A 65,449-nucleotide genomic window follows, 5' to 3' on the forward strand; every position below is an offset into this window, starting at 1 on the left:
TTTTTGCACTTCTATTAGTTTTTTGCGAAACTAACCCATTTTATGGGTAGATGGTGAATAGGTTGAGGCAACTTGTAATGGCACGATGACGTGATGAGACCCTTTCCCTGATGTTTCGCTCCTGAGGATATTTTGGTAAATATGATAGAGAGTTCTTTGAAAGCCGATCTTTTGATTAAACTCTAAATTATTAAAACTGTATTACCAAAACTTTATTTTTTAATTTTTTTAAATAAATATATTTGAGTTGCAAATATGTTTGTAAAGAGAAGTTTGCGCTGTAATGAGCTCAAGGTCCAGAGACTTGCTATTTCAAACATGATTTTTCGCTGAACTTCGTTTTTAAACTCTGATAAATGATCGATTTCAAAGCTTTCAACATTTTCATAAAAGGTTTCAAGTCAAGGATTTTTGGGGCGTTACATTTATCATGTCTAATACATCATAAGATCATATTTTTTTAAACAGTGAAAAACGACAACTCACAATTCATGAAAATTAAGGTGGCCTAAAAATGGTATAAAACATCACATTTGAGTCATCTGTTACATGAAAATGCTAAATAGAACACGTTAGACATTATCCAACAGTTAGATTTATGTAAATCAAATGTATACCACCATAGAGGTGTCATATATATAGTTTGCATGGCTTGACTAGCCTATTGATTTGGAACTCTTGCAGATTGATGAAGGCACAAACTCTCGAGGATACATCTAGCCTGGAGTTTATGCGTAGTAGGAGAGTTTTCGAGATAAATCCTGAACATCCGATCATCAAAGATCTGAATGTAAGCTGAGGAAACTCTGTTTTAAGTTCCTGTTTGTGATATAGCTTATTAGCTTGATGTGTTAAGCATTTTCTTTTTTCGGGACTGGTGATGTAGGTTGCTTGTAGGAGCTCTCCTGATATTCCCGAGGCGCTGAAAGCAATTGATCTTTTGTATGATACTGCTTTGATTTCTAGTGGATTCACGGTGAGTCGTTCTGTTGCGAGTTGTATATGTGGAAAGAGATGCGATTGATTCATAATTTTTTATCAGCAGGTAATAGACATAATTTTTGCGATTTTTGACTCGTGGTTTTTGCTTTTTGTTTGAATTTGCAGAGTTAGGCTCAAAGATATATGGCATGATGGGTATGGCACTTGCTAGAAGTGGACCGTCTCAACTGCCGAGGTTCAGCAGCCACTGGATCGGTCTCAAAGAATAGAAAGCTCGGAGACTGTTGAGGCTGAGGTCGTGGAGCCAACGAGGTTTGTTGGCGAGAGAGAGAGAGAGGAATGAATAAGGTTGTCTCAGTTTTGAAAGATATGAACAAGGGATAGTGCATAGATACGGGAGATTGCGAGTTGGTAAACATTTATGGTGGAGTGGAGTTTGGTGCTCAAAGCTCTGCATTATTTGGGTAAGTGCTACTGTGTCCCATGAATCTAAACTTTCGAGTCTCCGTGGAGTGTACAAAGGTAGTGTTTCTGGAAATTAATAAAAAAGATGTAGGCCGTACACATGTCCTCTTGATTTTAAAATACATGTCTAAGAACCTCTGTGAGATGTAAACTTGGAACTCTGTCTCGGATGAGCTATATATATATATATATATATATATATATATATATATATATATATATATATATATATAAGAGAGAGAGAGAGAGAGAGGGGAATGAAAACGTACCCACTAAAAAGCATTTTCAACCTACCCACTACTTTTTATTGGAATTTTGTTTTTTTTTTTCAAAATTTCTACTGTACATATGTGATCTATATGCTTGTTTTTATGAGAATCAGTTCTTAAGGCATTTGATTCCAATGTAATGATAGGTTTTTATAAGTTTCAAAAATCAACGGTGTACGATTTTTATAAATTTTTTAGCCTCCAAATACCATTTTTTTATCCAAAATTAATGAATTAAGTGTTGATTTTTACTAAATCAATCATGCTGTCTGTACAGTCAGAATTTTGAAAAAAAACACCAAAAAGGTTTGGCATGTTTTTTAGTCGGTTGGTTTTAATAGGTACATGCTAAATGAGTTTTTCAGGGTTTTTTTTGTTTTATTTTTAAACTCAATTCTGACCATAGAGATGTGATGTATGTACTTGATTTTATAGGGTTCAGCTTTTGAAGTGTTCGATTCCGACACATGGGTGGGTTTTTATGACGTTCGAAAAATCAACAATCTAAAATCTTTGTAAAATTTTTAGGCTCTAAATATCATTTTTTTCATCAAAAATACATGATCCAGGTGTGAATTCCTCGTAAATCGACCATACCCAACATATTTATAGGGTCGGAACTGCAGAGCAGAAAAACCCATTTAGCATGTTTCATTTAGCACGTACCCATTTTTTATCTATATATATAAGTTAAATCATTAAGTAATTACTTCAAAAGAATAAAGAAAAAGAAACGTTTAGACGAAGTGTTTTACAATAAATATTTGCTGAAATCTTTTCAATCGGATCAGATTTTCTTGGTTGATAGTATTTTTAGTTCTGAACTCGGCTGAGTCTTGATCCTTGATTTGGTTGACTCAGCGAACTCGATTAAGTCACGAGTTGACTTGTCAATTTTGCCAACTATGGCCTTTGGATACCAGAAAACTTGTAGTGGACCGTGTGTGTTTTTTAAACGTCGCTCGGACCGAGAGGTGCCATGTTGGTTATGGTCGAGACTGGAGTCAATGTGTGCACTTTATGAGTACTCCCCCCCCCCTTGGTGTCTAAGGATGTGCACTCCAGGTATCAAACTCTCCATTGCCTTCAACTTGAAAGCCTTAAGTACCCACCTAGCCAGATGTGAGGAGCCTTTGTGGGCATATGGTGGTGGTGGTGGAAGGATAAACTCCTGATTGGACCTAGATCTTTAAACAACTAGGGGGGCTTTAATCTGCAACTGATTATCAAAAAATAGAAAAATGACAGTTTTGGTTTGGCAATGGCCATATAGAATCACCAACCGGGCTCCCCTTGTCTGGCAGGAGCAGTTAGTGCACGTCACCTTGTGTTGGGATGTTGCAAGTTCAAACCCCAAATGGTATGGTTGTATAACTGGTAGGGGTCTGCCTAACCCCAGCTTTCTCTGTCTAAAAAAAATGGCCTTCTAGAATGTTATTTTGAAAGATATTGACAACCCACATGATGATTAGGGTCGTTATCAACAAAGTTGGTTGTGGCATTTGAAGATTTGATAAATATGGAGCCATCATCATTTGTCAAGGGAGAGATTCTTATTCCATCAACAAAGAAAATACTCAGCTGTAATTAGTTTCATGCTTCAGGGCTCTCAAAGTCTCAAAATCTTGATAAGGTCCAATTAGATTATCAGATAACACAGACTTATTTTAGACTCACTTATGATTCTATAAACTTAGGGCCTGTTTGGATGATAGAGGGAGATCCTCTGTTTCGGGGTAAAACATATCTTAAAGTTATAGATTTGAGATTTGGTGTTTGATACTCGGATTTATAATATGACATGATTACCTTAGGGTGCATTTGTTTCACGCTGTAGAATCGGCAATAACCTGAAACCAAAGCCACACCAAACAAACACGCCGCTTGCCAAGGTGGGGAGGTGTGATGCAAGTTTCCCTTGGAAACAGTTGGTTTGAGCATGGTTTTAAAACTAGTTGACTCGTCACTCGGCTAGTCCTTGAGTGGCCCGTGATTCGGCTGGGTCAACTCGGTGACTTGGCCAGGTAATGTTAACTTTATATTTAATATAAAATATATAAATATATGTATATACTAGTATTTTATCAATATATTATATATAGTGAACTACAAATTTCTCATAGATTTTTTGTTCTTTTCTCTTGAATCTAACCGTACGGATGTCATCTACATGCTTGTTTTTATAAGAACTCACTCTTGAATCATCTGATTTTGATGCATAAACTATATTTTTTTAAGACTTTAAAATCAATCTCATAATCTTCATAAATAATTGAGCATTAAAAAGTAACCTTTTTTTTTATCAAAAATACATGATTCAATGGTTGATTCATGGCAAATTCACCATGCCAAGCACATCCACGTGGTTGAATTTGCAAAAAAAAATATTGGAAATGCCCATATTTCTAGTTCTCATATTCTAGTGACTCTCGGTATATAAAGATATATATACATATAGAGAGAGAGGTTTTTAATAAAATGCACACACGGACACGGCAAAGTTAACTATCAAATAAGTTTTTATATCTTCAACGGGAAAATCTGACATATAACATGATCAAAAGGCAAACTTTGATAGAATATGAATAAATAAGAACGCGAGTCAAACATGTGCACGTTCCTGGTCATTTTTATTTACTGATGGTGGATGTTAAAAAATAGCCACTTATCTGGAAAAAAAGTGGGATAAACAGGCACACTGCGATGTGCTCTCCACACGTAATTCCAAGATAAACACTACAAGAAATTCGACGCCAGTAAAGGTTTTACTGGTGCAATTTACATTCGTCAGTAAATTAAACTTTCACTGCGCCAGTGAAATGCTTTTTACTGGTTCTATTATTTAGTGCTCCAGTAAATATAAAGCGTCTTTACTGGCGTTAAATTAGCGACAATAAAAGTGGAAAATAGAAAACAAATAAATTTCCGCTCTGCCATTCAGTATCACAAATTACAATCAAATAGAATCTAAAAAAGACTACAAAATATGCAGCTAATGGTTTCTGGCCAAGGAATTGAGAAGTTGTAATTATTATATTATGAAGTATTAATACTTGTTATATCCTTGTATGTCAAGTGACCCCTTAAGCTTTGAAGCGGCCAAAAGTATCTGATGTAGACTAAGAAACATGCGCTTTTCACAGAAGCAGGTTCTGCAAGAGAGGTTACAATCTGTTTTCAAACTACACCAAGTCTGTTGGACAGATCATATACACATGATCCAAAAATTCTGGGTCAAGAAGCGTGCCCAATCTCTAGAACTTTCAAGCATAAATTAGCAAAACACAAGAAGCGTGTGTGTGCAAGATAGACTGAATTTACTGAAATATGCAGCAATGCCTATAAGAAGCTAGAGCCCAACCTAAACGCAGAAGACTTGAATATGAATTTGGGTTTCCTATAAGTTTTAAACCACACCATTTTTAGAATCAATCTCACCATCTTGGGTGAAAGGGAATCTTTTGCTGTAATTTCCTGCTGGTCATCTGTTTTCTCTGCAAAATTCTCCACTTCTTTGCTGCATACTTGTTCAGACCTCTCACAAAACCCTGGCATAAGAAACATCCAAAAAAGAATAAACATTCACAAAGTTTTCATCAAAATCCCTTGAAAGAAAAGAATTTTTTTTCTTTTGAACTGATTTAACTAAACTCTTGCCTTGAGAATTGTAACAACCACAGTTCTAGATAAATGTATGAATCTCTCTGCCATCTTCATCTGCTACTTTGTTTGAAGGCCTAGAGACAACAACATGGACCACCTCCTCACCTTCCAGTCCAACAGTTTCATCCCAACCTCTCTCATACTAGTCCCAATTGTTTCACCATTGCCACTAAACCTCTGAACAAGAGACTATAGCTGCTCTATACTCAAATAGGAACAGCAACCAGGTGTACCAAATGATGCACTGCAACACCCCATTTTGAATCATCAATGTGCAAGCATTCATATTTTTCCTAATTGGCAGTTGATCAATATACTCTGATGCACATCAAACAAGTTTTACGTTTTTTGGACTATTTTGAAAACATGAATTTTAGATTCTCTCTCTCTCTATATATATATATATATATATCTATATCTATATATATAATGATTTCAAAATTGAAACATTATAAAAAAATTCACAAAATCATAATGGAAATATTTGTCATGATCTTTTTGAAAATATCATAATTTTTCAAAATAGTGAGACATTCTTACAAAACTATAGTGATAGTTGTGTTAAAATATTTTACCTTTAAATAAAATGCTTCCTACTAAGATATATTATTTTTATTATGTAAAAAAACACAGCAATACACTTAGTTCTGTTTTTGTGCTTTTCTCAAAATCACCAAGTGCTCTCCAAGAATTTCCAGAAAAAATGCATTTTTTCTAGATTTTTCAAAGATATTACCAATACAAATGCTGGTAACCATACAAATGTGAATGTGTGGCACATGCAGAACAAAAGATGTGGAATATGGCCAAAGTGATATCAGTTACTTTTCCAACGTCATTCCTTCCCAAATCAACCAGCATAATGTGCTCAGCACATTGCTTTTCATCATTCAGTAGTTAATGTTCTAACATTTCATCTTCCTTTGTCTTGCCACTTATAGTAACTTAGTTTGATTACAGTTCTACATTTAATCAAGAAAAAAATGAAAGATTTAAAGGAAAATATATATATTAGAAGAACTACCAACATTATGTGACCTGTATGTATATTAAGAAACATGTATGTATATATTCAGAAGCAAAAAATTAATTGATGAGAGGAAAACTTGCAGAGACATTCATCTCCACTTCCACTCTTAAGCATAATCAATCACAAATTAATAAGCACCCAAAAAAAAGGATAAAAAGGAGAGGAAGGGAGAAACAATGTGGGGGGTCAGGCATCGTTGCATGCGTTTGGAGCTGAGATTTCAAGAGATTTTTGGGGGAAATAAAAAAATGGGAGGAAGAAACATTGTTTTCCCCTCCCGCAAATGCAATCTGCGCCAAAGATTGTAGTTTTTTATGGCGCAAGTTGAATTAGCGCCAGTGAAAATAACGGGTTTTTCTCCGAACACCAATTTTCTTCACTGGCAATCGGTTTTTCAGCGCCAGTGCAAGCCTTTTCTTTGACGCAATCCCTTTTTGCGCCAGTAATCTACTACCATCTTAGCAATTGTTGAGAGTTTCAGAGCATCTAAAAACTCAGATTGTTTGCTGGTAGTACGTTGAGTGGTCTTAAACTGGACTGCTCATTCTTGGATGTCGTGTTAATATATCGTGAATTAAAGGAAGTTTATCATCAAATATGTCAGGATAATCATAAATGAGATATTCATCTTCATATGACGTAGCACTGTTGCAAGTAACGGGATTAATAGGATCCATTCACATGTACTCATTTAATTTGTTTGTTACTGTTTACGTTTCCTTCCCATCAAACTCAGAAAAAGACATCAATGCCCTTGAAGTCCGAAACTTTACAAGAACTGGGTAAACCCAGTTCGATCCCGTCACAACTTGCTCAGTCTTTAGTGTTGTTTTTACTCAACTGAATGGATCATGTGCCTTACATGGTTTGTGTTCTCGTGCGACTTACATTATAAAGTTGTGCTTAGAGTCTGTTTTGCTTTTGTTGAGCCTGATGTAAGTTGCCCGGTTCAGGTGAATCAATACCTAGAAGGGGCAGCCCGTATGCTTGAACTGTAATAGCCTTAAGGCAAAAATTGTGAATGAATTAAATGTGTTGAGCTTTCTTTTGTTCACCCTCGTTGTGATTGCTTATTGTGATTGCAATTCTTCTTCATCTATTCTCTCTTACTCTCTTGCACTCTGATTACAAGCTTCCATGAATGACAAGCGAATTGACAAGTAGGCTTGCGGTGGTAAGGAAGGACCATCGCACCGCACTGGCCCATTGAAGGAAATAGGCTCGTGACAAGTGATACCAGAGCCTGTTCTCGTGCTGGGGAAGGGACTTCGGAGTCGGTGTCAACAGACACGCTGACAGGCTGCGATTTGTGAGCAAGACACCGTGGCACCTTATCAAAATCTGCGCAACACCAAAGGCAAGGCAGTTGTCGTAGCTGAGGAGATAGGTTCACCTTGGGGCTAAGAAAAGATGACTGCAACTGTCAACAAGTTGGTGAAAGATGTGACTTCCCAAAAGGAAGTGATTTCACGCGCAGTTGAATCATTCGGTGAACTGAATGATATGGTGGCGAGCCTGCAAGAGTAGGTGAACTTACAGATGGGGCATATCACTTTGTTGAAGACAACAGTGGCTTACTTGCAGTCTGAAGTAGGAGAGCTTCAGTTGAAAAATCGTACATTGCAGCGGTCAGTAACCCTAAATGACGGAAATGGTGAGAGGACATCAATGATTGATGTCTCAAGACCCGCAAAGTTCAATGGTTCTCGAGACAACAAGGCCATTGAGAACTTTTTGTTTCAAGTAGAAGACTACTTGGATATTCAAAATGTGACGCTTTAAGATCTTCGGATTATGACTGTAGCAACGTTATTGGATGAAGATGCTATCGCTTGGTGGAGGTGGAAGCGCAGCAACTCGAGAGGGGTCAATGCGTGATAGACACTTTTGGCGACTTCAAAATAGAGCTGCACAACTACTTTATGCCGATAAATGCGCAGAGGCAAGCGTACCGGATGGTTAGTGAGCTTAAACATACTGGTTTGTTACAAGACTATGTCAGAACATTCCAGAAGCTTATGCTGGAGTTGCCTAACATGCCAGGAGAGGATAAGCTCAACTGGTTTATTGTGGGACTTCAGTCATGAGCACAGTATGAAGTGGAAATGAGCAACCCCCGTATTTTAAAAGATGCATATGTGGTGGTTGAGCGCTTAGTTGACACTCAACGCAAGCCTTTCACCCCATCAACCAAAGTCGAGAAAAAGCCTGACCACGAAGGAAAAAAGGATGGGCGGTGCGAAAACAAAGGTGAGGCATCAACACACTATCAATCTGAAAAGAAACAGAACTACACAAAACACAACAACAACAAGGGTACAATTGTGATATGTTTGTTCTGTGGTGATAGGCATATCGCCAGACAGTGCCCTAAGCGCCTCGTAAAAGACGACGGGCAAGCAAATGCAATATAGAAAGAATGCAGTGATACTGAGACCATGCAACCGCAGATAAGAGTCATGCAGTCAATCAACGCAGTTAGAAGTTGCGCAGTTGAGAACAAACATGTTAGCAAAGAACGGATGTATCTCAAAGTCATTACGAATGAAAACTCTACTTCAGTAATGGTAGACACCGGAGCCACACACAACTTTGTCTCGCGAGAAGAGACAGAGCGGTTGGGCTTGAAGCCCAGGCCAAAACAGAGGACCATCAAAACAGTAAACTTTGAGGCCAACCCATCCTTGGTGAAGCAAGAGATGTGGCTATCCAAGTGGGGAGTTGGGCCAGCAAAGACAACTTCTCTGTAGTGCCCCTAGATGATTTCAAGATGATTCTGGGTATGGAGTTTCTGTGAAGCCAAAATGTTATGATGCTGCCAAAGTTTAGCATGTTGATGATTATGGGGCCAAACCTGTCTCACACAATGCAATGCCTTACGCAAAAAGATAAGTCTTCAGTGTTATCAGCGATGTATCTGAAAAAGGGTGTCAAGCATGAGGAGCAAACATTCTTAGTTGTTGTGCGTACAGAAGAAGGGAATGTAGAAGCAACAGTGTCGCCGACCCTAGCCCCACTGTTGGAGAAGTTTCGGGAGATGATGCCTCAAGAATTGCCAAAGCGTCTTCCACCAAGACGTGAGGTCGACCATAAGATTGAGTTTACCCCGGGAGCGAAGCTTCCCGCAATGGTTTCATACCGTACGGGGTCAACTGAGTTGAAGGAGCTGCGTAGACAGTTAGACGAGATGTTGCACGCAAGCATCGTTTATCCATCGAAAGCCCCATTTGGTGCCCCAACTCTTTTTCAGAAGAAACATGACGGCTCCAAACGGTTATGTGTGGATTACCGTGCTTTGAACAAGGTCACAATGAAGAACAAGTACCCATTGCCACTGATAGCAGACTTGTTCGATCAACTAGGCAGTGCTCGTATCTTTTCCAAGTTAGATATGCGATCAAGTTATTGGCAGATGAGGATTGTTGAATGTGATAAGCCGAAGACAACTTGTGTCACTCGCTATGGTGCTTACGAATTCTTAGTAATGTCATTCGGGTTGACAAATACTCCACCACGTTTACAACTTTAATAAACAAGATCTTCTACCCTTAGACAAGTTTGTGGTACTCTACCTAGATGATATCGTGATCTACAACAACAACATGGAGGAATATGTCAGGCACTTGTGAACAGTGCTTCAGGTGCTGAAGGAGAATGACCTCTCTGTCAAACGAGAGAAGTGCCTCTTTGGGCATGAGGAGATAAGCTTCCTTGGCCACGTTGTGGGGCGTGGTGTGCTGCATACGGATGAGCAGAAGATAAGGAGCATCTAGAAATGGGTTCCACCAAGCAAAGTATCAGAATTGCGGTCATTTCTTGGTTTGACAAATTATTATCGGCGTTTCATCGAAGGTTATTCCCTCATTGCTGCGCCCCTCACAAATTTGTTAAAAAAAAATCGGGTATGGCTCTGGACAAAAGCGTGCCAAAACGCCTTTGATGGCTTGAAGAAAGCCTTAGTGAGAGAACTAGTATTGTGACTGTCTGATCACTCAAAACCCTTTGAGGTCCACACAGACGCCTCTGACTTTGTCATTAGTGGAGTTTTTATGCAAGAGGGTCATCCAATTGCATATGAGAGTCAAAAGCTGAAGGATGCAGAAAGGTGTTACACAATGCATGAACGTGAGATGACCGCCATCGTGTATTATCTCAGGACCTGACAGTACTACCTTCTGGGTGCCGAGTTCGTCGTCAAGACAAACAATGTAGCCACGAGCTACTTTCAGACACAAAAGAAGCTGACGCCTAAACAAACTCAGTGGCAAATATTTTTGGTTGAGTTTGACTTTGCCTTGGAGTACAAGGTTGGAAAGACTAATGTTGTTGCGGATGCTCTGAGCCGCAAGGTTGAATTGGCAGCTTTGCACGCAGAGCCTTTTGAAGTGCATTTGAAGGGCACATTATTGAGTTGCATACGCAAAGGGATGCAGCAGGATCTGACATCACAACACCCTGTTTCTCTGACGCAGGTAGAGAAGACTCAACGATTTTGGCTACAGGATGGCCTCCTTATGACAAAAGGAGGACGCATCTTCGTGCCGCGATGGGAAAACCTCCATCGAGAACTGCTTAAGGAGTGCCATGATACGCTATGGGCTGGCCACCCTGATCAGGAGCAGACCTTAGCACTCCTTGAGCGAGGCTACTATTGACCGCAGATGAGGGACGACGTTGAGGGGTATGTGGAGACATGCCTCATCTACCAGCAAGATAATAGGACAAACCAAAAGGTTGCCGGTCTCCTTGACTCTCTGCCAATTCCACAACGTCCTTGGGATAACATCTCCATGGACTTCATTGTTAGTCTGCCAAAGGTAGAGGGCCTCAGTTCTATTTTGGTTGTGGTGGATCATTTCTCAAAGTATGTCACATTCATCCCAGCTTCTAAGGAGTGCCCTGCAAAAAAGACTGCAGAGTTGTTCGTAAAGCATGTGGTGAAGCACTGGGGTATACCAAAGAGCATTGTGAGTGATCGCGATGCTCGCTTCACAGGCAAGTTCTGGCGTGAAGTATTTCGGCTACTTGGCTTTGATTTATTGTTTTTAACAAACTTTCATCCACAGACAGATGAGCAGACAGAGCGCATCAATGGGATACTTGAGCAGTACCTTAAGCACTTTGTTAATGTCAATCAAAAAAATTAGGTGAAGCTCCTTGACGTGACACAATTTTGTTATAATCTGTAGAAGAGCGAGTCTTCAGACCATAACCCATTTAAGATAGCTACGGGGCAACAACCACTAACCCCGCACACTCTTGCCGCACAAGAAAAGGGAAGACCATCCTTTGCCTATCAATTTGTTCGCGACTGGCATGAGTGAATGAGTTGGCAAAGGCATTCTTACACAAGGCAGCAAAGAAAATGAAGAAGTGGGCAGACAAGCATCGTCGGCCCGCTGAGTTTCAAGTTGGGGACCAAGTGTTGGCGAAGTTATATTCTGGGCGCATAAACATCTTCCGCGGACGACATCGCTGACTACTCAGAAAGTATGAATGACCTTCACCATCACAAAGAAGGTGGGTAAGCTGACGTATAAGCTGGAGTTGCCCTCAGACTTCAAGGTGCACCTAGTGTTCCACGTATGCAACCTCAAGCAGTTTCATTCAGACGATGGAGATCCAGGATGCGGCGTGCCACAATGCGCTCCCATCATGCAGAGGGCCCCGACAACACAATAGGCCGAGAAACGCCTCAGTAAGATTCTTCGTCACAAGGTCAACTATTTGGGCGAAGCAAAGTAATATCTAGTGCAGTGGGAGGAAACAACAAAACCAACGTGGGAGCCTGCATTTCGAATGAACAACCGCTACCCAGCTGAAGTCAGAGCTTACCATGAAACAGATAACGCCGAGGATGACACATGATTTGAAGGGGGGAGCATGTTCTCTTGCGACTTACATTGCAAAGTTGTGCTTAAAGTCTGTTTTGCTTTTGTTGAGTTTGATATAAGTTGCCCAGTTCAGGTGAATCAATACCTCGAAGGGGCAACCCGTATGCTTGAACTGTAATAGCCCTTAGGCAAAAAATTGTGAATGAATTAAATGCATTGAGCTTTCTTTTGTTTACCCTCGTTGTGATTGCTTCTTGTGATTGTAATTCTTCTCACTCTATTCTCTCTTGCTCTCTTGCACTCTGATTACAAGCTTTCGCGACTGACAAGCGAGCTGACAAGTAGGCTTGCGACGGTAAGAAAAAATTGTTGCACCACACTAGCCCATTAAAGGAAATATGCCCATGACAGTTTGAGTCATGTGTTTAAACGTTAGTAGAACCTGCAGTCAATGCCTTAGACTTGATGGGTCAAACCTTGCTAGGTCAATCTAGCCATCTTTTACAAACTCTTTGGCCTTTGACCCGATTCTGGGGATGTTTGAAAGTGAGAAAGATCTAGGAAAAGTGAAGGTAGGAAGAGAAAACATATGGCTTTTTTCAACATTTTCAAACAAGAGAAAATGTTTTACAGAAAAATATTTTCTAAAAAGTACCATTTTTTATAGGAAAGATTTTTCCATAGGAGGGTTGGAGGAATCTTTTCTATCAAAATCTTTCTGGACTTGGGGCAAAGCCCCTCTTTCGCCCCTTCTCTTTCGTTTCCTACAACCAAGGAGAGATTATCCCCTCCACTTTGCTTACATACAACCCAACACCCTTCTTCCTCCTCTATCGCTAGCCAAACAATATTACTTAGTCAAGACATTTCCTTTTCATGGCTCTTAAACCCAGAAAAACCCCAGCTTTATGCAAAACCCATATCCTCCTGCCACAACTATCCTCTCCTAAAACCTTCTAAATTTGGCCTTCGTTGGCTTCCCCACCCTCCTTAACCCAAGAAAACCCCAAACCTCATTTGGATGCTGACCCACTTCTTCCCTCAAGCCTTCAACCCTGCCCGTCACAGCACAGAAACAATGAAAGAAGAAGAAGATGACAACAGTGATGTACATAATCAAGTAAATGTGTTGAAACCAAATACCATTATATCATCCAAAAACTCTTCACAATATCAACTACAAAACAAAGATGCCAAAGACCATATTTTTCACTCACCTTGTTGTATCTTTTAAGACACATTCAACCTTGTGTTTTTTAGCATGTGTAAGCTTTAGTGTTCCTCCAAGGGATACTCAATATGGCAGTTGTTCTGGGCTTGAAAGGAAACAAATAAGACTAAATAGGGAAACAAATCGCATGCAAGGTAACATTGATTGGCTAGGTTTGCAGACTCATGTTATAATATCAATCTCAAGCACAAGCCATCCTGCGAAAACTAAGGTTAGTATTTATGAACTATGAGTAGTTCAATTGGATAAGGTATATAAATAGTGATAAGTTTCAATAGGTTGTTGAATTTAAGGGTACATTTGCTTGTGTTTTTGAAAAGTGAAAATATTTTTCAAAAGAAATTTTAAAATTTCATGAGACTTCATAAGAATATAAATCTCACACAAATGAGAATCACTTTCTAAATCTAAGACTTTTAGGGTTTTGTGTCAAACTCATTTTTTGAGTCCTGTGCCAAAAAAATGTTATATTTGGTTGTTTTTGGGTTCTGTTCAAATGAGATTTACTTTTTAAATCTCATGTGATTACAAATCACATAAGATGCAACCAAACTTACTCTAAAAATTATTAGAGTAAAAATTTATTGCAATAAAACATTGGCTACTATTGTAAGCTATGAATTTCTAAACTACCCTTATCGATTAATAAGAGTAGGCCACTTTTTGTTTTATGCTTCAAATTATTGTTAATATTTCATATTACTTATTTTAACTTTTAAAGCTTTTCAGTCCCTCTCCTATATTCTATTTATTGTCATTTAATGCCAAATATTTTTTATTATATTTTCATGTCTCTTTCTAACTATACGTTGATATTTAGTGAGAAAAAATAAACCCTAATTTTTTTTTGTATTTTTCTTCACGTGCCAAATTTGGATTCAACATAATACTGCTCATTTTTTCATGTTCTTCAGCCTATATATGTTTCTAAGTTGGGTTTACAGGGAATCCGGCTTGTGGATTTGAACGTTGCACCAAACCTACTATGCTCTGCGCTCACTCATAACACTACCTACCAAAGGCCGAAGTTTCATTATTGCATGCAGTTATCAAAATTTTATTAGTGTATATTTTGTTTTGTTATCATATTTTAAGAGAAGAACTACCATTTGTTAACACTTGATATAAAATAAAAATTTTCATGTACAAACAAACAAAATTATTTTTCTCATGCTACACAAATAAGAGATTTTTTTTTTTAAAGTTATCGTATCAAAACGTCTCATAAGCGAAATTTTATTTTTTTTAAGAATGATAGTAGGCGGTGGTTGTGAGATGTAGTGAATGGGTAGTGGAGAGTGTAAATCATCATTTTCTTTTGGTAAGAAACATTCCTTCATCTTTTTTTTGAAGGAATGTTTTTCATCAAAAAATATATTTCTTAGAAAACTGTTTGGGAGAAAAAATCCTGATCTTAAAAACCCTTAAGATTTTTCCACCTTTTATCACTTTTTCCTCATCTTTCTCACTTCCAAACATGGCCCAAGTATTGGGACGATCGTACGATTAGAATAAATGCACGTGTCATTAACGAAAAGCCATAAGGGTAGATTGGTCAAATAGCCCTGAATAAGGAAAAGTGAAAAGTTTTCTCAAGAAAGAGAGAGTCAGAGAGAGAGAGAGAGAGAGAGAGAGAGAGAGAGAGAGAGAGAGGAACAGCAAATTCTGGGAGTCTTCTGTTATCGGATGGCGACGCTGTCGTCTTGATCCCTCCAATGGGCGCCAAGTCAAACCCCGATCCTTCCGAAAATAGGACTGGCGCTGACCGCGCCTTCCCCTCGGCCTCTCCCCCCTTCATCCCGCCCGGTGCCAGCGGTGGCGGGACAGCCGAACCAGCTCCGACGGACGACGGATCGGAGGTGACAGGAGGGCCGGCGGAGTGTGGAGGAGCAGCGGCCGCTGGATCCACCACAGCGAGGTACAAGACAATGTCTCCGGCGAGCCTGCCGATCTCGCGCTCGCCTTGCCTCACGATCCCGCCCGGCCTGAGCCCGACAACGTTGCTCGAGTCGCCCGTCCTCCTCTCCAACGTTCCGGTAAGGTTCGCGCCTCCACTCCGGCCATCTCTCTCTCTCTCTCTCGTGAAAGTTTGATGAAGTTACCTGAGGATGAAAGCCCTAGAAGGAACGCATCCTGGAGGATTTTTCTCTTTAGTTGAGAAAGATCCATCTCTTTTTCCATAAGGAACTAGTCCTTAGACTTTCATTTCTTGTACGGATTTCTCTTAATCGATCGAAGATGGAAGGTGTAAAGTGGGTTAGTATGAAATAAAATGCAAGATGAGTTCTTCGTTTAGTTTAATCGTTTCTTCTTCTTTTGCGATTTTATTTTTTTGTTTTTGGTAAGAGTTACAATAGGGATCGGAGTAGGATAGATAGAAATTGGAAAGGAAAATGAATTCTTTTCTATGAATTTGTTAATAAATGGGTGCGTTCTCTGCTTCTCAGGAAGAATGATTGAAATCGGAGCCTTTTGTATTTGCGAACTAGCTTAAATATTAGTGGAGCAAAAATGTTCATATTCATGGTCCTTCTCCGATTTTTGGCAGAATTAGTCTATTTTTCCAGGAAAAATCTGGTTTCCCCCCGTTTCATCTGTTGGATACTGTTTGTTATTTAAGTTTTTTTTTATTAGCTATTATTTCTATTTTCAGATAAATGAAGTTCAGACAAAAAAAAGGAAAGTGTGTTTAAGTGAGGTGAATGATGGATGACCTGTGTGGGAATAAAAACGGTTGCTGTGTTCAATGATTATGGTCATGTTTGATTTTGATTTTCTGGTTGCTTAGATTCTGTTGATAGCTTTATGCTATTCGGTTTTGATATTCTTTATGCTGGCATTCTTTTTGGCGTATCAGTTTTGCATTACTAGCCTTTTTTCCCAACTTTATGTTGAGGGAATCTATCTGTCATAGATATACTTTCACAAAATGAGGATCTGAAATTTCCCTTTCCTTTCTGATGTTTTGTGCTTCCCATGGATCAATTATGTCATCTTCTTCTGATCCTCTTTTCTCTTTATTTTCCTTACCAAGGATAGGAATTCTGTTAAATTCTGAAACAGATAAAAAAAGGCCAAAGAAGTAAGCAGACCATGAAACTGTGAGGCCACCTTTTTTAGAGACTTTTATATGTGGTTGATTAATTTTAGAGCTCTTGCAGAATTGGGTGCAAAAATTTCCTTTTGTTTTGGATTGGCACCAAGAAGCATATTACGAGTTTGTAGAGATTTAGGCTGCAAGAAGCTGTTAGCAATGCATAAAAAGTTTTCGGAAGGGAATTAGAGAATGAATATATGACAAATGGATTTGGTTACTGAACGCAAATTGTTCACTTTGGATTTTTCTGATTGTCATGGAGCAACACTTAAGATGGGGCAGTTGTTGGCTTCCTAAAATTGCCTCCTTCTTTGATGACCTTTCATCATGAGCAGTTCAAAGGCATACTGTGTTATTTCACTACTATACTTGTAATCATGGCTTCTGGATATCTACCAACTTTTTATTGATAACCATATTCCGTGGATAACCATACATATGAAGAATTTGACCTTTCTAAGTCATATCTCGTGATCCAGATCTTCTTGGTTTGATAAGATGCAGTTGTTTGGGCATTATTAATTTGGGTTGGCAGATGTTAGGCTAATCACTTAATGTCTTGGAAGTGGGCAGTTAATTTTTTATTAGAGGAAGGATGAATGGTGTCTATTGACACCTGTTTTATATTTTTGTACTGCCAGTCTGAGGTGCTAGCTTTATCAGACCCAGTCCTTTTTACTTTTCCCATAGAATTCAACAAATCAAAAAAGTGATGGACCTTTATGGCTATGGGCGTGTTGTTGATAAAAATTTACGTGGTGCTTATAAATATTTGTTATTATTTTGTGCTGATTCCATCCTTTGTCCTAAATTAGCATCTGGTGCCAGGTGCAGCTGTCATGTTTATTTGTTTATTTGTAGAATCTGTGACACTTCCCATGCTCATTTTATAGTGAATATCCAGTATTCTTATACTATTGCATATCATGAGATATTTCATTATCTGTCACATCTAAGTGGGTTGATGCTGATTGTTTGATGTAGGATTAGTACACCATTGTTTTGTTTCTGCTGCAAATTTCCACTTATTTTGGATAAAGCTTATTCTTTACGATGTTAATTGGGAAAAACATGCTGAGAACACCATATCCTTTTTTGTTATGTAGCTTGCAGAGCCCTCTCGAACTACTGGAACCTTTTTATTTCGGCCATACATGAATGGTGGTGTCAATTATGGTATCATATTTGATGCATGTTCTTCATCAAGGAATATTCCTGAGAAGCTATCATGTGATGATGGCAGCCCGAGAAATTTTGTGTTTAAACCGCACACGGAATCACGTTCCAGTTCGGGCTTTCTGGTAGGTTTCTATTTACTTGTTTGCTGACAACCATTTTCTCGAAGATGACTACTTGGTTGCCTCTTTCCTATTTGTTGGAAACTTCATCTTGTTGTGAACATAACATGCATCATGATCAGATGCCCTGTTGATTAATTGTTGAGATGGTATTGGAAATTTTGAGTTTTCCAAGTGTTTGTTGGGTACTATATAAAATAGTATCCATTATAATAAAAAACCTCTATGAGTTCTCAGTTTGATGCACCAGCTTGTTCTTGTGTGTTATCTGTATGCCGTGTAACTATTGGACAGAAGATTGAAACAAACCAAAATTTTAACTGTTGTGGAAATTCTTGTATTATCCTTTATTATAGCAATGTTTTGCAATAGCAATATTTCTTTGATGTTATGTGTAGACTTAACCTCAGTTCCACTTAATAGATGAGATTGCAATTCCTTTGCAACACATTGACATTTCTTTTCCTGTTGTCTAATTGAGACATTTTAACCCTGATTCATTGTGGACTTGGGAGTGCTGTATGAACTTTATGATGCTTATAACTGAGACATCATAAACTCCTGATTCATTCCTGATTTGGGAGTGTTGCATGAACTTTATGTTGCTTTTTGTACTTTCAATGCCTTTCAATATGGCCAGGAGAAAAAGATTCATCATGCAGGATATTGCAATTTTGAGATTTGTTGACTGTATCTGCTCATTGTTAGGTGCCTTCTAATTCTATTTGTGCTATATTTAAGATAAGTCTGCTTCTGCTACAATTTGTTTGTTTTCACTTTAACATCACATTGCTATATCATGCAATTGTGGCATGACTATGATTTAAGCAATGTGTAGTATCCATTATAACCAATCTTACAATGGACACCCATTCCCATTGTCTTCTTATCTTGATAGGCATCATTTCAGCCTTCACATTGTAACAAATTTGAGCACTGCAAGCATACTTATTGTTTGAACCGAGGGTTTCATTTTTTTCTAGCACTCTAGTTTGTAATGTTGGTGTTTGTAATTTCTTCAAAAAAGTGTAAAGAAAGTAGCAGTGATCATAATCATCCCTTTAAAGTTCAAGTTTTGATTTTGGGAACATAATTGTCATTTGTACAGTTTGATTAAGGTCTGAGTACCAAACAACTAGATATAGATTGAATAGGGTATCTGGGAGTGTACACAAGGGGAGCATTGTGAGCTTTGAAATTGGTAATTTTTCAAATGGGAAATGCCTATACAATATGGAGAGATTGTGCATTGTTTAGGCATCTGTCGACTCGCGATGTAAGTTAAACCTATTGAGAACTCTTGTATGATCAAGTTATTTTCAAGAAAAAACTATGAGTCACTTCGATGAATTTAGTAATGGGTTCTGTGAACAATTCCAACCAAACATGAAGTTCACCAGAAATTTGACTGTTTATTCAGAGTCAAGAAATTTGTTCAAGGCTCTGCGTTTTTATAGTAGTATGCAATTTTGTTTATCTCATCAGTTATGTGCTGTGCCTTTTGACATTAATTTGCTCAACTTGGATGTTTGAACTTTCAGCTTTCACCATGGTGTTGAATCGAAGCTGTTGAACTTTAAATTTTTAGGACCATGTTACACTGATTGTTCAAGAGCTGTGTCAAGTTCAATATCTTTGAGGCTTTGAGCCCTTTTCTATTTTTTGGATTTCCCTGTTCATGTCTGATTTGATTGTTCAAGAGGTGTGTCAAGTTCAATATCTTTGAGCCCTTTTCTCTTTTTATTGGATTTCCTGTTCGTGTCTGAGTTATTTGTCATCATCTTCGTCATTAGATTTTCAATTTTGTTGTTGGCAACAACAACAATGATGACGATGACGATGTCAACATATTATTAATGTTGTTATTTATCATTATTATTATTGTATTGCTGTTGTTGGTTTGATTGTCTTCATCAAGTCTTGCTTTTCGGATTGTGTGAAACATGAGCTACAGCTTGTACAAGATGTCACATAGGTACAAGCTACTGGTAAGCGGTATGACATGGTTGCTTTTCGAAAGAAGGGTCTGAAGGTGCAGCTGGGTTGTTTATGTTCCACATGCATGTAATGAAGGTATAAATTTTGCTGCAAACAGAGAAATCTGCTAAAAGATATACTTGAGAAATGCTCAGTGCATGTGTGTGTTATATAATGTCTACATATAGCAACATCCACAAGCACCCAGTACCAAAATTGTCACACTATATGGGGTATATTGATGTACCCATCCTAAATATTGTATGAGTTAGTGCATACTTTTTCATGATGGCAAGCCCTTGTGCTATGGCATGAGGAATTACTTGTGTGCTTTCCCTTCTCATATATTTATTTGTACATTACATTCTTATCAGGGGTATTCTTGTCCATGAAATATTACCCTAAAGTCAATAGTTTTTGTCTTGTAGTGTAAGAGAAGGGGGCGCCCCCCTATATGGATGTATCTTGCTTTCATTTGAAGCTAATGGAATTCTTCTAGAGTTCTCTACCATTTGCTTCTTCTTCTTCTTCTCTTATTGCATTCATCTAGATTCAATATCATCATTATCGCAAGCTTTCATAAAGTTAGAGATGTGCGAACATGGTGGGTAATTTAGAGTGCAAGTTGGGAGAAAATAGTGATGCATAATACCATTTACACAAAATTATATGTGAGAGGTGAGACGGAAACTCTTTTTGTTTAAGAAAAGTACTTTGTTATGTGAAGCATGTTTCTTGAGCCTTTTTTTACATTCTGTGACAAACTAAAATTCCAAATCCTCTCTCTCTCCGTGTGTATATATATATATATATATATGTGTGTGTGTGTGTGTGTGTGTGTGTGTGTGTTTTAATATGTCTATCCACAGACAATAGTTTCATATGCCACTTGTCACCATTGCTTCAGTAACACAACCGACATAAAATTTTACTGTCATCTCTCTCTCTCTCTCGTGCATGTCCTGAATTTGACAAAAATTTTTTCTGGAGAACTCTGCAACGTTACCAGCTGCTTTTCTTCAATGATTGGTATAACCTTTACCACTGAGTAATCAATATTCCAATTTGACCTTAGACGAGAACAAACTGATAAGTTTCTGACAGACTTGTTAATGTGTTTTCCAGTTTTGTTGGTAGGTAGTTATATTTTAGGCACTTTACCGAGTTTGTAGTGTTGCATGGCTAGATGATCCTTATTCGTTGGTTCTGTGTTTGACTTTATGAACCTGGCTGAGCTTCGTTTATGAAATAAGCGGGTGTCCTGAGAGTTTCCAGACAATTGTTTTCATCTTCAGTATTTTGTTGCCTGGTTTATTCCTTAATATTTTGTCACGAAGGCAGTGGATTTTTTATTTTACTTTGAGAAAGGAAGAATAAAAACTCTCTAGTTTGGAAAAAGTGTATTATCCTTCAATCACTTGAATTACTGTACGGATGTAGCAAGGGCTTGTGGATGCGCTAGCACCGAATGGCATGGCCATGTTTGTCGTTTTAATAATATGCATTGATGCAAGATATTTCTCCTTTCCATGTCATGGCTTGCATAAAAAACAACTGTATTTTTCCTGAGACATCTCAGTTACATAGACTGCGTAATTAGAGGCTTAAGTGTACTTTCTGAAAAGGACTCAGCAGCATCCTTTCATTTCCTCTTTTTCTTCTTTAATTTCAGCCAAGTTGGTTATTAGTCACCATTTTTTCCCCTACATCCACCCTTTGCTTTACACTTTTAACCTTTTGTTCATATTCTTTACAGGGTAACTCACATTTAAAAAAGTTCCAGAATGTTTTTCACACTCAAGGTCAGGGTCAGGCGGAGCCTTGGACATCTGTGAAGATTGAGAACATGTCTGTCCCCTGTCAGGATCTTAAACTTTCTGTTACAGATTGTGATGCACCTGTTCCTGTGGTTACTTCAAATGCGAGTACACCTGATGATCTTTCTTCAGATGGATCTCATGTTAGAAAGGGGTCTGATGTTGAGGCCCAACCGTTGTCATTAGATAAAAAAGGTGCTCCTTTGACTGTTGTTGAGAGACCATCTGAAGATGGATACAATTGGCGAAAGTATGGTCAGAAGCTAGTTAAGGGATGCGAGTTCCCACGGAGTTACTATAAATGTACTCATCCAAACTGCAATATGAAGAAGAAGTTGGAGCGCTCTCAAGATGGCTTGGTTACTTCCATTATCTATGAAGGCGTACATGACCATCCTAAACCTCAGCCAAGCCGTCGACTGGCTGTTGGTGCTTCTAATATTGCACAAGGAGACAACAGACCAGAAGCATTGCAAGAATCCAACAATGTAGAAGGTAAATAAATGGATCTGATGGATAATCTGTACTGTTTTAATACTTCTCCTCAGATGTGTATAGTTACATGCCTTCATTGTCTATTGTAGAAAAGTCACTGAATGCCCTAGGCCAGGCATTTATTCAGTTAGAGCCAAATGGAACTCCTGAACTGTCTTCTGTATCAGCAAGTGATGATGATGAAGGTGAAGGAGCTGGTGCTCACAGAGATAAATTAGGAGATGAAGCTGATGAAGATGACCCCGAATCAAAACGCAGGTTTCTAGATGACATTAGATATGGTAATCTTATGAGTTTTTTATCCAACTAATCCAGTGGTCAAGTTTAATTTGTGAGCAGGAAAATGGAAGCTGTTTCTCTGGATAACACTACAACTACCAGAACAACTCGTGAACCACGGGTTGTAGTACAGACACTGAGTGAAGTTGATATCCTTGATGATGGATATAGGTGGCGCAAATATGGGCAGAAAGTGGTGAAAGGAAACCCTAACCCAAGGTTTGTCTTGGTTTTTTTGATGCATGTCTTATTAGCTGGGAAAATTTTCAGGAAGATTGTTGCTGAGTACTATCGTGGATCTCTGCAAAAAGAAAAAGAATGTAAATACTTAAAAACAATAACTTTCATGTTCTAGGAAACGCCATTAAGATATGGATCACATATCATTTCTTGGTACATATTCATTTTAGCAGGGAAAATTTTCAGCAAGAGAATATTGCTGAATATTATCTTGGAATCTCTGAAACATATAAATACATAAAAATCATACTTTTCATGTTCAGAAAATGCCCTTAAAATATAGATTGCATATCATAGTGCAATCAATTTAGCTAATCACTTAAATGTCACAAATTTTAAGTCTGGACTTCATTGTTTTAATGTCTCTTGATATACCTTTTCTGTGAGATGCTTCTTAGAAGCCCTTTTCTGAATGATCTGTGTATGCTTTGTGAATTGATATAGTCTTTAGATTTTAAAATGCTAGTCTTAAGTTCGTCAGCACACTTGAGACATAATTACATATGTTTGCAAACTTTTGCTTGTTGGCTGTAAATTTTAGTATGTCCCAATTTTTTAGTTAATCGCTTAAAACTATTACAATTTCTAATTTTGGACCTTCATTTTTTAATGTCTTTTGCAGTCTTTTTTTTTTTGAGATGCTTGTTAGAAGCTGTGCTTTGAGTAATCTGTGTATGCTTTGTAAATTGATGTGGCCTTGAGCTTTCAAAATGTTAGTCACAAGTTTAATCAGTGCATGCTTGGTGCAGAATTACATATCTTTTGCAAAGTTATATTTGTTGGCTGTAAATTTTAAAATAATATATGTCCCTATTCTTGAGTAAGATTAGATGCGGTTGATTGAGCCCAATTTAAGCTTGAGCATGGTGTATTTTGTTAATATATATATATATATAATATGTCTACTTTGCCTGATAAGGGCATTTTCGTTTTTTCACATAGTTGTTTCTAGAAACAACTAATTTTCTAGTTTAGGTTTTTATATTTATTTCAAATGTACTTTTTTATTTTTTTATTTTTATTTTAATTTTCTTTTTAGCATTGCCCCCCCCCACTAATAGAGTCATAAATATGACCGTTGGGAGCTCCCAACGACTCTACAAGGGAGCTCCAATGGTCTCTCCTCTCCTTATTTGTTGTGTATAAATAGGGGATGTTCCCCTTTGTTCTAATGTAGCTTTCTGAGCCTTCTTTAATAAGATTTGTATTTTTTACTTGTTGGCATTGCCTTTTAAGGCTTCTTGTATTGTCCCATTGTGGACTTCTTGCTTGTATGCTCATTGTACTTTTGCATTTGTCCATTATTGGACTTATTTGATGCTTTTGCATCTTTGGCTTGTAATTCCGCATACTTCATTACATGGTATCAGAGCAAGGTTTTGTTCTTTGTATCTTGAAAGGTGACCATTGAAAGATTGTGTTTCGGTAATCAAAGCTCTTGCCGCAATTTAAGTGGAAGATATCTTTCATATTCTTTTGTCCTTCTTCTCTAAGTCACAATGGAGAATGAGTAAAAAATTGATCTCTCCTTAAGTTGAATGTTTCTAACTACATGACGGGGGCATCTGCCATGAAAAATAACCTCAAAAGCAAAAAGCTTTGGAGATACGTGATGTGCTCTATTCCGGAACCACAACTCAAACTTACCAAAATGCAAGGAGGACAAGAAAAGGTTATAGAAGAAAATGCTCGAGCAAAAGCTATTGAGGATCACCAATCCAAGATAGAGGATTGGAAAAGTAAACATGCCAAAATCTTCGCATGGTTTATGAACAATGTTGAGCTCAAGATATGTGCCAACATAGCCAAATTTCGCAAGGTAAATGATGCATGGTTTTTCATGAAAGGTATGTATACATAAAAAGATCTTGTAAGACAATTTTTTCTCCAAGAAAAAATACGTACCATTAAACAAGGGGATATGAGTGTCCATGATTACTTTAGCACTCTTAGTCTCTTATGAGATGAACTATCTCTTATTGAATCTAAGTGGGTTAGTAGTGAAGATGTTGAACTAAGAAGAGAGCAAATGAAAAAAGAACACTTTTTTCAATTTTTACATGGGCTTAGGCCCAAATATGAACAAGTTAGATCTTCCCTCCTTCATAGATCTAAGCTTCTTCCTCTAGAAGATGCGGTTGCCGAAATATGCCAAGAAGAAACTCGTCTTGGTATGATAAAATGAGCAGATGAAGTGTTAGCTGTATCCAAGCCTGACAATCATGTTAAAACTTACAAGCCTCCATACTTTGGGAGACAAAATAGCTATAATGGAGGCTAAAAAAAACTCATTTGACATCATTGCCATGAACCGGGCCATAAACGACTTAATTGTCCTAAGTTATATGAAACCTAAAGAACAAAGTTGCTTCGGTTAAAGAAACTATACCAAGGAAGAACCAATTAAAGGAAAAGATTCTTTTTCACTTGCTCAATTATCGGAGACACTTCAAATGCTACTCAAATCTCCATCCACATCGGGTTCTGCAATAGCTTTATCTTTCTCTCCAAGTATGTCTTCTTGGATCCTTGATTCGGGGGCCTCTTTTCATATGACACCTCTTCAGAATGGTTTATCCGACTTATGCACTAATTAAAAAAACTCCTATGTTTCAACTGTCGATGAAACATAAACTTTAAATTCCTCTAAAAACTTTTTTGTGCCAAAAGTAAGGGTTATTCCACAACTAAGTCTGAATCTTCTTTCCGTTTCACAAATTTCTGATCATGAACGTGAAATCTCCTCATTTAAGAGTTTTTTCGTATAGGATCTCCGGACTGGAAAGCTGATTGGGCAAGGCTATAGGAAGGGAGATATCTCTACTATATGAACTATTTAAATCTTCCTCTAAACTCTTTTTGTAATTGTGTCCAAGATAAAGATATTGAAATTTGGCATAAACGACTTGGGCATCCAAGCTTCTCTAAGATGTATCTTCTTTCCTTTGGGAAAAAAATTTATAATGAGAGAAATTTAGTTTGCAAAGATTATATCTTTGAAAAAATGAAATTCACTCCCTTTCCAAATAGAACCTTTATCTCTAAGAGACCTTTTGAATTAGTTCATTCGGATGTTTGGGGACCTTCTCCCGTCATATCTAAAGGAGGATATTCATATTATGTTACCTTGATTTCACCAGGTATGCATGAATATACTTTCTTAATTTCAAATCCGATGTCTTTTCATTCTTTAAAAAATTTCATATGAATATGAAAAATCAATTTTCAAATAACATCTCTATTCTTAGATCCAATTTAGGTGGTGAATACTTATCAAATGAGTTTCAAAATTATTTAGAATTAAACGAAATTTGTCACAAAAAATCATGTCTTAAAACTCCCCAATAAAATGGATTAGCCTAAAGAAAACATAGACACATTTTAGAAACCACTAGGACACTACTTATTTCTAAAGACATTCAAAAAAGTTTTTGGGCCGAGGCCACTCTAACATCAACTTATTTGATAAATAGAATAGTCTCATCGTCCTTGCAAAACATATCCCTTTATGAAAAATTATTTGAAAGAACACTTGACTTCAATAGGTTGCGGATGTTTTGTGCTTTTCCATAAAAAAGATAAATTGTCTTCAAAAGCTATTGAATGTGTATTCATGGGTTATGAAAAAACCAAAAAGGATATATATGTTTTGATCCTAAGAATAACAAAATGTATGTTTCTAAAGATGTAACATTTTTGGAAAATGAAAATGGTTTTGAGAAGACCAAAGAAAACAATAAAGTTGATTATACATTTTTATTTGATCTCTCGCTACAAGAAGAGTTGAATTCTTGTGATGATTCTTTGGATGACATAGGGGATAATCCCTTAAATATCAATGAAAATGGTGATGAGAATGTGAAAGAAGACCCACATATAAATAATGATATTATTGATAAACCTATTCCAACTTATGCTCGATATGAACAAAGGAATCCTCTAAATGCTTTAGAAAAATATTCTCAAAGTTCATTATTAGAGGAAACCTTTTTTAGGAGATCCAATCGTATCTCCAACCCACTAAATAGGTTTGTATCTTATGACACATTAACACCAAAATATAGGTCATGTCTACTTGCATTACATTCCTGTCATGAACTATTTCATTATAATGAAGCAAAAAATCTCCCTCAATGAGTTGAAGCTATGAATATAGAACTTAGTGCTCTTGAAAAAACTAAAACATGAAAAATAACTTCATTACCCATAGGAAAGAAATCTATAGGATGTAGATGGGTTTTTAAGGTTAAAACCAAGAGTGATAGGTCTCTAAAACGTTAAAAAGCTAGGCTAATTACTCTCAAGAAACATTCACCCCGGTAACTAGAATGACTAGTGTTAGGACCCTCACAACCATTGCATCTATTAAAAAATAGTTCATCTATCAACTAGATATGAAAAATGCTTTTCTAAATGGTGAATTAAATTAAGAAGTTTACATGGATCCTCTGTAGGGGTTTTTCATTGAAAAAGGTAAAATTCTTAAATTTAAAAAAACCTTATATGGTCTAAAACAAGCTCAAAAGCTTGGCATGATAAATTTAGTAATGTGATGATTCATTTGGGGTTTCATAACTGTTATACTGACACTGCTCTTTTTGTTAAAAGTTCAGGTTCTATGGTGATTGTTCTTTTACTTTATGTAGATATGATTATCATTAGAAGTGATAAACAAGGAATCAGTGATATTAAAAATATTAAAAAAAAAACTTTGATACGTGTGATTTAGGTTTCTCAAGATACTTAGGTATTTAAGTTGCGTACTCTCCCAGAAGGTACATCCTTTCTTAAATGAAATTTGCTGCTAATATTTGTACTAAGTCTGGTATTTTTGATGATAAGAAGATAGAAACCCCAGAAGTAATTAATGTTAAATTGAGTCTAGAAGATGAGACTACTCGAAGATCCTACTCCTTACCGCCAACTTGTTGGGTCACTGGTTGGACTGCTTTAATTGACTCCAGTTCAAAAGTTCTATCTTTTGGTTGCTTTTATCAACAAGAATCTACCGTGCTGATCTTTGATCGAGTTCAGATTTATCCATTTTAGGCCCAATCTTATGGCAATTGAGTGGCCCCTACTAATTTATGAAGGAAAAGCTTATAGGTTGATATGGATCGTATTGATCCAGAACTAAAGATCTAGGAGCTTGGGTTGATGGGGATCATTTATGTGGCACCCCTCCTAATTTTGGACTAAAGGGCTTGGTGGGACCCACTCAAGGGACATCTCTCTATTTTTGGAACTCAATGAAGGATGTGCCCGTTGAATTAATGTGGATCTAAGAATGGAAGAAGGAAGACCAAGAAGCTAGTCTATTTTTGGAGTACAAGGTTCCATAAATAAACTAGTCAAAAGAGGGCCTGACTAGATTTAGCCTAAGCTCCTAGAGGGTATAACTAGAATTAGGAGTGCATTTAAATATTTTTGTTATTTGTGTAAGGGTTTTATGAGGCCCCTCTAGGCTTATATATAGGCCTTATATTTAGCTTTGAACTATGTTGAATGAAATCTGAATTTCTCTCTCTCTCTCTCTCTCTCTCTAAGGGACATCTCTCTCTCCCCCTCTCTCTTCTCTATCTCACGTCTCTCTGTCTTTCTCTTTCTCTTTCTCTCTCTATCTCCCTCTTAAGGGCTCATCCCTCTCACCTCTTTTCCTTAGTGAATAAACCTCTAATAGGTTGTGTGCACCGACCCGGGTACTGGCGGTCCACACCTTCTCGAGTCAAACCCTGGTGGAACTGACCTCAACCCACCTGCCCAACCCTCAGTAGAAGACTTCCCATTGAATCACCTTGGTTCGAGTAAGTCAGTCAAGTCTATTACTTTACTGTCATGAAATGGTACAAATTCTAATGCACTCTGACATGCATCCCATGAGCTAAGAATACAATTAGTTAAACACATTCACAATGGAAATACCCATAGAACACAAGACTTAAAAATAAATAATTTTATTAATTATGAAATTCAAATATTACAAAAAAAATAAAAAATTACAAAAGAGCCTCACTACAACACTCAAACACTCAAAACCTAGAAAACTACCCATCACTCTCTCACTTTACAATGCACACACACTCCTATTTATAGGGAAGGAGTGAAAGGGAGAAGGGGAGAATCCTTCTAGCCATTGGAGAGGATCCAACAACTAGAAATATAATTGTTTGACCCTCTCCAACGGTTATATAAAGTCAACTTTGGTTGACTTAGTCAATCAAGTTGATTATAATATATATTATATGAATAATAATATATATACATATAAGATTACATCCATCTTAACGCCCCCCCTCAAACTTACATTGAGTCGTAAGTTTGAAATTACAAAGAAGAACCCCATTACATAAAAATGTCTTCATAGACTTCATAAAGTTCAACCATTTGGTGCTTCTTTAAAGGGTGTTCAATCATACACTCCATTATATAGAGGATCTTCAATATCACCAATGCTTGAAAAGAAACATACAATTAGATCTAAAAAGAACAATCTAACATGAAATAACTATACTTATATAAATTATGGAGAGAGGATGGTCAAACACACAAACATACAATATGTAAAAAATATTTAATAATTCAATTTAATATTTTCAAAATAATTTAAAGAATTGATTTTGAAGAGTCATTAACTTCAAACATGATATTCATTGACAAACTCGACTTTACAGATAATCGAAAGTTTTAATTTATAAGTGAACATCATTGCATTTTATTAAAAGGAGAAATGCATGCACAAAATGTCTTAAGGATGAGCTCATAACCCATTAATTACTTTAAACATTTATTAAAACATGCATTATTCAATACACACATATATTTATCACATTAATGCATAATAGACCTATAATATGATTTTTTCAAACAATCATTAATACCATGACGAAATAACCCACAAAAGAGTTTAAATCCCAAAATTTTTTTACAGAATGAAAGATACAAGAAATGATTTTCATCATTTAATTATGAGAAGTCAAATACACAAAAATCAATTACATTTTTAGAAGCAATATCATTCATGCCACTAAAAAAGTCACTTATGGACCAATTGTAAGTGATAACAATAAACATACTTTCAAGGGCATACACTTAGAAACAAGCGAAAATACAAAAAGGGATCCCAATGATGATCCACGATTCCACACAAATACAATAGGAGTGCATAAGCACTAATTTACCAAAAAGGAATACAAAGTGAGAATAATCTCAAGAGCAACCAGATGCTTAGAAAAACATATAATGAAATATGCGGATTTACAAAAACAAAGTGCAAAAGCACATACAAGTCTAAGCATAGACAACACAAAGACACAAGGGCATAATACAAGCACAAAAAGTGCATAAGTTTGTCCACTATGAGACAATACAAAGAGCCAACAAAGGGCAATATATATTTGTTTATTGAATATATGCTTTGAAAAACATAACCTTATGCAAATTATGAAAAACAATTAATCATGGAATAACTCATGCAACTAAAGCATATATAATGCAAAATGCATGAAAAAATTTCAACAACCATTTCTCATAAAAGAGCAAATGAGTTTAGAAAAATTACGAAGAGATTTTAAAAATCTGAATGATTTTATAAATTAAAAAAACACTAGTTTGTCGACTACATGCTATCACCTCCTAGGCCTCTAAACCTCAAACATAAGTGTATCAGGGACTAGAACAAAAACATAATCATTATGCCACTAAAGGACCAAAGACACACACGAGGTTGTATAAAATTTCTTGTCTACATATAATGACACTTAAAACAAGTGTATCAGCGACTAGAATAATATCATAATGCCAACGATGTGCTAAAATCATATACGAAGGTGTGAATAAACATCTCTTGTCTACATATAATGATACTTAAAAATCAAGTGTATCAGCGACTAGATCAAGAGTATAATGCCAACAATGGGCTAAAATCACACACGAAGGTGTGAATAAACATATGTTGTCTACATATAATGACACTAAAAAATCAAGTATATCAGCGACTAGATTAAGAGTATAATGCAAACAACGGGCTAAAATCACAAACGAATGTGTGAATAAACATATCTTTTCTACATATAATGACACTTAGAAATCAAGTGTATCATCGACCAACTCAAGAGTATAATACCAACAATGGGCTAAAATCACACAAGAATGTGTGAATAAACATCTGTTATCTACATATAATGATACTAAAAAATCAAGTGTATTTGCGACTAGATCAAGAGTATAATGCCAACAATGGGCTAAAATCACATACGAAGGTGTGAATAAACATCTCTTGTCTACATATAATGACACTTAGATATGAGGCATAAGAGGAGAAAAATACACAAGGTAAGAAAACTTGTAATGGAAACACACAAATGTTATCAATAATAATATTAATTTTAACCATCTTTAAAACACTATAGTTTTAAATATGAATAGCCATAACAGATAAACAAAGTTATAAGCATCCATAAAAACAATAACCATACAACAAATGAGTGATACAACACACTTAGATTTAAAGATCAAACAATTGTCAGTTAGAACCAAACCATAAGTTAACAATCTAAATTGACATAAAATGAGGTGCACACAACTCACCCCAACATCTCTAAATCAACAAAAGCACATATGGATTCAGAGGTCAATGAACTATCAATCAGATCGTAGACTGGTGTCAACACGACACATAAACTTTGATAATTGCAGATTGATAAGATGTTTTGAGGTGCATACATAACTCACTTGAATGGCTAACCCTGACCCAACAATAAGGCTAAGAGAGATGAAGCATCATATGTAAAATTCTGTAATGAACAAAATCAATGCCATAAGAAGACAATAAATACTCGCAAAAATCAATTTCCAAATAGGTGAGTTCATATCAAATAATTGATTTGAAAAAACAAGTTTCAAATCAAATCTAATAAAGTTAGATGAAAACCTTATTATAAGAATTAGTGCAAATAGATGCACAATCAATATGTAAATCGATGCAATCACATGCAATGCAACTTAGGATGTCTTACGACAATTTTTATAAATTTGAACAAGTAAATAAGCATGCAAATAACGATGTTTGAGAATCCTTAAAAAGATCATAAGTCCGTTACTCAATAAACAAGTGTACTAAGACGCACATCTCATACAACAAATCTAATAAATCTCACTAAATGGACAAGAATAACATATATAATCTTTAGATCAAAATCTACTATGAGGCAATTGAAGGCAACATATAGAGATTCCAAAAGAGCCAAGTGCATACTCACACAAACACAAAACCACTCGTAGGCGAGATACAAAGAGCCAACTAAGACCTATGCATAAACATAAAAATGTTGACATTATTGATAAAATGCTCTCAAAGAGCCATAGAGATTTTAATAACATACATAACTATGAGCCCACGTATGATTGCATTAAACAAGAGATTTTTCTCACAATGCAATAAATATATAATCTCCAAGATGCATGATATAAGATATCAATACACAAGAATAAACCCACTAAGATAACCACAAAAAAAGGTTTGAGTATATAATAACAAGTCATGCTTATGCTATTTAATAAAGACTGTATGAGGTATATACCTAAAAATGCCTTAATCCAACACAAGTCATTTGAAAATAGTCTTACTTAATAGAACAATATCACTCAAGTGTATATGAAATAACACTTTCACATGATAATAGAAAGACCTCATGAGAACATAGAAAACACGTCTATATTAAAAAAGGATCACACAATACATTAAGAGACATTCAAACATGAAATTTAGTATTTTGCAGAAACATGAAACACATAAGGTTTTAAGAAACCACATATTTTGCATAATATAATTTTTTACTACACATATTACATATTTCAAAAACATTTAAATTTATCATAATCCTTTTACAAACACTTACCATACATATGAAAATAGAAAAACCAAAGATACATACCGGAATACAAAATTCCTAAATCCATACCATCTATTAATACAAATCTTTCTCAAGACCTTGATGCCTTGCTTTGAAACCATATCACGAAATGGTATGGATCCCAATGCACTTCGGAATGCATCCCATGAGCCAAGAATACAATGTAGTTAAACACACATTCACGATGAAAATACCCATAGAGCACAAGACTTAAAAAGAAACAATTTCATCAAGTATGAAATTCAAATAATACAAAAGAAATAAAAAATTACAAAAGAGCCTCACTACAACACTCAAACACTCAAAACCTAGAAAACTACCCATCACTCCCTCACTTGACAATACACACACACCCCTATTTATAGGGAATGAGAGAAAAGGAGAAGAAGGGGAGAACCCTTCTAGCCGTTGGAGAGGATCCAACGGCTAGAAATATAACCATTAGACCCTCTTAGTCAACTTTGGTTGACTTAGTCAACGAAGTTGACTATAATATATATATATATATATATATATATACATATAAGATTACATCCATCTTAACACTTACCTCCATCTAAGTATGAACCTAACCAAACCCAAGTAAGCTCACCTCATTTCTGTTGAACCCAAAAACTTTGTCAGACTTCTAAAATTTTTGTAGCCCAAACTGTGAGGAATCTGTGTATGATTTTTGGACTCTGTGTTTTTTCAGTGTGTCTAGAACTAAACCCCTGAATTTCATGATTTATTGAATTTACATCACCGAGAACTCGATTTTTCAAGTTAGGTTTGTCAGTCCCAAACCCCTGTATAGTCTTGAAATTTCCTGCAGTTTCAAAAAATCCTAACTCTCTGTTCCTGAGTCCTCTGACTCAAATTTGGCCAGAACCTAGTTTAGGGTGTCTGGAATCATCCCTCATTTTTTGGGATTTTTTATGCACCGTTTGAGAGAACTGATTTTTCTCCCCGAACCTGTCAGAACCCACTACCTTGTCTACCCGAGTTAGTTACCTTGACCTAACCAAACTGAGTCTACCCCCTTCCCATTTGACCCCCTAGGCCCAAGCACACATTAAATTGATATCACAACAAACCTATGACTCCTAAGAAAGCCCAAGACCAATTCCCAAAAATGAACATTGAAATCATAAACAAGTTCATGGAGGAGACCAACACCAAACTCGGTGGTGTTGAAACTCTCATGGTCGGTTTCAAAACCAGCCTCCAAAACATCACAAGCTTGCTGAAACAACTCCAAACGACAGTCCAAACCACCTAACAACATTTTCAATTCACTAATGGAGATGGAGGCTTCAATGAGGAGCATGACGATCGCGAAGAGGAGGACGTGCAAGGATCCATCCTTTGATGACATCAGGAGGAACATGGAGCTGGTTAGAGAATGCAATGATTCATTATTTTCCTTTTGCACCCCGTCAAAATTCCCTTTCCCACCTTAATGAGAAAAAAACCTCACGATTGGATGTACAAAACCAAGCAATACTTTGTAAGCCAAACGGTTTCCTCAAAAATAGATTGGGATGCGTTGTAGCTCACCTCGATAGTTAAGCTTTAAGGTGTCATCGGTGGCATGAGCAACGTTATGGGACACTTGGCATGAACTCAAAAGATAATTCTTAAAAAGGTTTGCACCCTCACTCTATGTTAACTATAACATAGAGATGAAAATTATCAAGCAAAAGGGGTCCATTTAAGAATACCAAGCGGAATTCGATGACCTAAGTATCGTGTGCAGAGATTGGTTTGAACCCGCTTTGGTAGGCGCATTCGTGGGAATACTATGAGATGAGACTAGGGTTGAGCTAATGGCTCTGGATCCTCAGACCTTACATGTTTGTTTTGTAAAGGCTAGGGTGGTAGAAAAACATATGAAAAAATTATCGTTTCTAAAAAGGCCTAGTCGACCCTTTGATAGGCTAGGAACCCACATCCCAAGCAAGGAGGAGAGAGCCAAAATGAAATTCGGTTTCAATGTAAAAACCAAATTCATTAGCAAGGCTGAAATAGAAGATAGGCACCGCAAGGGTCTTTGCTACAATTGTGATGAGAAATGGGCTCACAACACAAATAACACAAATGTAAAGCCCTCAAAATGTTCGTAGTATGTAAAAGAGAGAATGAGAGCGAAGAAGAGCAAATTGGTAGCATGGGCGAAATGGACGAGGAAGAAGGACAACAACATGGTGTCTATCTCTTACCATGCCCTTGCTGGCATGTTCGTTCCGAACTCTACGAGGGTGAAAAGGTGTTTGCACAAACAACAAGTGGAAATGCTCATCAACACTGGATCGACCCACAACTTTATGCGAGAAGATCTCACGCCATGTTAAGGAACAACCCCATTTTGATGTGATGGTTGGGGATGACAACCACCTCAAGTGTGTGAGCATGTGCCCAGATACATATCTAGATCTCCAAGGATCCAAATTCAAGGTAGATATTTACATGCTGCCCATGAAAGGTGCCTATGTGGCTAGGGATGAGTTGACTCCAAACCCTGGGAAAAGTCAAATAAATTTTTTGTAAAATGGAGACGTGCTTTGAAAAAGACAGGAAACGAGATGCCTAAAAGCCCATAGGATGGAGGGAAGAAATGAAGTAGGCCTAGATAAAGCTCTCGAAAGCAAAATTGAATGTCTTCTCCTTGGTAACTTGTAACATGTAGAGCAAAGCATGTAAAATATAAAGGGATAGTGAGAAAATACGAGGATTGTCAAGGAGGATCCAAGTAGCCACCCCACTACCAAGTGAAGGGTGAAGCAATATTCTAGAAGGGAAGGCTCTTACTTCCCAAAGATGCTGAGATCATATCTGATCTCCTCTACCATTACCACTTGTCTCCATGGGGTGGTCACGAAGGGGTCTTTAATATGCAACAAATGATCAAAGGTGAATTCTATCGGCCCAAAATGAAAGAGCATGTGATGAAGTTCGTCAAAGAGTGTTGCTTGCCAAGCCAACAAATACGAGGCCATCAAGCCTGCCGGCTACCTCTACCCCTTACCCATTCCTGACCGAGCTTGGTCCGACATCTCCATGGATTTTATTGAAGGCCTATCTCCCTCTAACAAAAAAAAGGTCATCTATGTTGCAGTTTATAGGCTTACCAAATTCTCCCATTTCATCGCCTTACCCTAGAAATACTCAACCCAAACAGTAGTGAAAGCTTTTCACCAAAACATAAGAAAACTCTACGAAATGCTCAAATCCATTATATGCAATAATGATTCATTTCTTACCAGCCGATTTTGGAAAGAGTACTTTAATCTTTTAGGAACTAAGATGAAGTATAGCACATCCTACCATCTCGAAACCGATAGCCAAACAAAAGTAGTCAACTGAATCGTAGAAACATATCTTTGTTGTTTTACTAGTGAGAAACCTAAGTCTTCGACCAACTACTTATTTTGGTCCCAATGATCCTACAACACCTTCCATTCCTCAACCCAAATGATCCCATATGAAGCCCTTTATGGCCAGCCCCCACCCAAAACCTTGACTTATTAGGAGGGAAGTGCCAAGTAATTTGAAGTGGACCAACAACTAAGGACAAGAGACAAACTTCTTCGAGACCTCAAAGACAGCTTGGCAAAGGCACAAAATCGAATACGGCAAATCCATGACAAGAACCAAAAAGATAGGGAATTTCAAGTTGGGGATTGGGTATGGCTAAAAAGAAGAACATGAAGGCAAGTATTAGAGCACGAACAAATAGTTCACAAGCTCACTCCTTGTTATTATGGTTTTTACCAAATTCTCGAACGGATTGGTCCAACTGCATACAAGTTCAAGTTACTCCCGTTCGTCTAGATCCATCCTGTGTTCCATGTATCAAGGCTCAAGGCACATCATGGGGACATTCTTGAAGGAGTGGAGGCTTTCCCAAACAAAGCAAAACCCTGGATGCTAATTCAGGTTCTCAAAACATGGAACTTGCGCATCAATGAGCGGGGGGTCAAGAAGCATCGTGGAATGGGACGACGAGGAAGCACCGACTTGGGAGTTTGATTACAATTTTTGAAAGTGTTATCTCGGCTTCTTGCCTAGTGGACTAGGCAATTCTCAACGGGAAGGGTATGATATAAATCGTATTGTTCCGGACCACTGTCACCAATATCGCAATATTATCAGCTATTTAAAGGTAGTCAATAATATCAAGAATATATAACGATATTCTCAAAATATCGCTAGAAATAAAATATCACGATATTTTTTGAGAAAATTTATTTTTTTAATTTTAAGTTTTTATTTCATTTTTCTTGTTTGTTTTATATTTTAAAACTTTTAAAACATGTTTCTTTATATTTTTGAAAGAAAAATAATGCAAAATTTATTATTTTCTTAGCTTTTTTGTTGTTATTTATATTCTTTTCAATTTTTTAAACTCTCAAGATTTTCTTAAGATATTATATTCTCGAGATTTATCAACTTTTGAAAATCTCTCCGAGAAATTACCTTTAACGATACATGTGACTATGATCCAGGAGCTTGGGCTGATGGGGCTCATTAATGGGTTGCCCCCTCCTAATTTTGGACTAAAGAGTTTGGTGGGACCCACTCAAGGGGCATCTCCCTATTTTTGAAACTTAATAAAGGATGTGCCGGTTGAATTAAGGTGGGTCTAAGAATGGAAAAAAGAAGACCAAGAAGCTGGTCTATTTCTGGAGTACAAGGTTCCAGAAATAGACTAGTCAAAAGTGGGCTTAACTAGATTTATCCTAAGCCGTTAAAGGGTTTAACTAGAATTAGGAGTGCATTTAAATATTTTTGTTATTTGTGTAAGGGTTTTATGAGGCCCCTCTAGACCTATGCCTTGTGTTAAGCTTTGAACCATGTTTAATAACATATGATTTTCTCTCTCAATCTCTCTCTCTAAGGGACGCCTCTCCCCTCCTCTCTCTTCTCTTTCTCACGTCTCTCTCTCTTTCTTTTTCTCTCTCTATCTCTCTCTTAAGGGCTCATCCCTCTCTCCTCTTCTCCTTAGTGAACAAACCTCTAGTAGGTCGTGTGCACTCACTTGGAGCTTAGGTTGCTACCTAAGGTTCAAGCAACTGAACGCATACCAACCATAGTCCTGGCGGCCTACACCTTCTCGAGTCAAACCTGCAATGAAATGGTAGGCTCCACGAATGCACTTGAATCTACTCAAAAGGAAGTATCTAAAAGATACTTTAGACAAGACCCATAAAAGGGTATAAATGGAAAAGCATAAAAATAAATAACACTTTATTTATGAGAGCAAAATGCTTAAAAAGCATTTAGAGGAATAATTTACATAGGGGATGCACCCCTATTTATACAACAGTATTAAGGAGAGCTCATAAGGAGCTCTCCCTTTCTAGCTGTTGGAACTTCCAACAACTAGAATTCTAGCCGTTGGACTAGTTCCAACAGCTAGAAAGTTGGTCAAGTTCCAATCGGAACTTGACCAAACTAGATGTATATGTTAGAAAGTGGCTTTGAATACTTAAGGTTCGATAATGAACCCATAGACATGCACATTAAGTGCGAATATACCCACTCAAGGGAACAACACAAGCACATCATGTGCTAATACATAAACCCATAAAAGGGGTAAATATGACTTAAAGTCATAAGTTGAATATTATTGAAGAAATAAGAGGAAGAGGGTAAAAATCCTATACAATGGAGCATAAGCTCCTCCAAGGAGTGAAGAATACAAAGGGGGAGACCCCTATTTATAACACAAGAGAGGGGCCACATAGGGGGCTCCCAAAGGAGTCGTTGGGAGCCCCCAACAGTCACATTTGTGACCGTTGGGGGCTCCCCAACGACTCTTTGGGGAGCCTCCCTAGGTGGCGCAAACCACAAAAAAATAATAAAAAAGAAACTAAAAATAAAAGAAAAATTACATGCATATTCCAATTGGAATATGCGTGAAATAACAAATTACAAGAATACCCTTGAGGGTATTTTAGGAAGAAAAAATATATATATTTATATATATATATAAATAGAGATACGTATACATATATATATGTATATGTATTTATATATATATATATATAAATATATACATGTACATTTAAGGATTATATTTCAACATACATATATGTGTACGAGTACACATATTTTAACACCCCCCCTCAATCTTTGCGGGAAAACGAAAAGATTGAACAAAAAGGCACAAGACTCCAAGAGGCTTCCGTAAGGATGCTATTGAAACTTGTAAATGCCTTCTTCCAATTGCCTTCTAATGGTGAACAAATGTCCCGATCCATCCGGGGTACTTCCTTTTATCCTATCTCCAAGATCCTGTGGAATAACAACAAAGAAACAAGTAAAACATATCTTTGTACTTTACTCAAATGGACCATTTCTAACAAGATTAATTGAAACCATATCGGATGACACATCCGCAAAACAATGGTGCAAAAATATAACTTATGCATAGAAATTTGAAGCACATGATAGGATAATTATTTTAGCATGAAAAGTAAATTTAGAAAACCAAAGTTTCAAAATCATACGTCATGTTAAAGAGTGAGCGAAAACAAATTATGCGGAAATGAATTGCAAGAATGCATAATGCATTCATAAGGTTCAACATTGGACAACCATAACCCCATAATAGAGAATAACACAATGGTCCTCTAAGGAACACCACAATAAGCCTACGAAGAGGCATAAGTTACATATGCTTTATTGAATGAGAGCCTAAAAGGCCATAAAGAGCATATGCATATATTATCATGAAATGAATTAATACTTAAAGGAATCATTAATGAACATGTTCTAAACATGTAATGAAGTGTCAATCAAGAGAAACGAAGTCTCCAAGCATACTTTAGACAAAATGAACACAAGAGTTCAAAAGGTTTTAAATCCATTTAAGAGGCAAAATAATGAGTGTTATTTGAGTAGAGAACCTTATACATTTAGAAAAATCTCACTCAAATGACAAAAAAACTCATTTTTTATATCAAATACAAAAGTGGCCAAAAATATCAATTTGATTTTAAAATATGCATATCAAATATATGATTCACTTGTATCTAAAAGAAAGCGACATATAAATGAAATTTCATAAATTTCAACACTAGTTCATCCATTACAAGCAACTACCTCATTAGTCCTCCAAAAGCCCATAAATCAAGTGTATAAGGTACTAGATCAAGAATAAATATAATGCCATTAAAGGTCAAAGACACACACAAAGGTGTGTGCCAAAGAACCTCTTGTCTACATATAATAATACTTGAAATGAGTGCATCTACGACAAGAACAAGAGAATACACGCCAACATGGACCAAAAACATCTCTTGTCTATGTAAAAATACACTCAAAACCAAATATGTTCAGCTACTAGAACAAGAGTAACAAGCCAATCATGGGCTAAAACACAATACATCTCTTGTCTACATAAGATAGCACTTGAAATGAGTGAAATAAGCCAACCATGTGCATACGTCTCAGCGACTAGAACAAGGACACAAATGCCAACATAGGCTAAAATCACACACTATGGTGTGAATCAACGCGCCTTGTCTACGTATAATAACACTCAAGACAAGTGTGTTCAACTACTGGACCAAGAGAGCAAAAGCCAACAAAGGGCTACCAACACACGAAGGTGTAATAAAATTCTTGTCTACATATGATGACACTTAGATAAGGGGCATAAAAGGAGAAGACTTTTGATGCAATAAAACTTGTAATGAAAAACATATAAATAAAACCTTGAAATAATATTCTTCAAAAAGAATACCCATAACAATATCATTTTGGAATAAATACACACACCAAGAACAGTTGTGCACAAAAGCACAAAACATAAATGTGCAAATGCACTCACATGATTCATAAACAATAAAAAGGTTGGACAATAATCCCCAGAACCTTGATTTTAATATACCTTAAAACATTTAAGGTTTCAAACATCATATATCCATCACACTTATATATAAATAAGAGCATCCATAAAATCAATGGTCAAAAACAAACGAGTGACACACTCATAATTAGAGATCATATACCAAATCATTCTAGAGTCCCAAGGTGCCCATAATTCACCTCAATCACCATCTATAATATGGCAAGTGGACAATCTAAAATGACATAACACAAGGTGCCCATAACTCACCTCAACAATCATCTCTAATATAATAAAAAGGCCATAAAAAAAATTGATGCATCATATAACATGTGATGGATAGAAGATAAAACGCCATAAAAGGCAATAAACTCTTAGGGAAAACATTTTCCAAATATGTGATTTTACAAAGAGGGCCGATTCAAAGGTCCAACATAATTAATCACAACAATATGCTTTATAACAACAATTTTGCATAAACACGAATTATGCTTAATCTTAAAAAGAAGTCATTTATACAAAAAAGACTTATTATGCAACTAACACAATTATGAAATATTAAGCAACATCATGCGTAAGAACCGATTTGGAATAGTAAAAAACAAGCCTCAACTATGATAGATATAAAGTGCAATTAAATGCACACCAAATGATAATAGATGCACTTTTATGTAATGCAAGATTTTTAAATGACAATAATCTTGAATGAGCAAATAACAAACTTAGGCCAATATAGGCATTCATAAAGATGGTGAAGTTTGAAAATCTTATGAAATCCACTATTGTAACTTAAAAAATGATCTCACAACCAATCTCAAAAGATCCACAAAGGGTTACAAGTATTAATGAATCTTCGAAGGATATTATGCAAGGGAAAAGATACTCACAAACAATCTTCTCACAACAACTATGAAATCTTCATAAAAGAGTATATACTCACAATAAGATTATAAGGACCGAAAGGCTCCTTAAAGAGAGCTCAAAAAACACACAAAATTCCCAAAGAAGTGGGAAATTCCACTAAAGTGAGAGAAATCCCAACAAAGAAGAATAATAGATTTGTTAAAAAACCTTATGATAAAGTAAGATTGTACTATGGCATAAATCTATAAAATTAAACATTTATTGAGGAAAAATTCAAAAGCTCTTAAGTTTTATCAAAAAACATGACTTAATAGATTATTACCAACTTCTAATGTAATAAGTACACAACAAACATTAGTGAAGAACATTTTAATCTTAACATACCTTTCTTTAAAGACTCACCATATATAAAAGGTATTCTTATAAACAAAGTTAGGTTTAAAATATAAATTCAAGGCTTCCATGGTCATAAATTTTTACCGACCCATTAAGTTTTGAGCAATCATATATCTAATTTTTCGCCAAACAAGTTATCATTTTAAAAATTTTCAAAGAAAAACATACGAAAAAGTATGTGTACGAAAAAGATTCAATAGAGTATCAAGTAACTCAAATTTTTATAAAAAGACATAATGACAAAGAGTACACATAAAAAAAACATATTAAATTCTTCATACAATACCTAAAGAGATAGAATGCATACCGAATAACTTTAAGAAAGAAAAGAGAGAGAAATGAATACTTCACCATTTTTCTTTAAAAACTTCTTGAATACCACGCTTCCCGATGCACCAAAGAGCAACTCGATCTCAACCTTGCTCTGATACCATGTTAGAAAGTGGCTTTGAATACTTTAGGTTCGATAATGAACCCATAGACATGCACATTAAGTGCGAATATACCCACTCAAGGGAACAACACAAGCACATCATGTGCTAATACATAAACCCATAAAAGGGGTAAATATGACTTAAAGTCATAAGTTGAATATTATTGAAGAAATAAGAAGAGGGTAAAAACCCTATACAATGGAGCATAAGCTCCTCCAAGGAGTGAAGAATACAAAGGGGGAGACCCCTATTTATAACACAAGAGAGGGGCCACATAGGGGGCTCCCAAAGGAGTCGTTGGGAGCCCCCAACGATCACATTTGTGACCGTTGGGGGCTCCCCAACGACTCTTTGGGGAGCCTCTCTAGGTGGCGCAAACCATAAAAAAAATAATAAAAAAGAAACTAAAAATAAAAGAAAAATTACATGCATATTCCAATTGGAATATGCGTAAAATGACAAATTACAAGAATACCCTTGAGGGTATTTTAGGAAGAGAAAATATATATTTATATATATATATATATATATATATAAATAGAGATACGTATACATATATATATGTATATGTATATGTATCTTTATATATATATATATAAATATATACATGTACATTTAAGGATTATATTTCAACATACATATATGTGTACGAGTACACATATTTTAACAGTATTTAGTTCTAAGATAAAAAAAAAGAAAAATTACAAAAAAATAAAAAGTATAAATACAAAAATATATAATAATAATACTATAATAATATTATTATTATATATGTGTTGTTTACATTTTAACACTCCCCCTCAAACTTACGGTACAATGAGCAAAAGTTTGTCTAAGAGGAAGTGAAATCTGGGAGCTGCAAGAGGCTTGGTGAAGAAGTCTGCTAATTGGTATTCTGACGTCACATATGGCAGATCAATGGTTCCATGGAAGTACTCCTCTCTGACATAGTGACAATCCATCTCAATGTGTTTGGTGCGCTTATGGAAAGTCCGGTTGCTTGCGATGTAGATTGCACTCTTGTTGTCACAATACATTTGTGAGGCCTGTGTTGTTTCAGCTCCCATATCAGTGAGCAGTCGCCTGAGCCAAACAACTTCCATTGTGGTGGTTGCTATGGCTCTGTATTCAGCTTCAATGGAGGAAAGAGAAACCTTCTGTTGCTTCTTGCACCTCCAATATATTAGAGATTCACCTAAAAATACATAGAAACCAGTGGTTGAGTGCCTATTATTAGGATCACTTCCCCAATCAGCATCAATATAAGCAATTAAATCTAATGGTGACGATGCAGACAAGAAGAATCCTCGTGAGAGAGAACTCTTTAAATATCTAATAATACGTAAAACTGCTCCCATGTAAACAGAAGTGGGAGCATGTTGAAACTGGCTAGTTGTGTGTACAACATGTGCTATGTCTGGCTGAGTGACGGAGAGATAGGAAAGTGCTCCAACAAGTTGTCTAAATGGAGTGGGATCATCAAGACGCTCTCCATCATCAATTTTTATTTTAACATTGACCACTTCTGGAGTGTCCACCTTATCATTTGTAATGCCAGACCTGAAAACAATATTAAAAGCAAATTTAGATTGAGATATCAAATACCCACGAGGGAAATAAGCAACTTCTATTCCTAAAAAGTATCTCAATAATCCTAAATCAGACATTTCAAAATGAGTTTTAAGAAGAGTTTTGATATTGGTAACTCTGTTTGTCGCCTCCAATGATGATCATATCATCCACATAAAGAAGAAGAATGATGATACCTGCATCAGATTGCTTAATAAAAAGGCAGTGTCAGTAAAAAAAGAATGAAATCCAATATCAGTCATATCATAACATGACTAAATCTGTCATACCAGGCTTTTGGTGCCTGTTTGAGGCCATGAAGGGCCTTCTCAAGATGAAGTGTTTTACCCTTAGGAATACTAATACCAGGCGAAACTTCCATGTAGATTTTTTCAACAAGACTCCCATTTAAGAAAGCATTTTTGACATCCATTTGAAATATAGGTCGTTTTTTGATAGAAGCCAAAGCAATTAAAGTTCTAACAATGGTCATACGGGCCATAGGGGCAAAGGTTTTTTTGTGGTCAATGCCATACTCTTGAGCATAACCTTTGGCTACGAGTCGTGTCTTATATCTTTCAAGGGTCCCATCACTTTTGGTTTTGACTTTATAGACCCATCTACAACCTATAGGTTTCCTTCCGAGAGGAAGGTAATGAATGAACCAAGTGTTGGCCTTCTCTAATGCATCCAATTATGTTTTCATAGCTTCAACCCATTCTTCATGGTTTTTGGCTTCAGAATAGGAGGAAGGTTCAACATAGGATTGGATTAATGCAAGGGCTGCCCTATACGAGGGTGAAAAAGATTCGTAAGAGACAATTTTTTCGGGAGGTCGAGAAATTCTAGAAGTCCTACGAGGGGGAACTTCAGAAAACCTTTCTAATGCACATGGTGGGTGTTGCTCTCCAACTCTTCGTCTTGAATATTGCAGACCAACATCTCTACTGGTTTGGTCTTCTCTGTCACTTTAAAAAATAATAGGACTTTGATTATTGTCAAAGTTATATTCAAAATCCTCTTCATTGAATTTTGAAGTTAAATCGATTAAAAATGAATATTCAGTAATATCTTTGGATTTTTCACTTTCAAAAGAACTTTCTTTTTCTAGAAAAGACACATTTCTTGATACATATAATTTGTCATTTTGAAGATCATAACACCTGTAGCCTTTTTTATTTTCAGCATATCCTAAAAAGGCATATGGGATTGCACGAGGGGAGAATTTATCATTTTTGTTTGTAAATACAAAACATTTGCAACCAAAAACTCTTAATCTAGAGTAGTCTGGAGCTAAATCATAAAGTTTTTCAATTGGAGATATATTTTTTAATGAAGAATAAGACATTCTATTGATGGGATAGGTGGCAGTTAGAGCGGCTTCAACTCAAAAACCTTTTGGAACTTGACTTGCAATTAGCAAAGTCCGAGTGGTTTCCATAATGTGGCGATGCTTGCGTTCTGCAAGACCATTTTGTTGAGGGGTGTGTGGGCATGATCGTTGATCAGTAATGCCATATAGATTAAGATAGTTTTTAAATTCTGAAGACATAAATTCTTCTTCTCTCCTTTTTAGCTTCGGACATTGAGGCCTATAGTGCCTCGGTTCATGACAGTGGTGACAAATAACTTTTCTTTTGTCAAACTCACCACTCTGTCTCCCAAAATGAGGCGACCTATAAGTGCGAGTATGATTCCCTGATCTAGACACAGCTAAAACTGAATCATCATCAACTTTTTTATTACTCTTTCTAAGACGATTTTCCTCCATAGTTAGTTCTTCAATAGTATCCACAATAGTAGGGATTTTACCACGATGAAGTAGAACCGATTTGGTGGATTCAAATTTCAGCCTTAATCCATTCACAAATTGGTAAAAGTGTTCCATATCGAGTTGTTTTCGAAGAAGCTCGATATCTTCGCCGCAATGTCATTTTGGCTCTAGAATAGCCAACTCTTCCCAAAGTTCGGACAACTCATTATAATATTCACGAATAGTTTTGTCATTTTGAGTTAATGTCCGAACTTTTTCTTGAAGATTGCACATATGGGCAATATCTTTAAGGAAATACATATTTTTGAGGTATTTTCATGCCTTATCGACATGTTCAAATTTAGCGAGGCTAGAACATTTTTTAATGTTTATGCTATTAATAAGCCATGACATTAACTTTGCATGCCCCATCCTCCACTCTTTCCATTTCTTTTCATAAGAGGCTAGAGCCTTAGTCTTCTCTTCTTCTGTTAGAGGGACTTCCTTATCACCTTCTTTTTTGGTGAGAGATAGTTTAGGTTCCGAATCGGAAACATCAACTATTCCCCATAAGCCTTTTTCCCATATGTGGTGCTTCATAATTGAAGCCCACATCACATAATTAGTATCATTCAACTTCATGGGTATGATGGTGACCTTATCATGGTCATCCATCATTTACAAGGGTGTGAAGAAGATAGTAAGGAGAAGAAAAAAAAATAGAGAAAAAGGGAGAAAGGGATATAATACAATGTTGTTGCTAAGTCTTTTTCTCCAAATGGATCCTCTTGTAGTCGATAGAAGAGTGATAAAACACTCTTTTGGCAAGTGATGAAACACTCATTTGCAAGTGACAAAACACTTTTTGTAAGAACAAGGTAATAACACACCTTTACACAAGAGGCACAGAAATCGAGGTGAAAGTTTTTCAAGATCTAAGAGTTTCGTAGCTCTAATACCATGTAATGAAATGGTAGGCTCCACGAATGCACTTGAATCTACTCAAAAGGAAGTATCTAAAAGATACTTTAGACAAGACCCATAAAAGGGTATAAATGGAAAAGCATAAAAATAAATAATACTTTATTTATGAGTGCAAAATGCTTAAAAAGCATTTAGAGGAATAATTTACACAGGGGATGCACCCCTATTTATACAAGAGTATTAAGGAGAGCTCATAAGGAGCTCTCCCTTTCTAGTTGTTGGAACTTCCAACAGCTAGAATTCTAGCCGTTGGACTTGTTCCAAGAGCTAGAAAGTTGGTCAAGTTCCAACCGAAACTTGACCAAACTAGATGTATCTAGTTTTAATAGAACTAGATACAAAAAACAAAAAGAAAAATTACAAAAAAATAAAAAGTATAAATACAAAAATATATAAATAATATTATAATATTATTATTATTATATATGTGCTGTTTACATTTTAACAAAACCCTGGTGGAACCCACCTCAACCCGCCCGCCCGACCCTCTGTAGAATACTCCCCAATGAGTCACCTTGGTTCGAGTAAGTCAGCCAAGTCTATTACCTTACCTCCATCTAAGTGTGAACCTAACCGAACCCAAGTAAGCTCACCTCATTTTTGTAGAACTCAGAAACTTTGTCAGACTTCTAGACTTCTAAAATTTTTGTAGCCCAAACTATGAGGAATCTGTGTCTGATTTTTGGACAGTGTTTTTCAGTGTGTTTAGAACTAAACCCCTGAATTTCATGATTTATTGAATTTCCTGTTAAAATGTATCTCATATATATATATATATATATATATATATATTACATCAATACCCGATAGGGGTATTTTTGTAATTTCACATAGTTGTTTTAGAAAACAACTATTTTCGAGTTTTGTTAAAATGTAATTTTTTTTTTTATTTTTTTATAATTCTTTTTTTGTATTTTTTAAGGACCAAAAGGGGCTCCAACCATAGAGTCGTTGGAGCCCCCAACGGTTACAAATGTGACCGTTGGGGGCTCCCAACGACTCCATGGGAGCCCCCTTTTGGCTCTCCTTTTGAGGCCTTTGGCCTTCTTTTCTCTCCTCTCTCTTTTGTATAAATAGGGGTGAACCCCTTGTATATTTTTTCATTCTAGAGAGCTCTCTCTCTTTTCAATAAGAGGCTTTTTATATTGTTGCCTTCTTAAAGGCTTGTGCTTGTATTGTCCCTTAGTGGACTTGTGATATTGTCTCTTTTATTCATTGTTGTAAGTGCTCATAAGCACTCTTTATATTTCCGCAATATCTCATTACATGGTATCAGAGCCACTCGATTCTTGAAAGAAAGGTGTGGTTCGTGTATTTCATATTTTGTGGATCTCTTCTCACTTCTTGGAAACATCATGGAGGCAAAGATTGACCTATTCTTCAAGCTCAATGGAAAGAATTATATGATGTGGGCATCGACAATGGAAAATAATCTCAAAGGAAAGAAACTTTGGGGTTTTGTCATGGGTACCGTTCCAGAACCTAAGCTTATGCTCACGAAGAACGAAGGAGGTCAATAAAAGGCTTTTGAAGGAGATGCTCGCCTCAAGGCCATTGAAAATCATCAAAAGGAAGTGGAAGATTGGGAAAACAATCACGTGAAAATCCTTGCGTGGTTTATAAATAATGTTGAGCTTAAGGTATATGCTAATATAGTTAAATTTCGTAGAGCCAATGAGGCTTGGTCCTTTATGAAGGGTATGTATACCCAAAAGGATCTTGCAAGAGCATATTTCTTGCAAGAAAAGATTAGGACCACCAAACAAGGTGATTCTAGCATTCAAGACTATTATAGTGCCCTAAACCTACTATGGGATGAATTGGCTCTTTTAGAGCCAAAATGGGTTTCTATGAAAGATATTGATTTAAGACAAAAACAAATGGAACAAGAACGATTGTTCCAATTTCTTTTTGGGCTACGTCCCGAATTTGAGCAAGTGAGATCCTCACTTCTCCGTAGATCTATTTTTCCTCCTATTGAGGATGTTATTGTCGAAATCACCCAAGAGGAGACAAGGCTTGGCATGAGTAAACATGTTGATGAAGTACTTGTCGTATCAAAACCGGGTAACAATGTAAGAACCTATAAACGTCCTCATTTTGGGAAACAAGAAAACTACAATGGAGGAAGAAAAATGATTGTTTGTCATCATTGCTATGAGCCGGATCACATTAAACCCGCTTGCCCAAAGCTCAATGGAACTTTCAAGCCTAAGGTGGCCTCTCTTGAAGAAACTACCACCAAAGAAGATGAAGGCAAGAACAATGACCTCAAGGAAACTCTTGGGCAAATATCTATGGCTCTCCAACAAATTCTAAAAGTTTCTTCCTCCACATCGGGTGCGGCTATTGCTTTTACATCATCACCCGGTACGTATTTTTGGATCCTTGACTCCGGAGCCTCTTTTCATATGACCCCCCATGAAAATGCACTTATTGATGTTTGCACCAATTCAAAGGACTCTTGTGTCTCTACGACCGATGGAACCTTTTTAAAAATTTCAAGTATTGGCTCTTTTAAAGATTCTAAAAATTTTTGTGTTCCAAAAGTAAGAGTTGTTCCCAAACTAAATTTAAACATTTTTTCGGTCTCCCAAATTGCCGACCATGGATGTGAAATATCTTTCTCATCTAATGGTTGCTTTGTGCAGGATCTCCGGTCCGAGAAGCGGATTGGGCAAGGCCATAGAAAGGGAGACCTCTATTATATGGACCATCTCGATCTCCCTACAAATTATTTTTGTTCTTATGTCCAAGAAAAAAACATGAAAACTTGGCATAAAAGACTTGGTCATCCAAGTTATTCCAAAATGTATCTTTTTCCTTTTGGAAACAAATTTTGTAAGGAAAAAGAAATTAATTGCAAAGATTGCATTTTTGGTAAAATGAAGTCTATTCTATTTCCAACTAGAACTTTTCTTTCATCAAGACCTTTTGAATTGGTGCATTCGGATGTTTGGGGCCATTCTCCAGTTATGTCTAAGGGGGGTTATTCGTATTATGTTACTTTTATTGATGACTTTACCCGGTATGTTTGGATTTATTTTCTTAGTCATAAATCGGAAGTATTTACCTTCTTTAAAGATTTTCATAGAAAAATTCAAAATCAATTCCAAAATTACATATCTATTTTGAGATCCGATTTCGGTGGTGAATACTTATCTCACGAATTTCAAAGCTATTTAACCCAAAATGGAATTTGCTATCAAAGGTCATGTCCTAGGACTCCTCAACAAAATGGCCTAGCAGAAAAGAAACATAGGCACATTATAGAAACCGCTAGAACATTACTTATTTCTAGAAATATTCCAAAGAAGTTTTGGGCCGAAGTCGTTCTAATCGCAACTTATCTAATCAATAGAATGCCCTCTTCTAAATTAAAAAATGCTTCTCCCTATGAAAAGCTCTTTAAACTTTCACCCAATTTCAATCGTCTTCGTATTTTTGGTTGCAAATGCTTTGTCCTATTACATAAAAGGGATAAGTTGTCTCCAAAAGCAATTGAATGTGTTTTTCTAGGATATGGTGAAAATAAAAAAGGGTATAGATGTTATGATTTAAAAAATGATAAACTATATGTTTCAAAAAATGTAACATTTCTAGAAGAAGAGAATGGTTTTGATAAAATAGAAGAAACGAACGAAATTGATTACATATTTTTATATGATCTTATTGATGACATACAAGAAGATTTCCTTGAAAACATAGAAGATACATGTGAAGCGTCCCATCTTGGTATAATACCCTTAAATGATAGTGATACAAATATAAATGTTTACTCAAGAAGAAATCAAGAAAACCCTATTAGTGCCCTCGAAAAATACTCTCAAATTTCTACATCTACTGAGGAACCACAAGTTAGACATTCTTCTAGGATATCAATACCCCCAAATAGGTTCGTATCCTATGATTCCTTAACTCCCAACTATCGGCATGTTTAATAACCCTACACTCTTATTTTGAACCCGCTCACTATAATCAAGCTAAATCTATACCACATTGGGTTGAAGCAATGCAAGTTGAACTAAATGCATTAAAAAAGGCTAATACTTGGGAAATAGTTAATCTACCCCCACACAAAAAACCTATTGGGTGTCGTTGGGTCTTCAAAGTTAAAACTAAAAGCGATGGCTCTTTGGAACGATATAAAACTAGATTAGTCACTAAGGGATACTCCCAAGAATATGGCATTGATTATGAAGAAACATTTGCTCCCGTAGTTCGAATGACCAGTGTCAGGACCTTAATAGCTGTCGCATCAACCAAAAAGTGGTCTATTTATCAACTTGATGTAAAAAATGCCTTTTTAAATGAAAGTTTAAGTGAAATAGTTTACATGGATCCACCACCCAGAATTAATATTAAGCAAGGTCAAACACTTCAGCTTTTAAAGGTATTGTATGGCCTTAAACACGCTCCTAAGGCTTGGTATGATCGTTTCAGTGATATCATGATAAAGTTAAGATTTCACTCTTGTTATACTGACACTGCTCTTTTTGTTAAAAATGCAGGTACTAGTATCGTAATATTGTTGCTTTATGTTGATGATATGATTATCACTGGGAATGATCAAAATAGTATTATTGATGTTAAAAATGTAAAAGTATCTTCAGCAAGATACTTTAGTCGATAACACAACAACCTTAAGAATAAATGTGTGAACATACACACCCAAGAACACTTGTGCACAACAAACACAACACATCGAATCACAAATGTGCACTTGCACCCATAAGTTTCATAAACACTAAAGAGGTTGGGCTATAATCCCAAATCCCTTAGAGAAATACAAGAGGAGCTGCCCATATAAATAGGGCTTGGAGGAGGCCTTGGGAGGGGCTCCACATAGTCGTTGGAGCCCCTCCAACGGTCACAAATGTGACCGTTGGAGGGGTCCAACGACTAGTGGGTTGGGCCCCTCCCAATGCATGTACAATGCATTAAATGCAAAAACAAAAATACAAAAAGAAAAAGAAAAAAGAAAATACAAAAAAAACATATTCTTGAAAAAGAATATGTGTAAAATTCCTAAACTACCCTTACTATGACTATATATATTTTATATATATAATTGGTAAATACATATACATATATTATATATATGTATATGTATTACCTTATATATATAAAATATATATACGAAATTACAAGTTTGATTACATAATTTAACACCCCCCCTCAAACTTAGGGCAAGATGACCGATAGTTTGCCAAGAAGGAAGTTGAACCGCGGAGCGCACAGGGCTTTAGTAAAGAAGTCGGCCAACTGATATTCGGACGTGACATAAGGAAGGTCGATAACTCTTCGGAGATATGCTTCACGAACATAGTGACAGTCCATTTCGATGTGTTTTGTCCGCTCATGAAAGGTGTGGTTCTTTGCAATGTAGATTGCACTTTTGTTGTCGCAGCATAGCTTGGTGGGTCCTTCAATTTTGATTCCCATGTCTTCTAGCAGTTGGTGAATCCAAACAATCTCCATGGTAGTAGTGGCCATGACACGATATTCAACTTCAGTTGAGGAGAGCGACACCTTTTGTTGCTTCTTGCATCTCCACGAAATTAGTGAGTCTCCTAAGAACACACAAAAACCAGTGGTGGAGTGACGGTTATTTGGGTCACCTCTCCAATCTGAGTCAGTATAAGCAATCAATTTTAAATCAGAGGAAGAGGACAGAAAAACTCCCTTATTTAGAGTACCCTTTATGTATCTTACGACCCGTAAGATGACACTCATGTGAACGGATGTAGGCGCATGCTGAAATTGACTTGCAGTATGGACTGCATGGGATATATCCGGTCTGGTAATACTCAGATACATCAGGGACCCTACAAGCTATCTGTAAGGTGTAGGGTCCAATAGGGGAACTCCATCATCAATTTTCATCTTTGCTCCTACTACCGCAGGAGTTTCACACAGCTTCTCATCTGTAATACCTGACCTGTCAATGATCTCAGAAGCAAGCTTAGTTTGAGATAAGAAATATCCTCGAAGAGAGTATGCCACTTCAATTCCCAAAAAATAAGTTAAAAAACCCAAGTCAGACATTTCAAATTTATCTTTTAAGATAGATTTTATACTTTTAACCCCGTTAGAATCACTCCCAGTGATGGGCATGTCATCAACATACAAAAGTAAAATAACAATCCCTGCATTGGATTTTCTAACAAATAGAGCAGTGTCAGTAAAACAAGAGGAAAAACCATTCTCAATCATAACAGAGTTAAATCTATCATACCAAGCCTTGGGAGCTTGTTTTAGGCCATAGAGTGCTTTATGAAGACGAAGCACCTTTCCCTTAGGAGTCTCAATTCCAGGAGGAGCATCCATGTAGACTTCTTTGCTTAAATCGCCATTTAAAAAGGCATTTTTCACATCCATTTGATAGATGTTCCATTTGTTGATAGAGGCAACGGTTATAAGACATCGAACAGTAACCATACGAGCTAGAGGAGCAAAAGTTTCTTCATAGTCAATACCATATTCTTGACTATATCCTTTTGCAACTAAGCGAGCTTTATACCTTTCAAGGGATCCATCACTTTTAGTTTTTACTTTGAAAACCCATCTGCACCCTATTGTTTTCTTGCCTTTAGGAAGATTTTGGAATTCCCAGGTTTTGGCTCTTCTCAGAGCCTCAAGTTCATTGTCCATGGCATTAATCCATTCAGGGCATTTACGTGCTTCTTCAAAATTTCTAGGTTCTATATAAGAGTGGATGGCACTAAGGCAGGCTCTATATCTTGGTGAGAAAGAGTCATAGGAAATGAACCTAGAAGGAGGCCTTCTACTTCTCTCAGTTCTACGAGGGATCACTTCATTCTGAGAGGCACTGGAACTGGCATCATTATATCTGTCAAGAGCACTCCTAAAGTTGTTTTGATCTCTATGAGAGTAGGTGATAGGGTCTCTAGGTAATTCAATAGGTTGATGTGACGAAGGAGACAAGGAGATGTTTTCGTTGGTTTCAAGTTCATTTGGGTTATCTTGATCTGACTCATTATCACTAGTATCATCGTCCTTATTCAGTAAATCAAATAAAAAAGAGTAATCCATATTTTCATTATGGGGGTCACAACTTTCAAATCCACTAACATTTTCCAAAAAACTCACGTTCCTGGAAACATACAACTTATCACTTTTGATATCATAACAACGAAACCCCTTTTGGGTTTCAGAATAGCCAAGAAAGGCACAAGGAATGGCCTTTGGAGAAAGTTTGTCATTCTTATCAGTAAGAACAAAACACTTACACCCAAAGACCCTTAACCTGCTATAATCAGGTTCCTTATCATACAGTTTTTCAAAGGGAGAATTTTTGTTTAAATTTTTCGATGGAAGTCGGTTTATGAGATAGACAGAGGTAAGAGCTGCCTCAGCCCAAAGATTTTTTGGAATGTTTTGAGAAATGAGCAAAGTCCTAGTTGTTTCAATGATGTGCCTGTGTTTTCGTTCGGCTAACCCATTTTGTTGAGGGGTTTTTGGACATGATTTTTGGTGAAGAATTCCAAAATTTTCAAGATAACCCTTAAATTCATTTGAGAGGTATTCTCCTCCAGAGTCAGACCTAAAGATTTTTAAACATCCATTGAATTGATTTGAAATCATCATGTGAAAATTTTTAAAGGTTGAAAAAACTTCATGTTTATGTTTAAGGAAATAGATCCAACAAAACCTAGTATAGTCATCCACAAAGATTACATAATATGAAAAACCTCCTTTAGACATTACCGGAGCCGGTCCCCATACATCGGAATGGACAATTTCAAATGGTTTTGTCGTAAACATGGATCTTTGAGGAAAGGGCAAACATTTCATTTTCCCAAGAATGCATTCATTACACAAAAAGTCATTTTTACAAAGATGTTTAACAAAAGGCAAGTACGAGATTTTAACAATATTGGGATGACCCAATCTCTTATGCCATACATGAATGCCTTTGTTTTGGACGACGTTGCAAAATTGACTCTTGGGAACTTGAAGAAAATCTACGTAGTAGAGGTCTCCTCTTCTAGAGCCTTCCCAAATCAATCTCCCGGACTGGCGATCCTGTATCCAACATTTATTAGAAGAAAATTTTATATCGCAACCATGGTCCGAGAGTTGGGAAACGGAAAGAAGATTTAGGTTAAGGTTTGGGATAAAACGAATTTTTGGAACAAAGAAGTCTTGTTTTTCAAAATTACCTATTCCTTTAATCTCAAGAGATGTACCGTCCGCGGTTGATACACAGGATGGAAAAGCACTTTTAGAAAAATTTGAAAGAGTGCAATAACTAGGGGTCATGTGAAAGGATGCCCCGGAATCTAAAAGCCAAGATGTCTTACCGGGGGAAGAGGATGACATAGCGGCTCCGGAAGTACCTCCCTTGAGAAGAGGTTGTAGGGCTTCCACGATTTGTTGAAGAGAAAGAGACTCACTTGATAAAGGGGGTCGTTCTTCAACTTGAGATGCCATAGCCGTTGCAATCAATTTCTTCCATTTAGGACACAAGGGTTTGATATGTCTGGGTTCTTTACAATGATAGCAAGTTACTTTGCTATAGTCTCTTTTGCCATACCGATCATTTCCTCCTTGACCTTGATTCTTGAAATGAGGAGGTCTATAGGTCCTCATGTTATTTCCCGGTCTTGACACGGCATTAGCCATTTCACCATCTTCTTGAGTAGAAGAAGTAACAAGAATGCTAGGGTTATTTTTGCCAATCCCCATACGGGTTTCTTCACCACTTAGCTTGGTGATAACATCTTCGAGTGAGGGGGATGTGAAGGCGGAGAGAAGAGAGGACCGAACTTGTTCAAATTCGGGTCTAAGGCCATTTAAAAAATTGAAGAACCGGTCTTTTTCAAGTTGTTTGTGCCTTAATTCGATAGCCTCACCACTCCATTTAGGTTCAAGGATTGCGAGCTCGTCCCAAATAGAGGATAATTCGGCAAAGTACTCCCGAATGGTCATGTCATTTTGTTGGAGAGTCAAAACCCTCTTTTGAAGAAAGTACTTGTGGGATAGATCTCTTGAGGTGTACATTTTCTCAAGATATACCCAAGCTTCGGAAGCCCTTTTAAATTTGATGATGTTGGCATTTATCTTGGTCTCGACGGATGAGAAAATCCAAGATAATATCTTGAAGTTCTTCATTTCCCAATCATCATGTTTCTTAGAATACTCTTCAAGGGCCTTTTGTCTTTCATCCCCTTCAAGAATCTTAATATCACCTCTTTCAACAATGGTAATTTTGGGTTCCGGTTCCGGTATGGATCCATAAACGTAACCCCAAAGCCCCTTTCCTTTAATATGGGCTTCCATATTACCGGCCCAAACATGATAGTTTGAGCCATTAAGCTTAAACCCAAGAGAGAAATGGGAGTCTTTTTCGCCCATTAGAGAGGAAAGAATGCAAGAGATAGTATGTACCTTAATTACTTTTTGCGTCTTTCTTGACAAAAGAAGCTCCTAAAATATTGCTCGAAGAAGATGATCCTCTTTGATTTAAAAAAACTTGAAGGCACACTTCCCGAGGAATGCAAAAGAAGGCGAGTCGCAATTCTTTTTCTTCAACGAGGCTCTGATACCATGTAAAAGTATCTTCAACAAGATACTTTAGTCGATAACACAACAACCTTAAGAATAAATGTGTGAACATACACACCCAAGAACACTTGTGCACAACAAACACAACACACCGAATCACAAATGTGCACTTGCACCCATAAGTTTCATAAACACTAAAGAGGTTGGGCTATAATCCCAAATCCCTTAGAGAAATACAAGAGGAGCTGCCCATATAAATAGGGCTTGGAGGAGGCCTTGGGAGGGGCTCCACATAGTCGTTGGATCCCCTCCAACGGTCACAAATGTGACCGTTGGAGGGGTCCAACGACTAGTGAGTTGGGCCCCTCCCAATGCATGTACAATGCATTAAATGCAAAAACAAAAATACAAAAAGAAAAAGAAAAAAGAAAATACAAAAAAAACATATTCTTGAAAAAGAATATGTGTAAAATTCCTAAACTACCCTTACTATGACTATATATATTTTATATATATAATTGGTAAATACATATACATATATTATATATATGTATATGTATTACCTTATATATATAAAATATATATACGAAATTACAAGTTTGATTACATAATTTAACAAAAAATATGTTGAAAAATAATTTTGATATGTCTGATTTAGGTTTTCTTAGATATTTTCTTGGAATTGAAGTTGCATACTCTTCTCGAGGATATATTTTGTCACAGATGAAGCTTGCTGCAGATATCTGTTCTAAGTCTGGGATTTCTGATGACAAGAAAGTAGACTCCCGAGGTTATTAATGCCAAATTACGGTTGGAGGATGGGGTTCTTCTGGAAGACCCCACACCCTACAGACAACTCATTGGGTCTCTTACCTATTTAACCATCACCAGACCAGACATCACCCATGCGGTTCATTCAGTTAGCCAATTTCAGCATGCTCCTACAACTGTGCATATGAGTGTTGTTCTCCGGATCATCTGTTACATTCGGAATACCATCAATAAAGGGTTATTTCTATCATCCTCTTCTTTCTTGAATCTTCTTGCTTATACTGATGCAGATTGGGGAGGTAATCCTAATGATAGAGTCTCAACTACTGGTTTTTGTGTCTTTTTAGGGGACTCTTTGATTGCCTGGCGATGCAAGAAACAACAAAAAGTTTCACTATCATCTACTGAAGCGGAGTATCGGGCCATGGCAACCACGACAATGGAGCTTGTATGGCTTCACAATCTGCTTAAAAACATGGGGGTTGATATTACCGAAGCCTCAAAATTATGTTGCGACAACAAGAGTGCCATCTATTGCAACCAATCATACCTTCCATGAGCGTACAGAACATATCGAAATGGATTGCCACTATGTTCGTGACGAATACTTACGAGGAACAATTGCTCTACCATATGTCACTTCAGAATATCAGTTGGCGGACTTCTTTACTAAAGCTCTTCCGGCTCTTCGCTTCATGTTTCTTCTTGGGAAACTTTTCGTCATTTCCCCGTAAAGTTTGAGGGGGAGTGTTAAAATGTATCTTATATATATATATATATATATATATATATATATATATATATATATATATATATATATATATATATATATATCAATGCCCGATAGGGGTATTTTTGTAATTTCACATAGTTGTTTTAGAAAACAACTATTTTCGAGTCTTGTTAAAATGTAATTTTCTTTTTTATTTTTTTACAATTCTTTTTTTTGTATTTTTAAGGACCAAAAGGGGCTCCAACCATAGAGTCGTTGGAGCCCCCAACGGTCACAAATGTGACCGTTGGGGGCTCCCAACGACTCCATGGGAGCCCCCTTTTGGCTCTTCTTTTGAGGTCTTTGGCCTTCCTTTCTCTCCTCTCTCTTTTGTATAAATAGGGGTGAACCCCTTGTATATTTTTTCATTCTAGAGAGCTCTCTCTCTTTTCAATAAGAGGCTTTTATAAAGAGTGCTTATGAGTACTTACAACAATGAATAAAAGAGACAATATCACAAGTTCACTAAGGGACAATACAAGCACAAGGCAACAATATAAAAAGCCTCTTAGTGAACTTGTGATATTGTCTCTTTTATTCATTGTTGTAAGTGCTCATAAGCACTCTTTATATTTCCGCAATATCTCATTACATTTCCATCACCGAAAAATCGATTTTTCAAGTCAGGTCTGTCAGTCCCAAATCTAGTCTACCCCTGTACAGTCCCGAAATTCCTTGCAGCTTCAAAAAATCACAACTCCCTGTTCCCAATTTGTTTAGAACCTAGTTTAGGGTGTCTGAAGTCATCCCTCCAATTATGGGATTTTTCTGTTGCACCATTTGAGAGAACTGATTTTTCTCACCAAACCTGTCAGAACCCATTACCCTGTCTAATCGAGTTGGCCTACCTTGACCTTGACCTAACCAAACTGAGTCTGCCCCCTTCCCATTTGAACCCCTAGGCCCAAGCACGCATCATAGGTTTTAAGCATTAGATTTATCCAACTGAAAATGCTGACATCTGTGACAGTTGAAGGTTAAGGTTGAACAAAAGTTTTTTTATTAACCAAGAATATACTCGTGTTTGACTGGTAGTTTGTTCTTCATCTTTGTGCATATAGTCTTACGACAAACAGTGATCATCCTTATTTTAATAGGTGAAGTCTCAAAATCATTGTCTCAAATTTGTCTATAGCTAAATATCAACTCCTAGAATTGTGAAAGGGAACTTAACCGATTGTTGTGATATTTCAATCAAATTGCATGTTGCTGATGGACTATGCATATTGTTAAATCAAGGAGTAGCATTGTGCAGTCCATGTTAAGATTTCTTGGGAATATTTCTTGTATGGCCTCCGCATGACACACTAAATTACTTGGACAATGAGGGTTACAATTTGAGTTGTTTGTGATTGGATACCTTTTCTGTTTTTCGTAATTGAAGAAACCCACATTCTCATACATTTTCTGTCTATAAAGTTATAAACAAAGAAAATTGATACTTTCAGAATTTTGATTAGTGAAGTGTTACCTTGTATAACTCGATTTAATTTGATATATTTCTTGGTTGAGCTGTTGAGGACTTTATGATTGTGGTTAACCTATGATGCAACAACTGGATCAGCAGTTGGGGGCAAGGTTGTCCAAAACAGGATATGGTTTTGTTATGGTTGACATTTGCATCTAGGAACAACTTTGTCAGATTTAGTTTCATGGGCATCTTAAAGTATGTTGTCTCAAACTTGTGAAAAAATGTATAGTAATGACTTTCACAGTTGATTCTCACTATGCTCATCTCTGCAGGAGCTACTACAAATGCACAAATGCTGGATGCCCAGTTAGGAAGCATGTGGAGAGGGCATCCCATGACCCAAAATCAGTTATTACTACTTATGAGGGAAAACATAATCATGATGTACCCACTGCAAGTACAAGCAGCCATGAAACTTCTGTACCTATGGCAGTGCAGAGCCTCGACCCTCTCAATGGTAGTATCCCAGTGTCCATGAATCCTCTTATGCTAAGACCACCTAATCACATCGACAATGGCCGAGCAGTAGCTTATCCTACAGAACCTGATGCAGTTAGTCTGGATTTGGGTGTTGGAATTGTTCAAATTCCTGAAAATAATTGCATTCAGAGGCAGAATCCAGCAGAAACAGAGAACATGTCAAGACAGATCCATGGTACTAATCTGTCCGGCTCAGTTATTGACAGCCCAATTCGATCTGCTGGAATTCTACCCTTCTATGGAAATGGGATCATGGATAAACAAGCAGATTATTACAGAGTTAAAGAACAGGGACAAACTTTCAACTTTGACATGATGCCACCATTGAACCATTCAGCTAACCAATTTCATCAGGGTACTGGGAGATTAATGTTGGGTCCAGAAGTAGATGCAGCTCACACTCAACACTTCACACAATGACGAATGGTTCTGTTGTGGTTTTTCGTCGTAATACACGGGATCTTCTGAAAATGCTGATCAAGCTTTTTCTTATCCCAGGAGAAAATAAAGGCCGAAGTTGTATCTCTTGTTGTAATATAGCTACCAGGAAAGCTGTAGTTTGCTGTATGTAAGGGGACTTGTGGTGGTTAGCAGCATCGGGTTCCAAAGGGCCTTGTGTAATTTTATGCTGTGGTTCAGGATTTAACATTATCTAGTTTTGCTCCATTCTGCTCTGAACCTAAATCTTAATTGTTCTCCATCCCTAACCTCGGTGTCCCAAGTCTTGTATGCATCTGTGGCATTCTTGACTGGGGAGTCAACCTAATATCTTATATGGCTCGTATTGAGTTAGTTTGGTCTTGGTCCAAATCAACTGCATCTTGTAAGCTTTGAGCCACTGATAGTGCAACCTAACCATCCAGCTATCTCATTTGACCATGGATTTAGCATAGACCCTCTTCAAGCCAACCACGCCAATAACAAATCGGTGTTAGTTTTCCATGACGTTTTTTATATTCTGACTCGGCTCAGGATTCCATTTGACTTCCGACAACCCAGTTTAAAATAGGTCTTTTTAAATCTAATTTTGAAAACCAAAAAACAAAGGAGAAACTCCATCCTCAGAACTCGGATCCAAAATAATTCTTGGCAGAAAAGGCTCTAATATAGATTCAAATTTACTGGATTTTGGTTCCGAATTACAGTGAGTCTTGAATCCAGATCTTATTTATACCTGATTTTAAAAGAAAAATCTCATTATATATGTCCATTTTTGCCTCATTCATAAGATCAAAACCGAATTTAAACCAATACGTATTATTAGCTGATATTTTTGCAACCCTATATTTTATGCTTTTTTCCACCCGTCTTTTGAATGCAAAAACAAATTTTTTGTTATCATGCAATCTCTCTAGAACTTTGATCATGCAGGTCCTGGGCCCAGCTAGATCCATAACCCTTTTGGTCAAATTATAGGGTACCAAATGGCCCACGATGACCATGCTCATCTGGTAAGAGCAACTCATGAACACCAATCAAGCTGAATGGATGCCACGAGGTCGAAATTCATAGTGTCCCTTGCCACAGGGCCGAAGCTGGGTGAACTCCTTGGTGGGCAAAAGGGATCTGGGGTTTTTACACCAATGAGCTCTCCAGTGAGTGAGGAATTTTCTCCAGATATCCAAATGAAAAAAAGAAAAAAAAATCACTGAATGGAATTGGGTCTGATCCCTGATCCAACAAGTCACGTCATTTTGTTAGCCTAACAATTCCCAGCTTAGATCTACGTCGCCGTTGCTTGGCATTGGGTCCCTTTAGACATCTTTCTAGGTCAGCCCTTTGTCTGCCTAATTTCTACCTTCTCCCACATCCCTTTGCCTTGCAACTCCCTTCACGCTTGAGTAATTTTCTCACTGTGTATAGGGATGGCAGTGGGCCGAGGCGGGGGACAATGTCTCCACCCCTGCCCCGTTTCAAAATCCGAACCTCTATCCCCGCCTCCATCTCTGCACGGGGATGGATTTTAACCTCCATCCCCAGTCCAAACGGGGGCGAGGCGGGGCTCCGTTTCCCCTTGGTCTATAGTCATCCCTTAAAGGATTGGGGAAGGGCAAGGCGGGGGATTGAGACGGAGACGGGGCTGGGCGGGGGAAAGCGTAAGTCCATCCCCGCCTCCATCCCCGCATGCTCTTCATCCCTGGTCCAAATGGGGCGAGGCGGGCTGGGGCCTGTTGTCCCCCGGTCCACTGCCATCCCTAACTGTGTATATCATCATTCTCCCCATCCCTTTTTGTTCACCTTGAACCAAGTAGATCAGATTGTAAATGGACTGGATCTAGGTGGGTCTGCCACAAAATCAGTAACCACATCTGATCCCCGCCTCCATCCCCGCATGCCCTTCATCCCTGGTCCAAACGGGGCGAGGCGGGGCCCGTTGTCCCCTGGTCCACTGCCATCCCTAATTGTGTATATCATCATTCTCTCCATCCTTTTTTGTTCACCTTGAACCAAGTAGATCAGATTGTAAATGGACTGGATCTAGGTGGGTCTGCCACAAAATCAGTAACCACATCTGACTGAACTTGTTCAATATTTGGTCCTGACCAGATATTCTGAGCGCTTACCCCTCAACCCCAAGGAGTCGCCAAGCTTTGGCATACACAAGGGGGTGATGGCCATGGGATTTGAACCTAGACTGCCCGTCAAATGGTCTAGGCCTGATCCCACTAAGCCAAGTCCCTTGGGTCTGTCCTGATCTCTGCTCTTAATGTAACATATCAAAAATTTAAAATATACATAAGGTTTTGAAATGTCATGTATTATCAGGATTTCAATGCTAGGAAATATATTTTAAATAATCTCACTCGTTTCTTTTTCCTCTTGAACAGTATTTGTGACTATGCTCTTTGCTTTGTGTTTTTTATTTCAAATGAGCAATGACACGGTTGAATGTGACCATCAAAGTCCTGTAGGTGAGCCCACATCTATGTTGCGGAAGCTGCCATGAGGAATCATTGCCATTTGACATTTTGTGTGTATCAGAATCCAGAAGGGTTTTCTTTCAGGCTGTCAAGGAGTCGTATCTGATCCTATTCGTCCATTTCTCATACTGCATGGAATCACATGAGCTGCACCAAGCTCGAATTTAATTTGACCTAGCCCGATCCGGGCTTTGGTCTGGGCACAGCAGACTTGATTCGAGACAAAGACAAGATCCAATTATTACATATCAAGCATTTACCCATTATCAGGAAAATCAACCAAGATTTTTTCAAAAAACAGCTTTGTTTTCTCGATATCTCCCGACAGAGATAATTATTTACTCTTTGAAAAGGCCACAACAATATTTATGAAATCTGACACTATCCCGACCGTGATTTCTATTTTCTACCTAATAGTTTCCTACATTCAATAGTACCATGTATTTAATGATTTTGGGAACAATGTACATGGTGTGAAAATGTCTACGATTTCTACAGTGGATTGAAAATCAAGAAACCTTGAACATAAAACAATCATAGCTTTGTTGGTTGTCAGAATCAACATGATGACCAGCTTGCATCCAAGGCCTAACAGTACGGAGACAGCCAGGTCCACACACGCCAGTCATGCAATGCCATTCATCTAAACACTGAATTGATAAACCCATTGGGGCCCGCCAACTGTTAGCACTGCCACGTGAATATCAAGGCAAGGTCTTAAGTTAGATCCTTAATCAGTGGGGTCTTATTCCCTGATACTGCATTCTCACACACACACACACACACACATATACCCTCCAAAGTTTCACTCATCCTTATGTCAGTCCACATTGGTTATGAAGGCAAGGTCTTAAGTTAGCTCCTTCATCAGTGGGGTCTTATTCCCTGATACTGCATTCGCACACACACACATATACCCTCCAAAGTTTCACTCATCCTTATGTCAGTCCACATTGGTTATCAAGGCAAGGTCTTAAGTTAGCTCCTTCATCAGTGGGGTCTTATTCCCTGATACTGCATTCTCTCTCTCTCTCTCTCTCACACACACACACACACACATATATACCCTCCAAAGTTTCACTCATCCTTATGTGTTCCACATTGGTTATCAAGGCAAGGTCTTAAGTTAGCTCCTTAATCAGTGGGGTCTTATTCCCTGATACTGCATTCTCACACACACATATACCCTCCAAAGTTTCACTCATCCTTATGTCAGTCCACATTGGTTATCAAGGCAAGGTCTTAAGTTAGCTCCTTCATCAGTGGGATCTTATTCCCTAGATAGGACCCTGCGGTACCAAAACAATGTCATTCATCTGAAGTGACAACAGATTCTCAAACCAATGTAGACTTGCATTCAAAACACACACACACACACATATACCCCTCCAAAGTTCCACTCGTCCACATTGGTTATCAAGGCAAGGTCTTAAGTTAGCTCCTTCATCAGTGGGGTCTTATTTCCTAGATAGGGCCCTGTGGTACGAAAACAAGAAGGGGCCACTGCTACTGCAATCTGTAATGTCATTCATCTGAAGTGACAACAGATTCTCAAACCAATGTGGACTTGCATTCGAAACACATACACAGACATACCCCTCCAAAGTTCCACTCGTCCTTATGTCAGTCCACATTGGTTATGAAGGCAAGGTCTTAAGTTAGTTCCTTCATCAGTGGGGTCTTATTCCTTGATAAGACCCTGCGGTACCAAAACAGAAAGGGGCCACTGATACTGCAATCTGTAATGTCATTCATCTGAAGTGACGACAGATTCTCAAACCACTGTGGACTTGCCTTCAAAAACACGTACACACACAAATACCCCTCCAAAGTTTCACTCATCCTTATGTCAGTCCACATTGGTTATCAAGGCAAGGTCTTAAGTTAGCTCCTTCATCAGTGGGGTCTTATTCCCTACATAGGGCCCTGTGGTACCAAAACAAGAAGGGGCCACCACTGATACTGCAATCTGTAGTGTCATTCATCTGAAGTGACAACAGATTCTCAAACCAATCTGGACTTGCATTCAAAACACATACACACACATACCCCTCCAAAGTTTCACTCATCCTTATGTCAGTCCACATTGGTTATGAAGGCAAAGGTCTTAAGTTAGCTCCTTCATCAGTGGGGTCTTATTTAGGGGTGTCAACTGGTCGGGTACACAAGCTAGTTGAAACTTGAAAAAAAAATCATTACTCTAGTAGGTTTTTGAATATTTGACAGAAAACACTCTTTTTAAATCAAATCAAAAATGTCCTCATGGAGAAAAAAAGGCGTTTTAGATCAATTTTTACCACAAATGTTGGATCCCTTTTCTCATTTTCATAATAGAGATCTCACCTACTGGAGCCAGAATAATTGGACTCCACCAAAAATCCATTAAAAGAGAAGTTTAATTGCAGCCCTTGCATTTCATGTAAAGCCTTTTTTTTATCGCAAGGAGAAAGGAGAAACCATGTATTGTTCAGACTAGGGTGGGCCATCGGGCCGGGTGCTTGATGGGCTGTTGAGCTCGGCCCATATCAGTCCAGGTTCGAGCTGCAAAATGCAGCACCAGCCAGATAAAACTTGGGCCAGGGGCACGATTAAATAATCAGGCCAGGCTACTATGTAAAGTCCACAGGGCCCAACAAGCCCAACCCGAGCCCGAGTATAGCTGAGTCAGGCCGGGCTCAGGCCAAGATTTGGGTCAGCCGATCTGATGGCCAACCCTAGTTCAGACGTTCTGTTATGGGCTGAGAGGTGCCACGTTTTCTGTGGCCCTGTTTCAATGTCGGTAGTTTTAAACTCCATAAGTATTTCCCTCCTGCACACTGGAGATAGTTTTTCATTGGCTTAAACTTTGCAGCTAGGGAGGCATACCCTAGGTATTGAACTTGCAATATCCTTCAACTTGAGCACCTTAAGCCAACCCACTTAACCAAGTGTTAGGAGCCCTTGTAAGCAATTTTAGGCACACCCATTTGCATAAATCAATACTTTGAGAAATTGTTTCTGACCTGAAAAACAATTATTTTAGAAGTAGCTAATAGAAAGGCCTAATAAGCTACTTGGATTGAGAACACCATATCAAGTGGGCATTTGATTCCAGTCCCACCAGGGCTTGTCCCCAAGT

At 37.2% G+C, this 65,449-nt stretch overlaps 1 protein-coding gene across 2 annotated transcripts; it reads left to right on the top strand.

The window, feature by feature from the left end:
- Positions 1-15,076: 15,076 nt before the first annotated feature.
- Positions 15,077-60,088, top strand: LOC149838391 (WRKY transcription factor SUSIBA2-like). Of its 2 annotated transcripts, XM_090006553.1 has the most exons (6): positions 15,081-15,470; positions 17,638-17,832; positions 21,563-22,118; positions 22,208-22,376; positions 22,458-22,616; positions 59,203-60,088. In XM_090006553.1, exons 1-6 carry the CDS (start codon positions 15,150-15,152, stop codon positions 59,828-59,830), a joined length of 2,028 nt encoding a protein of 675 aa, XP_089862679.1. In that variant the 5' UTR covers positions 15,081-15,149; the 3' UTR covers positions 59,831-60,088. The 2 variants fall into 2 exon arrangements, with proteins under 2 accessions (XP_089862680.1, XP_089862679.1); XM_090006554.1 differs by lacking the exon at positions 17,638-17,832 and having other exon boundaries at positions 15,077-15,470.
- The last annotated feature ends 5,361 nt before the right edge of the window (positions 60,089-65,449 follow it).

The sequence above is a fragment of the Nuphar pumila genome, chromosome 5, assembly GCF_984573655.1.
Source record: "Nuphar pumila chromosome 5, dmNupPumi1.hap1.1, whole genome shotgun sequence".
NCBI classification, from domain to species: Eukaryota; Viridiplantae; Streptophyta; class Magnoliopsida; order Nymphaeales; family Nymphaeaceae; genus Nuphar; species Nuphar pumila.

What these genes read in the sequence shown, in the direction of transcription:
- LOC149838391 (XM_090006553.1), top strand. Translation starts at nt 15,150, where the DNA reads ATGGGCGCCAAGTCAAACCCCGATCCTTCCGAAAATAGGACTGGCGCT. An exon ending in GTTCCAGTTCGGGCTTTCTG is followed by an intron (nt 17,833 to 21,562) that starts GTAGGTTTCTAT and finishes TATTCTTTACAG; the next exon opens with GGTAACTCACATTTAAAAAA. An exon ending in AGAATCCAACAATGTAGAAG is followed by an intron (nt 22,119 to 22,207) that starts GTAAATAAATGG and finishes TGTCTATTGTAG; the next exon opens with AAAAGTCACTGAATGCCCTA.